Source organism: Pinus tabuliformis, chromosome X (assembly GCF_031772625.1).
Source record: "Pinus tabuliformis cultivar Carrire ecotype Pingquan chromosome X, CPIR1, whole genome shotgun sequence".
Taxonomy (NCBI): domain Eukaryota; kingdom Viridiplantae; phylum Streptophyta; class Pinopsida; order Pinales; family Pinaceae; genus Pinus; species Pinus tabuliformis.
The window spans coordinates 677,532,498-677,604,586 of record NC_142308.1 but is presented as its reverse complement, the minus strand read 5'-3'; the positions used below and the strand labels follow the sequence as shown (position 1 = coordinate 677,604,586).

The window sequence follows — 72,089 nt, the reverse complement described above, 5'->3', positions numbered from 1 at the left end:
AGGAGCCACGATTGGTGCAGCAGCTTCAAGAGGTTGTGGAGCAGCGACAACAAGGGAAGCTGAGAGAAGATCGAGTAGAGACATCTACTCATGTAGAGACCTCCAGTAGGGGGAAACTTCGAGCTAGGTGGGCAAGGGGATTGCATGCAGCCATACCTCCAGGTAGGAGGTGGGGTGATGTGGATTGATCGTCCCAAGGAGGAGGGGCTGGATCCTTGAGGTACCCAACCTCTTGGATGAGACCTTGCTATGGGAGCCCCGATGTGGAGTAGCAGGAACTGACTGATTGGGTAGAGACAGATGCGGATGGAGCGACAGAGAGAGCGACAGTGTAGGGAATCCCAGGACAGCGCATAGCTAGCAGGCTGCAGCAATGCGAGAGGCACAAATGTTTTGCACAGTGCTAGGTGGCACAGAGAAGTGTGCAATGGTGTGAGATGCATGGAGATGTTGCAGTAGCGCAAATGTCAGAGAGGGAGCACTTGTCAGTAGCAGGTAGAGCTTTAGCATCAGAGTATGTTCCTAGCCCAACATAGTGGTCAGTTGGGAGTGTTTTGTTCCAAGAGTTGTTGGAGCAAATGGACCGGGCAAATGTGTTGCATGCAGAACATTACAGAGTTGCAGGATAGGGGTTGCAGATAATCCATATCTTGTTGAGAGAGAGTGTTGAAAATGCAACAAGATGATGGAGCTTAGTGAAAAGAAGTCGCCTTCACTAAGTGGGCCCGCAGGCTATTTTTGGCGCAAAGTCTATTTTTAGACTATGTCTATTTTTAGACATATGGATCATGGTCTATGAGTTGTAGGATGCTATTTGTGGATGATTGGTCATGTTGGTAAAAATAGATGGACTTCTATTTTTAGACATATGGGCGGAGTCTATTTTTAGACTGCCAGGCTAAAAATAGAACAGTCGAATATTATTAGCTCATAATAATATTTGGACTATAAACATTATCTTATCCTCTTGGAGCACTTCAGTTTGAGCTACAGATGTGGCACATGCAGCTGTCATAAGGAAATACGCTTTTCTTATGAGTCAGTTGAGCTATTGCATGGTGGACTTCAGTTAGAACTCAAGTGATTGAGTTTGGTGGAGTTGATTGAGGAGTTGATGGAGTTGTGTTCAGTTTGACTTGGTTAAACTAGTTGTATTTAGTCTAACTGCAGAATACACTAGTGATGAGTGATGTAATTAATTATTAATTAATTCACTAATTATTAACTCATAAAGCAACTAAAGAATACATCAGTTAGCTCAGTACATGAACAGTTCAGTGGAGACAGGTGTTAGAGGTGAGTGAAAGGGCAAGACAACTATCAGTTGTGACTATAGTTGTGCATGAGATTTTCACAATCAATGGATTGAGTATTGCCAATGAGGATTGCGTGGTTCAGCCAAGGTAAATATGAGTTTGGATCAGCCATACTCATCCATTCTCATGCAGAATTGCGCAGTGGAGGTAGGCAAGCAGCGGAGGAGATTTGAACCTGTGATTGATTCAGATCTGAGCTAGTTTGTGTGTAGCAGGTGGAGATAGTACTGAGTACTTGTGAGGAGTGTTGTACTATGTATTGTTACATGTTCTCAATCATTATAATATACAAATAGTGTGTGGTTTTCATCTGTATGCTTTCCCCGGATTACATACTGTGTTAACGTGTGCATGCGATTGATGTTTCATTGTTTTTAATGCTGCAAGATTGATGATCAACGTAGAGGAGGTTATGTATTATGCATGAATTCCGCAATAGTGTATAATCGGGGTAATCTCTGTGAATAAGTGTTTAATTATTCAAAATTTCTACACTTGGAGCTTGTTTCAGTTCATATAGAGCCTTTTTGAGCTTGCATACAAGTTTTGCATCATTTCCTAGAATGAATACTTATGGTTGTTCAATATTAACTTCTTCTTCTAAGTCTCCATTAAGAAATGTTGATTTTACCTCCATTTGATACACTTTGAGTTTTTGAAAACTTGAAAGAGCAAGAAACATTCTTATGGCTTCAAGTCTGACAACATGTGCAAAAGTTTATTCAAAGTCTATAAATTCTTATTGAGCATACCTTTTACAAACAAGTCTTGCTTTGTTTCTAATAACCTCTCCATTTTCATTCAACTTATTCTTAAATATCCATTTTGTTCCTATAACATTTTTATCATGAGGTCTAGGAACTAAATCCCAAGTATCATTATTTTCAATTTGGTCAAGTTCTTCATCCACGGCCTTAACCCAACATTCATCTTTGCTAGCTTCATTAACATTTTGTGGTTCTATGGAGGATAGTAATGCTAGATAGTTGGAAGTTCCTGCAAGAGTTCTTCTTGTCTGTACTCCAGAGCCTTTTTCTCCTAGAATTTGAGATTTTGGATGATTCTTTTGAACATACCTGGATAGAGTCTTTTCCCTATCAGTTGTATATTCTTTTGATGTTTCATTGGTTTCTTCTTCTATATCATTTTGATTTGATACGATAAAGCATCACCGCCTTCCTCATTGTCATCTTCCTTTGTTGATTTCATCCGTTCCAGATTTTTGCATGCTTCATCAATTACTACATCAATGCATTCAACAATTTTTCAAAGTCTCTTATTATAACATTTGTATCCTTTACTTCTAGATGTATAACCAAATATAATTCCTTCGTCTGCTCTTGGTTCAAACTTACCAAGTTTTTCATCAATCTTTTTGATGAAACATTTACTTGCAAAATCTCTAAAGTGTTGTACAGTAGGAGGCTTACCATACCAAAGTTCATATGGAGTTTGATCACTATTTACCCGAACATTAGATTTGTTGAGAATATTTACGACAGTATATGCAGCTTCACCCCAGAAGGTGGTAGGAGTTCCAGAATCATCAAGCATAGCTCGAGCCATATGTTGAACTGTTATGTTCATTCTTTCCACCACGCCATTTTTTTGAGGAGTTCTGGCAACATAGAACTGTACTTTTATTCTATATTGTTCACAAAAATAAATTAAAAAATTCATCTGATATGAATTCTCCCCCTCGATTAGATCTGAGACATTTGATTTGTTGATCTGATTCATTTTCAACTAAAGCTTTGAAGGCTTGAAACTTTTCAAATGCTTCATCTTTATGCTTTTGTAAACATATCCAGCACATTCTAGAAAAATCATCAATGAATAAAATGAAGTATTCTTCTCCACGAGGTGACTTTTTCCTTGTTCACCCACACAAATCAGTATGAATGAGTTCAAGAGGCTTACTTGTTGATCCTTCTTTGTCATTGAAATGAACTCTGGTTTGCTTACCGACTTGACATGGTTTGCAGAAGATATTTTTTGGGACGCTGATATCTGGAAGATCACTAATCGCCTTGAGTCTGCATGCTTTTCTTATTTGAGAAAATATTAGATGCGCCAACCTTTTGTGCCATAACCAGTTCTCTTCTATTTTACTTAGATAGCATTGTTTTTGTCCTCCTTTTAGTATATATAGATTGCTTGGAGTTATTATACCTTTGACTACGATCTTTCTTGTATCAAGCTCATGAACCACACATCTGTTTGATCGAAACAAAACTTCATTTACTTGATCACACATTTGATTGACACTCAACAAGTTCTACTTTAAACCATCAACATACATAACATTTCCAGCTTTAACCTTTTCTTTCAAATAAATAGAACCTCTACCCTTAATGACAGCTAGTGTGTCATTTCCAAAAGAGACATTATTTTCCTTTTCTAAAGCATTATATGAAAGGAGTTTATCTTTATCACCTATCATGTGTTTAGAGCATCCGCTATCAATGTACCACTGATTTTCTTGTCCTTCTGCAAACAGAGCTATGCCACATCTTTTTATTGAAATTCCTTCTTTCTCCATGCCTTGTAATTTGATTATGTTTGCTCCTTTTGAATTGTTAGCTGAAATTTGCTCCTGCATTAAGATTCTTCATGACCAAATTTATTTTAAAATGAACATTCAATTTCATCTTCAAGAGGAGAAAATTTATTATAAGAACTTTTCTTGATTCCTGTTACGCTCCTTTGTTTTTGTGCTTCTTTATTCATGATAGTTTTGTAAGCAACACATTGAGCAGCCTTATGTCCAATGTTATGGTATGAAAAACATTGTCCATTAAAGAATTTTTTGTGATCATAAACTATTTTAGTATTTTGGTATTGTTTACCTTTTGGTTGATGCTTCTATTGATGTTCACCCTTGGACTAAAATGAGCACGATTTACCTGATGAGTGATTTTAGGATTTTGGTGAAGATTGACGCACTATTCACTGGTCTTTGCTGCATCAAGATAGCTTCTGGTGATGGCTGACGACTTTTGTGATTGGGATGATTCTTCAGTATATCCAAGACCGGTCTTTATAAGAGGAGAACATTAAACCTTGATGATTTCATCTAAAGTTTTTGATCCTTTAGCAAAACTAAGATTAAGAGATTTTGTCTTCTCAAGTTCTTTTCTTAGACCCACTACTTCACATTCTAATTTTTCATTGTGCTTTTCTCCTTCAGTGAGTTGATGTGTCAAAGTGTCTATGATCATATTCTTTTATTCTAAATAGATTTTGAGTTTAGTGATTTCTTCAAGAAAATATTCCTCTTCTAAGGCACCCATAAAATCATCATTGTCATAAGAAATGAGTAGTTTAAAATCTTGTTCACTTTCATCTTCATCACTATTAGACAATCCATCTCTATCTTCACGAGTATAGTAACTTCTTATATTAACAAATTGTTTTCTATTACCTTTTGTAGACTCCTTTCCTTTTTCATGATTATCTTTATGAGGACATTTTAGATCATAATGGCCAACTCTACCACAAGCAAAGCATTTGAATGGAAGCTTACCTCTGAATATTTTGGAACCCTGTTGAAGCTTCTTGACAAAGCTTACCTCATCTTCTTCTAAAATATATCCTGATTCATTGAGATCTTCCTTTTATTTTCCCTTTGTTGAAGCTTTAAAAGCGGCTTCTTTAATATCTGATGGACCTCCTTTCCTCATTTCAAAGGCAAATAAAATTCCATGAAGTTGAACAAAAGTAATAGATTGAAGATCCTGCTTTTCTTTTATGGCAGATACTTTTAACTCAAATTTAGAAGACAAAGATCTCAAAATTTTCTCTATTAAAGTAGCCTCATTTATTTCTTCACCCATATTCTTCATACAATTTACAATCTCATCTACTCATAAAAAGTAACTAGCAATACTTTTATCACTATGCATTTTGAGAGTTTCATACTGAATTCTGAGAGTTTGGAGCTTAGCACATTTTACCTAGGAGTCTCCTTCGTAGCTCTAAATGATTTTATCCCATATTTCTTTGGTTGTCTTGAGCTGCATGACTTTGACGAATTCTGATTCTGACAGACTTCCCAATAAAGTATTGACGCCACGATACTCTGCTTCTGCTGAAGAGAGAGAAATGGCACTTTGTTTCTTGCAAGCCCATGTAATAAGTCCAGAACCAAGAGTGAACATGTAACCTGCAGTAGACTTCCGATCATCAAGGTCACCAGCCTAATCAGAATCAATGAAACCAACAATAGAGGAGATGCTCTTGAACTGTAATGAATCCCAAATTTAACTGTACCTCGAACATAACGAAGTATTCTTTTAGCTGCTTTCCAATGACTTTCATGTGGGTTTTTCATAAACCGAAAAATAAGGCCAACAACAAAGGAAAGGTCAGGACGTGTATGGGTTAGATACAAAATCTTTCCTACAAGTTGACGGTATAAGGTAGCATCAACTTCAGGGGAAGTACAAGTGACTGAAAGTTTGGCTCCAGACTGAAAGGGAGAAGGGGCTGGTTTACAGTCTTCCATGTGAAAGTGGCGTAGAAGATCACAAACATACTTGGATTGGGAAAGGGAAATATCTTCCTTGGATTACAAGACTTGAAGACCAAGAAAATAATGCAAGTGTCCTAAGTTTGTCATTTCAAACTGCTTTTTAAGGCTAGACTTCACATGGTTTATAAGGTTGGGATCACTACCAATAAGGATAAGATCATCAACATAAAGAATAAGAATGATAAGAGACTTACCCACTTTTTTGGTGTAGACAGTATTGTCAGAATGACACCTACAAAAGCCAGTATCTAAAAGAAAGCTATCCATGTTGGCATACCAAGCCTGAGGGGCTTTCTTGAGACCATAAAGGGATTTCTTAAGCCGACATACAAGGCTGGAGTCTGTTTGTATAAAGCTAGGAGGTTGTTCCATATAGATTTCTTCATGCAAGTCCCCATGCAAGAAGACAGATTTAACATCCATCTGATGGACTTCCCATTTGAAAGAGGCATCAAGGGAAAGAACAAGGAGGATAGAGTTCATTTTGGCAACAAGGGAGAAGGTTTCAGTATAGTCAATGCCTTCAACTTGTGAAAAACTCTTAGCAACAAGACGAGCTTTATGTTTATCAATTTTTCCATCTGGTCCAAACTTGGTTCTGTAAACCCATTTGCATCTAAGAAGTTTTCATCCCTTGGGAAGAGGAACAAGATCCCATGTATCATTTGCCAATAATGAACGATATTCTTCATCATAGTTGTGTCCCAATCTGGAGGGCCTAAAGCTTCTGCAAAGGTGTCAGGATCATAATTCGTTGAAGCTTGAGCTAGTAAAGAATAGTCTCTATCGAAGAACGTGTACATCGTTGATATGTAGGATCACCTGCAAGAGCACCTGCTACATCCCGAGTAGCACAGACCCATTTTGGAAGCTGAGGAGTTGAGGAGGATCCTAAGAAGGTGGGGGAGGATTGTCATCCTCGCTGTCATCATCTGAAGAAGAAATATTTTTAGAAGTAGAAGGGATAGAGAGAGGTGACACACCCGTTGAACTAGGCTCATAGGCCGATATATTTTCAACAAAATTTACATCTCTTCTAATGATAATATTTTTGAACTTAGGTGAAAGAAGTATATATCCTTTGACATCTTCAGAATATCCAACAAAAATACATTTTTCACTCTTAGGTTCTAAATCTTTATGTTTCTCATCTGGAATATGGGCCCATGCTTCACTTCTAAAAACATGAAAGTGACTTACATTTGGTTTAATTGAGCTCCATGCTTCTTCTGAAGTGATATTCTTTAAAACCTTAGTAGGAGTGTGATTTACTATGTAATTTGCACAATTAATTGCTTTTGCCAAAAAATTAAGACTAAGTCCTTTAGATTGAAGCATACAATTAGCCATTTCCTTTAAGGTGCGATTCTTCCTTTCAGCTACACCATTTTATTGTGGAGCATATGAATAATATGTTGTATTTGAATTCCATGCTCAGTGCAAAAGTTGATGAATTTGTTGTTAAAATATTCTCCACCATTATCATATCTTAGCTTAATAATTTGATGTCCAGATTGTTTCTCAACAAATGCCTTAAAGGCCAAGAACATGTTAAATACTTCACTCTTGAGTTTTAAGAAGTATACCCAAGTGTGTATGGATAAATCATCAATGAAAGTTAAGAAATACTTGTAGCCAGAGAATGAAACAACTGGAAGTGGACTGCATAAATCACCTGTGCACAAGCTGTAAAGGGGATGAGGCGTGCCAAGAGGCACGTTTTTCAAAACTATCCCGATGATGTTTTCTGAGTACACATCCGGAACAAACACCATCTCCGCAAGATACCATAGGAAGACTTGTCACCATATTTTCTTTACATAGATTTTGAAGGGAGCGATATTTTAAGTGACCAAATCGCTCATGCCAAAGTTTGTTCACTTCATCATTATGAACAACAAATACTGAGGGAAGAGTTGATAACCAAAAAATGTTAAACTTATACAAGCTTGTAGAATCATTAGCAATGTCAGTAGCTAAAATCTGTCTAGGATCTCTTAGGTCCTTAATTACAACATCATGAAGTGAGAATTCAACGATTTTACCTTCACCTGAATGAGTTATCTGATATACAGATAAAAGGTTGCAGGATAAGATTGGAACACATAATACATCATTAAATTGACCATTGTCTAGATGAATAGTTCTAGTCCTTACAACACTAAGAGATCTATCATCACCAACATATATATTTTTGGTGTTACAATCATTTAAAGAAGAAAACATGGCCTTGTTTTTGTTCATGTGATAAGAAGCTCCAGAATCAATGAGCCACTCATGAGAATGAGAAGAAGAAGATACATTTAGTGCATAACTAGACCGAGATGCTTGACAACGACATTCAGAAAGTGCAATCCCTGAAGATGAAGTTGAAATTGAAGAGTGTTCCAGATGGATATTATGCTTCTTCATTGTTGCTTCCAAGGCTTCCATGTTCTTAAAGCATTTGGATTCTAAGTGGCCATCTCGATTACAAAAGTTGCAATGTCTATCAATTTTCTTCCCTTTGTTTTTTTTGTCTTATCATTTTGTTGAATTGATTTTTCATTTTGAGACTGAAATTGCTCAGGACCCTTGTTTGGTTTAGGACCATTCTTTTTAGGATACTGCTTCTTAGGATTCTTTGAATTTGGTTGTTGCTGGGTGGCTAAGGCTTTCTTAGAAGAGTTTCCAAGATTAAGAAGACCAAGATGTAAGAATTTTTCTTGTTCTCTTATTAAAGAATCACAAAAGACATCAAAAGAGGGGGACTTGTAGTCTTGTCCTTGAGAAATAAAGACTTGTCTATTAGAATGGAAGGTAGAAATAAACACATAGTAGGCTGGTCTCAACTTAGTAAAAATGGAATAGATAAGGCTACCATCTTCTTTGTTAACCTCAACACCTTCCAAGAGAAGTCTAAGGGTTTTGAGCTTGGACAAAAAATCTTCAATGGAAGAAAAATTATTGGGGTCCAATGTAAGCAACTCATTTTTGAGTTAATGGGCTCTAATTTCATTTTTAATTCCAAAAACTTTAGTGCACTGTTCCATTGCTTCTTTAAGGGTATCAAGTTTTACGATATAGAATCTTAGGTGTAGAGAAATAGACATCCCTATCAACCCACATGCTTGATCTTGCCTATTTTCCCATTTGACTGTCTTATCTTCATCTTTAGGTTTAGTTTCTTGGCTTGAGACTATTTTGTAAAGAACTTTACTTCTAAGTAAATCCATAATGTAGGACCACCATTGGAAGTAGTTGGTGCTGTCAATAATAACTTGGCATGTACTTTTCATTTTAACAGAAACTAAAGCTGTAGATGCTGAAACTAAGTGTTCCAATGGAAAGATCTCGAAAAATTAGGCCGATTAAAAAAAACGGCTTCCGGATGAAGAAGTTATGGCTTTTTGAAGAAAAATTGTTCAAGATGTCGAAGAAGTGCATGAATGTGCGAAAGTGAATAATAATGTTAGATTTTTTAAAAAAATCCCTCCCTTTCCAAACTTAATCTAATTAGCTCATTTAAAAAAATAAATTATGTGACCCACTTTTATAAATAAGTGAAATTCACTTTTACAATGGTACTTTATGAACTACCCACTAAATTGTAACTTAAATAAAAGATAAAAAGACTTTAGAATTATAAGTGACTCACTTTTTTATAATGAGTGAGAACACTTTTACATAAAATAACTTTAATAAATAAGTTACATGTCCTTTTTGAAAAAGTAACTCAACAAAAAGAAAGACTTGAACTCAAGACCTCTATTCTCATAAAGTAACTTTGGACCAAGTGAGCTAGTTTAAAAGATTAGTATTTTTTGGAAAAGATGAAGTTTTTTTTTTTTTTTTTTTTTTTGAAACTTTGGGGTGTGTGCTTACTTGAAAAAACTGTTTTTGCCTACAAAACAAAAAACTACACAATCTAACACAGACATACAAAAAAAACAAACCTTCTGGCTTGAAGTTAGCTTTCGTTGGAAACTAAATAATTTCCTCAATGTTTATGATTATCTGAGATTACACTAAGGCGTGACGGAAAAGAACATACACATGAGAAAAATCCTTCCTTTCTGTTTTTGATTTTCCCAGATCGCATAGAGTCGCGGGGCAAAGAGCATATGCAGAAATGAAAGGTATAGATCCAGTAATAAAAAACAGAGAGGTAAATAAATCGAAATAAACAAAGAGATAAATAACTAAAACTTCAAATAAAGACTGTATACCTCCAGATCTTAAAAATGACGTAGCTAGGGTTACCGAAAACTTTTTCGCGTGAAACGAAAGGGGTTCCTTACTAGAACAGATGCTCTTAACACAATAGAGCAGTCCTCTCGGCCTGAAAGCGGTTAGAAACAATAGATCTAGGAAACGACAATCGAATGTCGTTGTATCGGCTTCCGATTTGGATCACCAACGAATGCGGCCCTCAAATAGTTCTGATACCATGTAGGAATTTACAGGGTAAGTTCCTCAGATAGAACACCAAAGGACACCACTCACAAACATATCATAGTTCAATACACCAATATTCTTGACGTGGTTAAAACCCTTAAAAAAGGAAACAATCCACGGCCTGAGCCAACACAGCCACTTCAAGCAATTTATTAATAAAAGAAATAAAATTTACATAAGCTTCTCTCATGACCAGTCACCTCACAAATGACCCTCCGTGCTCTTTAAATAGAGATCATGGACCAATCGGGTGTTAAGCCACAGATCAAGTGTCGGTAATACCGAAGAGAGAACGAACTATCGTATCACTCCATGTCTAAAACATATCGTGACCATCATATTGTAAGTTATAAAAGTACATAGTAAAGAAACACACTTTCCCAAACTCTACACTAGACCAAGTTATAGTTAACTATTTCCTACGTGTCGGAATATCCTAACATATAGTTAGTTTTTTAAAATATAATTATTTAATGGTAATTTGGAAATTACAAAATATCATTAGAAATAACTATCCGTAACAAAAAAATTATACTTATCTTTTAGCACAAAAAAAAATTAATGTTAATAAGATAAATATGTTATTCTAATTAATTAATTGTGAATTATGTTATTAAAAGTAAATTTTCAAAACGCTTTGAAACATTTATTTAACATTTCTAATAATAATAGAAATGGTTCCTTCCTATTACAGAATAGGGCATTAGTTTCATTTTGATTCAACAACTTACATTTCGAATTAAGAGTGGCCAGTCTTCTCATTTGAGAAGAGAGTAAAATCTCAAAAATATGGTCCAATCATATATTCTTCACAAACAATCCAACTTAAAATAAAAACTTGCAAATATAAAAGGGCTCACGGTAGATTCAAATATCTAACGACTCAAAAATCCATTAGATTGTTCTAAAGTGAAGTTTTTTTTGCCATAAGGAATGTGGGGGAGATAAATAACATTATTTTTTAATCTTCATCCCAACTCTTTTTACATCAGGGATACTCTCCTTTTTCACTTTAAGAACATCGATAAAAGAGGATAATCTCTATTTTTGGTTAACTACTATGATTGAAGTTTAATTATTTATTAACATCTTAATTACATATTTTAAATAGTCATTTTTATATTTTATAACAATATTATGAACACAAATATATTTAGGTAGAAATTAATATATTGATAACTTTTTATGGTTGTGCTATTAAGGAAAATGTTTCTATATATGCAATTTGTATGGATAACATTTTATAGTGTATTTTGAACAATTTATGTTATTTAAAACCTCAAGAATAAATTGAATGATTTGATATATTAATTTTACATTATAAATATTATGCTCTATTTTTTTCCAAGGAAAACATCATGAATCTCCCTTTTTTCCTCTAGATATTGGATGACTGATGAGTTAATTACTAATCACAATAATAGCTAATAACTTAGCATAAATCAACCAAGCTTAAACCTCAAGTAAATTAAAATTAAAAACTCTATAACATAATTTTTTTTTTGTAAGATCATATATCTTATATTACTACAAAAAACACTTTTACAAAACTGATAGTCTCTACTGGTCTGCCGCTAAGGAAATCCGACTAGTAGCATAAGCTCAAAATTTTGAGATTGTTTATGTTGTTCCTAATTTGCTGAACTAATAAGAAAAAATAAACAAAGAGGTCTACATAGAAAACACTATATAAACTGAAAGATATTGCCATATTGGAAAATAAAATGTTAGTCTGAGCATGAGCCATGAATTCCCTCATTTAGCTAGATTATATGCTGGATATGGCAACTGAGGATCAGTATTGGTGTCTAATGCTGAGTGGTCAATGCCTATGATTCACTTAGTGAGAAGAGTGGCCTTCTTGTTAATGTTGTCCATTTTTTCTAGGAGGTTTGCCATGCAAATAGTAATTTCCTACTGAGTGTCAACCCCCTCAGTGAGAACTCTCCCCACGAGAGTTTTTGTGTGCCATTATAGGTTGATGGTTTGCATATAAATAGATGTTATGGCTCTAGTGAAATTTCCATCATTAGGGATCCAATCTTTGGTCTCCCGCTCCATGTGTGTATTGAGGATGAACCTGCAAGCCACTTTGACTTGCTCCTCATCATTAGATATTGCTCTCTTGATAGTTTTACAGATAATATCATTGTTCTTTCCATGGTTACCCTTACAAAGGATTGGGTATGAGTGCCTCTTAGGGTTGGGGGATTGAAGTCGGGAGAGGGAGAGCCTAAAGTCCATCTCTTTTGCCTCGATGGGAGGGTCCAATGAGATGATGTCTCACTATAGTGGTGAAGGGGGCAGCGCTAGTCGAGACTGAGGTGGAAGAGTCGAGTTGAGGAAGAAGGATATGAGTAGGAGAAAAATGAAGAACCGAGCAAGGGGCAAGGGCACTGGGGTAGGGATTGGAAATAGAGGGGGCTAGGCCAGAACAAGAGGGGGGAGCTAGTGAATGAACCAACAAGCAATACGAGAGAAAACATAGAAAGGGAGAACAATTAGAGAGAAACAAGAGAGAAATAATTGCCCAAATACACAAGGCCAAGAATGGGGATAGACGTCCAAAAACAAAAATAATTTATAGAGGATAACAAAGTGAGCATGAATGCTACAAATTCAAAATTGAGTTGTAAGGAAGGATTACGAAAAAGCTAAACCTGAAAATGAAGGTCTCGAGGAGGGGATTAATGCGTAGGGGCGAGGAGAATCTAGAGTTGTTGAGATGGATGGCGATAATTAAAGCCTCTATCTACCTATGTTCCATGAAGCGGTGTTGACAACCTAGAGTCGCAGATCTTAAATAATTTCTGCTATTGCTGGTGGAGTATAAATAGATTAGAGCTCCTCCTGCCCATAATGTTGTGGTCTTCTCCCCATTCCTTTGTATAATGACCTTTCCCTTACCTATATTCTACCATGATTGCTGCTTTGGGTCCTCTAATGTGCAAATCACCCCTCTAGTGTACCTTTCCAACTCCTCACATGCTTCCTCTCCGCACTGATGTAGTGAACACAAACTTACCACTTTTGTATTGTTCCTTGCGGCGATAGGGTGGCCATGTAGGCCGCGAGGTGGAGGCCACCTACCCCCCTTCATCACTCTATGATAACCTCATCATTGTCATTGCATCGTGCGACAGATGGGCACCCCCCGTGGGGAATATAACAAATTGTCTTGAAACAACCTCTCTAAATTAATTAAATTAGTGCTTTCTCTAATAATTTTTAAATTTATTTATTAAATATAAACACCATAATATCATAGTCATCAACTATGATAAAGAATGTGGAGGGGAAGGACCATTTAAATGTATTATCTTTTCCATTATGTTTATATTTAATATTAACCTAATTGATAAAACAAACATTTATATGTACAAATTAGAGAAATGATAGTTATTATTATTATTTCATTAAGAAAATTTTGTGGAAATACCAAATACTTTTTTATAATCCATGAATGATAAGTGATGTAAATCAACAATTCTTTCAACAATGATCTAATCCCAAAAACAAAAAAGTCAAAATGGTCTAATCCCAAAGAACAAAAAAGTTGAACTTGTAACTTTCTTCACTCTTAAAGAGAGTATACAATTTGATGAGGTAAATCAACTACCCTTTCAATAATGGCCTAATCCCAAAAAAAAAAAATCGAAAATATAACCTTCTTCACTTTTAAAAAAAATATATAATTTCATTAAAAAAACCACTTAATACTTCCCATAATCCATATATAATAAACCGTGTAAACCATCAACCTTTCAACACAATTCTAACTCCCACTGAAAATGAAAAGCAAAAAAAACAAAAACAAGAGAATCAAACCTTCAGAACATCCCCTTCAAGAGAGAGTATGCATGTTTGACTTCAAAACCCATTGAAGTAACCTTGAAATCTACGTAATAAACCTTCTTTAGGATATCTTTAATAAAGGTTTTGTTTCTTCATCATTAATGTTAGGTATAACATAATAATGAAATTAGGTGTTCTCCTCTCTAACATATTCACAGAGATTGCTTATTTGATCATAAAATGGATGATGCTAATGATAATGATTTGGCAAGAGAGGGGCATATCACAAATTCCGTGTAAGATCTATTCTCTGCCCCAAATGTGTTGTTGGGTCGACATATGTCTCGATTTGAATTCCCACATCAAATTGTACTTTTTTCTGTGTTAGGGGCAAATTATGGCGGCATCATCATTATCACCATCCATGATTGTTACTGTTCCCTGTAATTTTAGGAGAGGCATGATATTAGCATCATCGTCATCGACTCCCACTGCAGAATTGGGTCGTCATATAAGCCATGGCCATACCGCTTTGAGGTTTTCTATATCTATGGCAAGAATTATTTATCAGAGAAGAAACCCTAGAAAAGCAATAATAAATAGTAGAGTTGGGCGGATAAGGGCTGTGGTGGTGGATTCCTCTGACAGCGCGCACGAAAATTCATGGCAGTTTGTGAAGCGAATGGAGCAAGCCTGGCTGATTTCAAAGGTACCGCATACTTACGTACCTACTACTCTTACATAAAATTCCCTCTTCTTTTTCTTTTCAGAGTGGGCAACCTGATTGCGTTTTGGACAGTTATAACGAAATTATGAAAAACTATAGTGCCTGCCTGTTGTCACTTTATGTATACAGGAAATGTCGTAATCTAGAATACTCGAAGGCTTTTAATGGGCTGGCTGATACATGCAATGAAATTTAGTTAATTACATTGAAAGCAAAAAAATGCAGAAATTAGGAGTTTCTTCACCCCCCTTTCCCACAAGTCTCAGTCTCGGGGTCACGTATACTCGGCAATCACTAGTTATTACATACCTATTTTGATTAAAGCCTATAAATTACTTTTCTTCCACTTAGGTTAAATGCAGAACTTCGCAAAACTTTCCAGCCAGGAATGAACAGAAATCTAAATCACTTTCTAACAGATTTAGATAGATAGATAGATAGATAGATAAAAGAAGGGATGAAGGTCACTAGATTAATTAGGGCTGTACTCTTGATTAGTTATCTAGGGATGTATGTTAATTATGGTATTTTAATTAGGTCTCAACAATAACCAAGTGATACCAACAATTAAATGAAGAAAAGTAACTTACATAAGGTTATTCTCCGCAATTCCTTTGATGAGCTAACTAACCTAAATGCTGAAGATGAAATCAAAGAGCGAAAAAGGAAAGAATTCACTTGATGAGTGCCACTGTAGGTGTTAAAGCTTCTAATGTTGAAGGTGAGAGCTGTGATGGGCCTCTAAGAGAGTGTTCCACCTCCTAAATGAACCTCCACACATAGCTCGATCTCCTTATGAAAGATACTTGTGTCCAATCTCCAATACAATGAAAAATATAACACTAGATATACCATACAAAATAATGTAACAACGAAGTGTTGAATGGTAATTGAAAGTGTCACCCTACTTCTACTTGTGTTGGAACCTCCCTTGAGGTGGAGGAGTTGAATCATCTAGGGTATGAGAGAACAAAGCCTATGGAGATATCTTAGGATGAAGCAATAAGCCTTTCTGGTTGGAGTCAAACTATTAGCGAGAGATCCTTATAGAGGTTGTGGAGATAAAAGATGTAAGCAACCCAAGAGTGTCAAAGAGTAACTAGAAAGCGAGATCAAGATTTGAGACCAATCCAAGTGTGTATCTACAAGATATTCAGAGATAAAGATGAGAAGTCGAAGACAGTTACAAAGAGAAATTGATTGGTATAAATAGGCAACCTATCAACCCTAAGGCATAGGTGAATGTTATGCTAACCATTAGAGAGAACGATTTGTATGGAAAAGTTAAACCATACAGTTCGACCTCATACCGCAAGTCTCTATGTTTATACTATGGGGAATTCCCCAACCACAGGGCCCTTGTTTTGTGTGACGCAATATAGTTGAAGGTGATTGCAAAAGTCATGATTCACTTAGCACCTTGAGACCAAGAAAGGTTTAGGAAGATCTGACTCATTTGACCCCATAAACAGTAAATCCAAATGGATTTGGACTATTAGGGACCCATAATAATGCATCCTAATTAATTATGAACATAATCAAGGGCTTGTGCTCAAATTTAGACCCACGGAGGAAGGAAATACCCCAAATGAGTGCCCTAAACGGTCAAATTGAACCAAATTATTGACCAAAGGTCAAAGGATGAGAACAAAAGGTTGTAAAGTGTTGAAGAATGTAGCTATGGTCGGTCTTCATAATCCTTGATGTATTTATAATACTATGTAAAAGACAAAAGAAAATTAAATCTTAAATTAGAAGAAAGAAAATTAAAAGAAAGGAAATCAACAAAACCACCTAAAATTAAGATCCTTGAAAAAATCTCATACTCATGTAAGTAACATATTTACCATAAGTTACTACCTACCATAATTTAAGCAAGTATTTGCATAACAGATGGGATAAGGAACAAGATGTAAAATAAATATTCTTACTGGGAGTTATTGCCCACCATTATTTACGTGTTGTTCAACACTTTAACAAATATGAGTAAAAATGTAAATGTGCAGACTTACTAGAATTTAATTTACAAAGAGACGTGATCTAATTTACAAAGAGACATGTCTCTTGGGTATCTTGAGTATAAAATACACTTGAAACTTTTCATTTTACACATTCACTTATCACTCACATATCTCTCTCTCTTACTGTTAAATTTTAGGTATGTTCTATGCTTAGAGCAATTTATTTCAATTTTCACAGTTAGCTCAATATCTTTTCCAGATTAGCAATCACATCAGCATTAAAGTAAACTGCAGATAGAACATAAACATAAATCGCAGAAGACAGGCCAAGACAAGAGGACACAAGATGTGGCGCTAATGTTGGACCTCATGACCATGCTGTACACATCATACTGCTGCACCTTATGCTGCACTACTGTCCCATGTGCCATTGTTGCACTATGCTAGCCACTGCTGTCCTATGTGGCATACTGCTGTCCCACTATTAGTGACATAGCCATTCCATGTTAGCTTGCTGTCCCATCATAGTATGTTGTTGTCCCATCAATGTCATTGCTGTCCCATCATAGTATGCTGTTGTCCCATTAATGTCATTGCTGTTCCAATTGCTATTGCAGCACCATGTCTTGCTGCTGTCCCTATTATTAGCATTGCTGTCCTATCATAGTATGTTGCTGTCCCATCATAGTATGCTGTTGTCCCATCAATGTCATTGCTGTCCCATCATAGTATGCTGTTGTCCCATCAATGTCATTGCTGTCCCATCATAGTATGCTGTTGTCCCATCACTGTCATTGCTGTCCCAATTGCTATTGCAACACCATGTCTTGCTGCTGTCCCAATTGCTATTGCAACACCATGTCTTGCTGCTGTCCCAATTATTAGCATTGCTGTCCTGGGCATGTTTGAGTCCTCAAACTCTCATGCTGTCCCTGTTTTGAGGGTCACCTATAGCCCACCTTTTCAACTGTATTAGGCCTGCATCTAGGGCACCGTAGGTTAGCGTTAGGGCTCCCTTTAGACTGCGTTAGGGCTACCTTTAGACAATGTTTAGGGCTGCCCTTTAGATTGCATTTAGGGCTGCTCTTAGACTGCTTCTAGGGCTGCCTTTTGGACGACATTTAGGGTTGCCTTTTGGACAACGTTAGGGCCTCTCTTAGACTGCGTCTAGGGCTGCCTTTTGGACAACGTTAGGGCCTCTCTTAGACTGCGTTTAGGGCTGCCTTTTGGACAACGTTAGGGCCTCTCTTAGCTGTGATAAGATTCCTCCAGGACTGCGTCTAGGGCATGCTTCCTTGACAGCGTTTTTGACTAATTCTTTGACAACGTCTTTGACTTCTTCTTTGACAACGTCTAGGGCTAGGGCATCTCCTTTAGGGTAGTTCGCTTAGTCTTCTTTCCTCCAACGTCTAGGGCGTCCACTCCTAGATTTCCCTTCCACTAAAACCCAAGACAAGTGGAGAGAAATCAAGATAGAAGTGTGTGTAAGAAATGACTCTCAAGTCATCTCCTTTAATACTAAAACGTTGAGCACTTGTGGGGTTTATTTGGTTGCTGGCCGACCTTGACGAATTGTCGTATAACACAAATAAATTCATATCTCCATGAATACTTATCAGAATCGGATGATCTTTAGATCGATCTTACACCTCTCGATGAGAGGGATCCAAGAAAAATATTAGCTGTCATAAATAAGATGACCCACATGGAGTTTGGCCCTAGTTGCCAATTTTAACACTTACACACGTGATCTCACATATCCTAGGTTTTGGACATTGTGATCTCTACTTTTTTCCTTCCATGGTTATTGGTTGAATTTTGAAAGTGTGATTGCTTGATGAAGATAAAAGATCTATAATATATATTCACAAATAATTACCATAGTTAAGAAATAATGATTTTATGCATTGAATTCTGTTTTTCAACATGGTATCAAAGCTTTGGTGAAGCAAGGAAGTTGAAGATCACATATAAATCCTATGCGAGGAAATGAGTTGACCTCTGTTTGCCAGCAAAGCTAATGATCAAGGCACCTTAGATTAGGGTTTAGATCTAGCATAAACATGATATTTTTGTTCCAAAAGTTATGGCCTCAAAATCTAGAATGGCGATAATAAGGGGCCAACTTACAATACTTGTGGTTTGTGATATGTCTAGGACATAAGTTCACAACAAGGTAGGACATTGATTAATGCACTAAAGAAGTTCTTATGCTCGAGATATATTGTTGAGAAATCTAGGGGCAACAATTTAGGTGATTTCTCTTACTTATGATAATTGCTTGTGAAGACTTTTATTTTTCTTGATTATATTGTTCTTTAGCTTTATTATTGTTGTGTTCTTTTCATCAAAAACTACCAAAACATAATGAACAATGAGACAACGGACACAAGATATACGCTATTATCCAGGGCCAAAACCTCTTGAATCTTGAGAGGAAAACCCACCAAATTCTTCTTCTTATAGAATCTTCAATTGATGAATTCCAAATTGTTGGACACCTAATCCTCTAAGGGTTGGTGTGGAAGCTGAACAACGAAAAGGAGTCCAAGGGACCACTTGGAATATGAAACCAAGGGTCACTCCTATGTATTATAAATATGTATCATTGTGAATAAGAAATACAATCTCATGTTTATCTTTCCTATTTTGTCTCTGCCATGTGTGTGTTTAACATGGTATAAGAGCTGCAGGCGAATTTCTGCCCTGCTCAAATTTGAGCCACTAATTGTGGTCTCTCTGTGCATGTCAATTCTGCATGCGTGCTGATAGAACTTCCATTATTATGTGCATGCCTATTTCATGCTGCACACTGTTCGGCTGACCTCTCTTAGCTAGATTTGTGCTGGGTTCTCTATCCACTGACTCAAATAGAAAAAAACGCGCCTGACACATCTGCCTTCTGCTAGCACAAATTCCTGACTCTGAACGATGGTGATTCTCTGCGCATGAATGAATGGCTCTGTTGAATATTTCTGTAGCTTGACATGCAACTGATTCAAATGGAATACAGTCTTCCAGCTATGTGGAAATCAGCTCGGTCGCCGCTTTTTGCAGTGATATTTCTTCTATGGATCGGATCATTTTCTTTTCTGTTTGGATCCGTAAGTTGTTTGTATATTTGTAAATCTGTTCTCTTTGTTGATTGAATATGACACCTCCATTTTGGAAATACCGGCTTTGTGCAACATGATTATTATTTTAGGAGGTCGAAATTTTTTGAAGGTTTCTGGGTTTTTTTCACTGATAGAAATAAAGCACTATTCTGAGAGATAATCTTTCTGTGGCCTAAGTAGAGTACTAAATGTCTTACTGGGAGGTCGAATCTATTTTGGCTTGACTCTTTTGGGTTATTGTTTTATGCATTCGTCAAAGGTATACGCTGGGATGTTTGAAGACCAGAACGTGGTTATGACTGAGGGATTCAAGATATATTGCAGAAATTTTCTCACTGAAGTTTGAAGGCACATCTTTGAAACGGAATTTGTTGCCCTAACCAGAATTCAGGAGGACATTTAATGAAGTACCCTTGCTCAACAAATCAACGATCCTTTGCGGCCAATATAATTCTAGAAAAACATTTTGACTTGTGCACTGCTAATCTGAACCATGATTGGAATGTACAAGGAATAATTGCTGAGCGTATTGAAGTTTCATTGCCATTGGCATTTCAGAATCTTATAGATCGAATGCCAAGCGAAGGAATTCGCTAGACGCTGGAAGTGCAGATCTCTCAAGGACAACGTACATGCATAGAAACACCTGCAAATATATTACAATGTAGTTAAACAAGAAGTTAATGCTCTGTGGGTGAGTTTGAAGGAGCGGTATGACAATATACTTCATCAAATTCTCAAGTTAGTGGTCGCTCTTACCACTGTCTGTTGTCGTAGAAATAGCTGGAAACCGCAAGTGTGCAAAGGCACCAATAGTTGCAAGCAAAGCAACATCAAACAGAGCACCATCGACATCGAGATAGTATATATCCAAGTATGCCATCCAAGCTGCTTGTCCCTTTGGTATTGATAGTTCCTTTAAGTTGATAACCCCAGAACTCGCAAGGACGCTAAACAACTGCTCAGAAATCACAGTTGTTGTATCTATAGGTCTGCTAGGCCGAACATCCGGAGAACAAATGGGTGGCATTTGAAAGTCGACAGCAGTGTGCCCTTCATCCGGAGTGTTTGTAGCAGGTGTCATCACTTCCAATTTCACTCCAGCCAACATGGTAGCACTTGGTTCCTCTGGCTTCTTTGATCGACTAGGAGCTTAGACACGAGAAGTTTGAGAAACCTTGCATTAGATATGGTCATGTTGCACAACCTAAGAAAGGGGAGGATTATTTCCTTGTCAAGACAGATTGTCAGAGGATCCCTGGGAATTCAACTACCTCATAAAATTTCAGATTCTTGGTACAATTTGCCCACATTCAGCGCTGGGTATATTTTGTTAAAACAAACTGCATTAGTCCCTGAAGATTTCAGTTTTCGGTATTGTTTCTGTATATGGTTTTTACAAGAATTCTTCATTAAAGAGAGTATTTGGAGCTAGTTATTTATCCCTTTGCTAAAATTCCAAGTTAGTTTTGTATTCTGAGTTGGGTCATCCATAATTTGAGTAGTAGGGCTTGTCCTTTGGGAATTCTTTAGTTGGAAGTCTTTCAAAAAAAAAAAAATTGCAGTCACCATCAAAGTCTCACTCATGTTTTGGGCACATCGAGCTTGATTTTTTTGGAGTTTCCCTTGGTCATTATTGTGAGGCAGTATAACAAGCTCAAGCATCCAAGTTTTTTGAATCTCTTTTTTGTTGAGTTTGAGTTGTTTATAAAATGGCTAAAATTACCACTTTATTAGAGTTATTGAGAACTCTAATTATGTCTACTATTGAAAGCACACTTAAAGTCAGCAAAGACACTCTCACAGATATTCAAACCTCTCTGCAAAATGCACAAGAACAGATTGATTTTTTGCAGCTTGAATCTCAACTGCAGCAGGAAGAATTACAGAAGTATAGTCATCATTCTGAACTTGTTTCTGTTCAAAACATTGACACAAACTCCCATCAACATGCAAAAACTAATCAAGACAGTAAAGTTGAGGTTGATTCAAGAGCAGATGTGAATGCAGATTTAGAAGTCCAGCCTACACTTCCCAAGCCAATCATCAGACCTTGGGAAGAGCTTGTCCATAACAAGCACAGAACAGGTCTTGGATATGAGAAGGATGTGTCCTTTCATATTCCAGATTACTCAAAGTCCATCCAGTTTCAGAGTGCTGGATTCCTTCATGACAGTTCACCTTTAACTTTTGCCCCTCTTCCACAGCAACAACAACAGATTGTGAAATGCCAACACTGTGACCGAGTTGGCCATATGAAAGATCACTGTTTTGATCTTCATCCATGTAAGCACTGTCATAAAACCAATCATTCTTCAAACAGATGCTTCAAAAACAAACATCCTGCAAGAACAATGATTCATCTTGGATGGATTGCTTCTTGGCAATGGGCTTCAACAACCAAGAAGATATTTCGCTCATACAACAGGATTTGTTCTCGAATATTGAAAAGTCTTGCAGTTGAGATCTCTTCATCTTCTCACCTTTATCTGACAGGGGGGGAAATGATAGTCATTTATAAGCTTCAAAGCCACATCAAATGAGCCTGAGCCACAACCTGCCATACCAGATTCAGAGTTGTAGCCAGAGACAAAGATGCCCCTGAGCATGCCTTCAATCGGTGCTACCTCTTCAAAGAATTGGGGACACTTCCTCTAGCAAAAGACTTCAGCTTCTTGCTAGTTTTGGAAGAGTTCCAGGAATTGGATTAAGCATTCCAGACTCCAGAGTTGTTGGTCATCCTTAAACCATCACATGTTGAGACCTCCCTTCTCAGGTTGAGGTTCTCCCTTTTATGCGAGGTGTGACCTCCCTTTCATGGTTGAAGGTTTCCCTCTTCAAAACATCAGGAGCACTTCCTCTAGCAGAAGACTTGAGCTTCATACCAGACTTGGAAGAGTTCTGGGAACTGCACTAAGTGTTCCAGTGTTGGTGGTCATTCTTAAACCACCTCCCTTATACCAACATTTCAGAGAGCACATTTAGTCTAGTGCTGCCATGCATTTTTGCACGTTTTGTATTACAGCTCTCTTCTTGGACTCATGCACAACCCTTCGGATTAAGGGGGGAATGTTGGACACCTAATCCTCTAAGGGTTGGTGTGGAAGCTGAACAACCAAAAGGAGTCCAAGGGACCACTTGGAGTATGAAACCAAGGGTCACTCCTATGTATTATAAATATGTATCATTGTGAATAAGAAATACAATCTCATGTTTATCTTTCCTATTTTGTCTTTGCCATGTGTGTGTTTAACACAATACCTAGACCCTTGACTTACAACTCCTCCAAGATCAAGTCAATCCTTGCTTCAAGTCAAAGTCAATTTCTTCTTTGATTCTGCTTCGTCCTTAACCTTCGACCCCGCAATCCTTGTTTGAACCTTTTGACCTTCCTTCATTCTCGGCCCCTTGAAGTTTACTGCCCTTTTCGCACATGTGACTAGATTAGGGCTCTTTTAGCCCTCTTTCTCCTTCGCTAGACTTGGGCTAGTTTCTTAGTGAATTTGGCTTGCCAGATGGATCATTTCCTTGCCTTAATTTGGTCTTCTTGAGGTGACTAGATTTATGATTTGCAACAATAGAGTGTGCTCTAGTTTCCTCGCATGTGTGGAGCTATGTTGGAGGAAACGCTGATTTTAGTGGCGTACCAGTACCTGGGACGCCTTGAAATGCCGAAACGGTTTTGAAACGTCGCTGGTAGTACTGCACGACATTTCACGGTTTCGAAACGCTGGACGGTATGACCGATGACGTTTCGATGCAACATGTCGAGTTTCAACGGTGGAAAAGAAATGAATTTTTTTTAAGCCTTTTTTGGCCATCTCAACTTGTGGAAAGAGGGCGTGGGCCCCATCTAACACCAAAACACACTAATAAATTAATTTTTATGTGGCTGTTAGCTAAATTTAATAAATAAATTACAAATGGAATTCTCTAGAAGATGAGAAGAATAGAACTCTCTAGAAACCCTATGAGCCTCTTCTTTTCTTTAAAAAGGCACTCCATTCACTCATTTCTCACACATTGTTTTGCAAGAAGAGCTTCCTATAGCAGCAACAAGGAGTTTGTTTGTGTTTTGGAGCGTGGGCAGCAAGAGGAAGAGTGTGGACAACAACTAGTTGGGTGAGTTTTCATTTCCTAATTTTGCATCATTCATGGCTTCTCAAAGTAGTGTTTCAAGTGCCTTTAGATTGGGTGAGTTTTTCATTTTGTATTATTGTAATTTTGCAGCAATCATGGCTTCTCAAAGTTGTGTTTCAAGTGCCCCTAAAGCCACTCAAGCAAGCAGGCAACAAGAATATTATCCTCTATGGAAGTATGTTACCAAAGTGAAGCAGATGGGTTCTGGTGGTACATGGGAATGGAAGTGCAATTTGTGCAAAAATGAAAAGACCTTCAAGGGTTCTTACACAAGAGTGAAGGCTCACATTTTGCATGAAGAGATAAAGGGTATTGATGTGTGTGCACATACCAAAAATGCAGAGGTGAGGGCTAGATTCAAGAAAGAGAGCGATGATGCTCAAAGGTTGAAGGATCAAAGAAGCAAAATCGGCATGGGCACTACCAATCCTCGCATGTTTGATAGCGTTGACCCAAGGATTGTTCAAGTAGTAAGAAAGAGGAGGGCACTAGAAGTAGTTGAGTTATCAAAGCCATCAACTCCAATTCAAGACAGCAGATTGGTGAAAATGCTTGATAGTCAAGGGAGAGAAGAAGCTGACTCAAGAGTGGCAAGGGCCATCTTTGCTTGTGGCATCCCCTTTAATGTGGTTCGATCCCCATATTGGCAGGATTTGGTGAGAGCGATTAACAAAGCTCCTCAAGGTTACAAAGGCCCAAACTATGAAAAAGTCAGAACAATTTTGCTGAAGAAAGAGAGGCAACTTCTTGATGATGTTCTCAAACCAATTCGTACCTCATGGGGTAGTACAGGGGTTTCTATTATCTCAAATGGCTGGACTAATACAAGACGCAGGCCTTTGATTAATGTCATTGCATCATCACCAAAAGGAGCCATGTTCATCAAAGCAGAAGATTGTTCGGGTGAGATAAAGGATAGTAAGTTCATTGCTGATATTTTAATTTCTGCTATTGAACAAGTAGGCTCAGAAAATGTGGTGCAAGTTATCACAGATAATGCACCTGTTTGCAAAGCTGCAAGCTTGATTGTTGAGAGTAGATACAATCACATATTTTGGACTCCTTGCATTGTCCACAATTTGAATCTAATTTTAGAAGAGATTGAGGCAAAAACAAAATGGATTAAGGGCAGGCTAGGGAGATTATAAAATTCATCACCAACCACCACCAATCTCAAGCATTATATTGAGAATACTCCAAATTGGAGTTGTTGAGACATTGTATGCCTCAAACTTCATCATGTTGCGTCGCCTTGTTGATGTTAAAAATGCATTAATGAGTATGTTGGTGGGTCCAACTTGGGCTGAGTGGAGACAAGCAGATTTAGAGCAAGGAAGTATGGTGAGGAGGGTGTTGGTTGATGAATATTGGTGGAGCAAGATTGATTTCTTGCTCAAGTTCACATCGCCTGCATTTAATCTTCTTCGAGTTGCAGACACAGAGAAACCTTTCTTAGGAGAGGTTTATGATGCAATGGATACCATGGTTGAAAAAACTGTGGAAATTATTTCACAGGAGGCTCCCACTCTTTTTTTTGTGGATTTTGATTTTTGCTGAACAAGTGAGGTCCATTATTGTTACTAGGTGGAATGGCTTCAACACTCCATTGCACACTTTGGCACATGCTCTAAATCCAAAATTTTATGATGAAGAATTCATTGCTGAAAGCAATGGGAAGAGGAAGGTTCCACATAAGGACAAGGAGGTGGCCAATGGAGTGAAGAAAACCTTTCAAAGGATATTTCCAACTTCTTTACAAACTGATGTAAGGCAAGAATTTGCTTGTTTTGCTGTTGGATTAGAGGATTTTGTAGACATATCAGCTTTGGATGAGAGGAGGACCATGGACCCAGTTAAGTGGTGGACTTGTAATGGGACAAGTGGTGTTCATTTGCGAAGTCTTGCCACTCATATCCTATCACGAGTGGCAAGCTCTTCATTAGCAGAACGAAATTGGAGCACCTACAGTTTCATTCATAGTGTGAAGCGCAACAGGTGAGGTCCATTATTGTTACCAGGTGGAATGGCTTCAACACTCCATTGCACACTTTGGCACATGCTCTGAATCCAAAATTTTATGATGAAGAATTCATTGCTGAAAGCAATGGGAAGAGGAAGGCTCCACATAAGGACAAGGAGGTGGCCAATGGAGTGAAGAAAGCCTTTCAGAGGATATTTCCAGCTTCTTTACAAATTGATGTAAGGCAAGAATTTGCATGTTTTGCCGCTGAATTAGAGGATTTTGTAGACATATCAGCTTTGGATGAGAGGAGGACCATGGATCCAGTTAAGTGGTGGACTTGTAATGGGGCAAGTGGTGCTCATTTGCAAAGTCTTTCCACTCATATCCTATCACAAGTGGCAAGCTCTTCATCAACAGAACGGAATTGGAGCACCTACAGTATCATTCATAGTGTGAAGCGCAACAGGTTGGGATCGTAGAAGGCAGAGGATCTTGTATATGTGCATTCAAACCTACGCCTTGTGTCTCGTAGGGGTGAAGAATATACAAGTGGACCTCATAAAGAATGGGATGTGGATGCATAATGTTCAGATTTAGAGCTCTCTCCTTTTTCTCTTGATATTTCTGCCAGTGGTGATGCAAGTGCATCTAGAAGCACTAGTAGAGTTGCCTCTTCTGTTGAACAAGCATCTTGTTCTATCTTTGCTGATGAGGATGAGGAGTTGTATTAGTAATGATATGTTGATGTAGCCATGATTGTCTTTAGTTCATGTTTTATTTCAGTTTTAGCACATAATGTAAAGCCTCATCTATAAAGGCTAATTTTGGATATTTGCATCATGTAATCATCTGTTGGAGACTTGGAGTTAATATAAATTTGGATTTCATTCTAAAATGTCATTTATATGTCTCATTCTTTCTTTTCTTGCAAAATAATGTGTTATAAATTATAAATTATATATATATATATATATATATATATATATATATATAGATATATGATGTTTCGGCCACGTTTCCATTTTTCGGGGGTCGTGTTTCGAGCTGTCCTCGTTTCGGAAACTTCTAGAGGTTTCGACGTTTCGTGCAACTTAGGTGTGGAGAGAAAATAACCCAAATTTTAATTTAGAAATTCGTCCTTCCCTTCATCGCTCCTTTTCTCCTTCTCGTGATCGAATGACAAGTGTGAGAAGTGTGTCTTTGAGAGAGGTCGAGTGCTTCCTTATATAGGCTTCTTGTCCCTTGAAATAAGGCCGATTTGTCACTGTTTAAGGCCAACTTGTTGCTAGAGTAGCCGACTTGATTGATAGCCCTTGACTTCATCTTGGAGGGTTACTTTGACTCAAATAATTTTCTTAGAATACATAACATGCCCAAGAAGGGTCCTTCATACATGACAATGACTCCCTAGACTTGTAGATTCAATGACAAGCCCTAAAAGCTCTAAATGGGAGCTTAACCTAAAAATAAATTCTCTTGAGCATGAAACCCATGCGTCAAAATCAATAATAATAAATTTATTTTTCTCATTACATCAAATACATAAAATCATGATTACATCTGTCATTATGAAGATCAAACGTAGTTACATTTTTCCACATATATGAGTAAGCAACTCTGTAGGAAGCACTAATTTGAATTGCTCGCTTCAGGATCAAAGAAGATAGATCAAGGTCAATCCCCTAAATCATTCTTTGCTAGAGTCCAAGAAACCTTAGGAATGAGACCGACCATTTGTACATTTGTGATGATGGATCCTCTGAAGCTGCAAGGATTCCCAGACATAGTTTCAAAAACCGACTGGCATAAATCGGAAACCGGTCAAACTGGCCGGTTCACTGGCAAATCTAGCTAAACCGGCCACAAAATTGGGTTTATGCTACCATTTCTCCGTTTTTTTTCACAAAAACCAGACCTAACCGACCAGTTTATGACAGAACCAACCAGTTTATGGGTAAACCGGCCAATTCCGTCATAAACTAGCTAGTTCATTGCCACGGCCGCCGCTAACCCACTGAACCAGTTTTTGGAAGCTTCTTAGGTGGTTTGGAGGGAAACTAAGGGTTGTTTCCCTCCAAAAACACCCTCTCAAAGCCAATAAAAGGTCACCCCCCTCAGTTCCCTCACACATTTCATTTGGAGTTTTTGTGAGTTTGGGAGCTTGGAGAGTGTTGAGTTTTTGCTGAAGTAGTCATTGTGGGGGCTTGGAGTTGGACTTGGAGCTATTTTGGAGATAGTTTGGAGCTGTTAGTAGAGTTGGCATCTTCAAGAGGAGGCTAAGGAAGCTAGTTTGCATTTCCAGGTAAGGATTTTCACTTGAAAAATTCCATATTTCATTGTTGTCCATGTATTTAATTTTTTATGTGTTCTATGCTATCAAATCTCTAGTTCTATGCTATCAAATTTTGTAGGCTAAATATGCATTTTTTCCTAAATTTATCTTAGGTTTTCCATTTTTCTTAGCTGCATTTTTTTTTAATTGGCAGATTTATTTGCAAATTTCAATTATTTCTAGTCACCATGGCTCCAAAAGCCAAGGACACTGCATGGGCTCATTGTGATGTGATTGATGGAAAAATGATATGCAAATTTTGTAATAAATCTATTGGAGGTGGGGGTATTCTCAGGTTGAAAAAACACTTGGTTGGGATAAGAGGCCAAGTAAAGCCATGTGAAGCACCAAAGGAAGTGTTAGGTCTTGTTAGGGCAGAATATCTTGCCAAGTTTGAGAAGTTTGAGGAGAATAAGGCTAGGGAGAAGGCTATCCAAGAAGAAATTGCAAGGAAGAGGGAAATATTACAAGCCATGAAAGAGAGTGGGTATGATGATTTTGAGATTCAAGACTGCTCTTCTATCCCTTCCACCAATGCCCCTTTTACTATGTTCCTCCTGCTCTTGGGTCTTATCATCAAATCTAACAATCTAAAGGAACAAAGAGGACAGACATCCAGAGTTATTTCTCATCCTCTGCCACCATTTCCTTTGCTAATTCCACTTCCTTCCAACTAAGTTGTCAACCCACTTTGGATGAACATTGGAAAAAAATGCAAAGAATCTTCTTTTCAATACATTGCGAGATGGTGGTATGATGCAGATACCCCATTTAATGCTGCTCGCTCAGCTTATTACCAAGCTATGTGGTACTTTGTTATCGCTGTAGGAAAGGGCTTCAAAGGCCCTACTATGCATGACTTGAGGGGAGCTCTTTTGCAAAAAATATTTCTTCCATTGATGAGTATTTCACTGAGTATAAAGAGTCATGGCTCAAAACAGGTTGTTCCATCATGTCAGATGGATGGATCGATGGAAAGAAAAGCACTATCATTAATTTCCTTATTTCTTGTCCTCAAGGAACTGTGTTTTTGAAATTAGTTGATACAACCCTTCTATTTGAGCTTTTGGATGAGATTGTTGAGGAAGGGGGGAGCAGAATGTTGTGTAGGTCATCACAGATAATGCCTCAAACTATGTTCTTGCTAGAAAGATGCTTGAGTCCAAATATAAGACCATATTTTGGACTCCATCTGTTGCACATTGCATAGACCTCATGCTTGAGGACATAGGCAAAGTGGAGTGGGTAAAAAACACTGTAGAGCATGCCAAGTGCATTACAAAATACATGTACAACCACTCATGGGTATTGACTCTAATGAGGAAAAACACTGGGGGCAAAGAGCTTGTTAGGCTTGCAATTACGAGATTTGCAACTCACTTCCTCACATTATAATGTCTCAATTCTCAACAAAAAACTTGTAGAAAATGTTTTCTTCTGATGATTGGACTGAATCTCGGTGGCCTCGCAGACAAGATGGCAAACACACCAAAAAGAAAGTTTTTGACAATTATTTTTGGAAAAGGTCTGCAGAGCTTGTGAAACTTACCGAGCCCCTTATTACGCTGCTACGGATGGTGGATGGGGAAAAATTGGCCATGGGCTACATTTATGAGGCTATGGATCAGGCAAAGGAGTAGATATGAGCAAATTACAAGGATAAGTTAGCTAAATATGGGCGTATATGGGAGATCATTGATAACAGATGGAACAATCAACTCCATCGTCCTATACATGCAGTTAGGTATTTTTTGAACCCAAAGTATCATTATAAAGCTTGGCTAGGAGATCTGTAGGTTGGGGAGGTCAGAGATGGATTGTATGATTGCTTGGAGCGCATGGTCCCTAACCATGCAGACTAGTTGGAAATACATAGACAACTTACTCGTTTCAGTATGGCAGTTGGTACCTTTGGCAAAGATGGCAAGGGATGTGGATTAACCAGGGAAGCAATTCCAATTTGTTTTTCTTTTAAAGTTCAATTGTTTGCAAATTTACAATTCAAATTATCTGTAAATACTTGCAAATAAGTAATGAAATGAACTAAGATACTAATTACTGCCTTTTTCTTCGTAGCACATTGGTGGGAGTCATTTGGCGGCCAATGTCCTCAATTGCAAAAGTTTGCAGTTAGATTGCTTAGCCAAACTTGTAGTGCTTCAGGTTGTGTGCGCAATTGGTCTGTTTTTGAGTGCATACACACGAAGAAGAGAATTTGTTTGGAACAAAAACGGTTAAATGATCTTGTCTTCGTGCAGTACAACCTTCGACTAAGGTGCAACTAAATGATGAACAAAAGACTTGATCTAGACCCCATTGTGTTGGACGATATTGATCCAACATCAGAATGGGTGGTGGAGACTAAAGATCCTGAGTTTGATGCTGATTTTGATATTGACATGGTGTTGGGGGGCCGGGATGAAGTAGATTTGTAGTGCCATCAGAACCAGAATTAGTAGCCGCATCAAGCAAAGGTAAACGACCAATAGAAGGCACTAGTCGTGCAGCTCAACCAACTCATGCTTCCATTAGGTCCACTTCTATTGTTATTGGTGGCAGTTCTACAACTGAGGTTGTAGATGAGGCTGAGGCATCCTCAGACTCTGATCCAGATGATGTTTATGTAGCTCTTGTTGATGATCCTGTGTCTAATAGTGGTGATGAATTTGATCATGATGAGGAATGATCATGTTGATCACTTATATGTACCAGTAGACTTGTAGTCTTGTAGCAGGCCAATGGCCCCATAGTTTGTGGAATTGTTTTTGGACTTTATAGGCCATTTAGAGCCTCATTGCTTATGTATTTTGTCGATGATATGTATTGCACTTAGTGCCATTTCGAGATATTCACCTATACATGGTATATAAATGAGCAAACTTTGCATATTTTGTCTCTATTGGTTTGGAATCATGGTTTTAAATCATAAAAATAGTTTTTTTTTTGTTCGTTAAAAATTAGTTAGTTCATGTATTTTTTTAAAAACCAATTCATTGAGATATGACCAGTCCCGGTTTGAAACCCGGTTTATTAGGTGGACCGATTTGATCGCCGGTTCAGGTTTTTAAAACTATGTTCCCATTTTTAGTTTGAGTTTGGGCTTGGTTATAATGAATGAGCAAGTCACCCGTATCGTAGAGGCCGAGTATATTGCATCTGGATTTGCAAATTGAGAAGTAGTATGGCTTTAGAGACTACTTGCAGGATTGTATGATGATAGTTGAAAGGTACAATGAAGCTCGAGTATATCTCCACTGATGAATAGTAGCTGATATTTTGTCGAAGCCTCTTTCTAGAGGGAAGTTTGTGCACCTTCGAGACAAGCTTGGGTTTGTGGAAATTGCCTCCTTGGTTGAGAGGAAGCAAGGCTGATGATTGCATCATTTATATGGTTTCTCCCTATATCGTGTACTTTGACTGGAATTAGGGATGTTATCCCTGTGCCAAGTACATTGATTAGAACTAGGGAGAAGGGTTTGATGGATTAGATAGCATCATGGATAGACATTCTTCCTGTGTCATGTATTCTGATTGGAATTATGGATGTTATCCCTGTATCAAGTACATTGATCAAAATTAGGAAGAATGATCTGGTGGAAAGAGATTTTTCTTGTGTCAAGTACTATGATTGGAATTAGGGAAGGTATCCCTGTGTCAAGCACTATGACCGGAATTAGGGAGAATGGTCTAGTAGAGGCTAGTTGGTGCCTCCCAACATGCTTGGATCTCTGAGAGAGTTGCTCGGATCTCTATTTAGAGAGAGCTGCTCGGATCTCTATTTAGAGAGAGCTGCTCAGATCTCTGAGAGGACTGCTCAAATCTTTGTTTAGAGAGAGTGTGTTTTGGTATACCTTTGAATAAAGCCTGCTTATAGTGAAATTTTTTTGCTGAATTGTCTCTTAGGAATCATGATGATATATTTTTGAAATAGACGGGGAAGTTATCATAAGATTACTTAAGCCCAAAATATCAAGTTGTTGAATTGAAGAAGCTTGGCAATTAGCCTGGCAGAATCTAAAGATGATTCGTTTAAGGACACTTAGTTGGCTTAAATATATTGAGTTCAAAAGGAAAGGTTGGGCTTCTCTTCAAGCTTAGAAGTTCTAAGGATTTCTTGATAGAGTCATTTGCAAACCCTGCACTGTGACAGTTCAAGGACACAAATGACCAAAGACATTGAAGGTTTTATTGTAGAGAAAGTGTTGATGGAAGTAAAGATATATTCCATCTACCGTTTAAGAATGATGAAGTTATTCTTTGTACATTGAAATGAAGGCCAAGCTCTTATGAACAAAATATTACTGCTTCAATGATTTAGAGAAAAACAGATCATCATTGGACTCTCTTGATTGATTATTGACAATGTTGGATATGTGAAAGGGCATGTCGACTCTAGGATTCTAACATTTGATTATGAAATTGAAAATCTAGGGTTTGTAAACCCTAGCAAGCAACAAATCTTGAATTGGTCGTTTCCATTGAAGATAGAAATCTTAGTTCATGTAAGGAAGATATGACATCATGATGACATTGTGGATGAAGCTGATGCAAGAAGGCCAAGATCAAGAGGGAGCTAACATTCTTCTCAAAAGTTGTTCTTCCATGGCCTCCTAGTGAGGATTGTAGGTACGTATTGAAGGTTGCCAATGGCTCTGGCAATAGAGGGAGAAGAAGTGGAAGAACGAAGCAAAGCTTGTGACAAAAGGATCTGTCCCAGAATCGAGATTTGAAGATTTGAGCTTAAGAGGGAGCAGGAAAATAAGAAAATTTGAAATATTCCTGTCTGTGATTAGAGATGAGAGAATAGAAGATTCTCCGAGTAAGAGGGAGATCATGTTTTTGCTCTAGTTGTCAAGACTTTGAAGAAGTCTCATAATTTAAGAAGGCCCTTAAGGACTCATGTGGAGCAACTATGATATGTTGTACTAAAGAAGGGGTAGATAGAAAAACTTATGTTAGCTTCAGAGGGAGCTCGAAATGATCACAATAGAATATGTCTTAGATTAAGAGGGAGTTGGCCACTGAATGTGATCTTGAATTGATGAAGCCTGATGAAATCTTCTTTGCAAAAAGATTGATGATGATAGACAGTTGATTGATTCTCTAATGAACTCGGTTTGAATATTTGCTTTGCAGTGAATACATTAAATTAGATGAAGCCAAAGTATGATCACTGGATACTCTTGTGGTACTGCTAATTATTGTTTGAAGTATGTGGCAGGCAATGAGCTTAGGTTGTTGGGATACTTTGACTCTGATTGGGATGAAACTGTTGTTGATGGAAAGGGTACATCTGGCAGATGCTTTTGGGCTCAACAATGATTTTTTGGATGAGCAAGAAACAAACTTCTGTGGCAATTAGTACCGTTGAAGCTGAATATATGGTAGCCTGTGCGGTTTGTTGTGAAGCAGTTTGGCTTCTGAAATTGCTTGTTAGAATGTTTGAGTAGGTGTTGGAATCGACCATGATATTTTATGATAGTCAAAGCTGCATGGCAGGTCGAAGCAAATTGGTATCAGTATCGCTACGTTCATGACATGGTGTAGAAGGGAGCAGGAAAGCTTCAATACATCTCCACAAATGAGCAAATGACTGACATTCTCACAAAGCCTCTGTCTCGGGCAAAGTTTGTATACTTCAGAGACAAGCTTGGACTAGTGGAGAACTCCTTTATCAGTGAGAGGGAGCATTGATGTGACATCAACAGGGGCATGGATCAGACTGTTGGTAATGACAGGAGCTTGGCTTGGACTGTTGATGGGTGCATAACAGGGGTATGGCTCGGACTGTTGGTAACAATAAGAGCTTGTCCTGAGTTGTTGATGGGTGGACAACAGGGGTATGGCTCAGACTGTTGGTGACAATAGGAGCATGAATCGGACTGTTGGTGAGATAGCATGAGGGACAAATATTCTTGAAAGGAATGGTCTCTGAGGCTTGGACACTTGTGGAGTGGGTGCCTCTTCAGCATCATGGCCTAGAGAGAGGCCTTTGGATTTGGGAGATGGGTTTTCGTTGGGATTGACTATGGGGATGGCAACCCTGAATTAGGCAGAGTACCATGAGGTGAGGCGCCCACCAGATCATGGTGACTAGTTGTAACTTATAAGTACCATTGGTTAGGAGAGCTACCCTGGGTTGTGGTACATATTGATGATGATGTTGATGCAGGTCAAGGGTATTAACCTAGATAAAGATGCCATTGATGAGATTTGCCTTTCTTTTTAGAAAATTCATGTATACAGGAAACATCTAGATAGTCATTATGAATACCTCCCTAACTAAGAGGGAGTGTTGAAGTATGCAATTGTGGTTGGTCTTCATAATCCTTGATGTATTTATAATACCATGTAAAAACATGAAAGAAAATTAAATTTTAAATTAGAAGAAAGAAAATTAAAAGAAAGGAAATCAATAAAACCACCTAAAATTAAGATCCTTGAAAATAGCTTATACTCACGTAAATAATATATTTACTATAGGTTACTACCCACCATAATTTAAGCAAGTATTTGCGTAAAAGATGGGATAAGGAACGAGAAGTAAATAAATATACTTACTAGGAGTTACTACCGGATAAGGAACGAAATGTAAACAAATATACTTACCAGGAGTTACTGCCCACCATTATTTATGTGTTCTTCAACATTAACAAATATGAGTAAAAATGTAAATGTGTAGACTTACTAGAATTTAATTTACAAAGAGACGTGATCTAATTTACAAAGAGACACATCTCTTGGGTATCTTGAGTATAAAATACACTTGAAACTTTTCATTTTACATATTCACTTATCATTAACATATCTCTCTCTCTCTCTTACACGTGATCTCACATATCCTAAGTTTTGGACATTGTGATCTCTACTTTCCTATCATGGTTATTGGTTGAATTTTTGATGTGTGATTGCTTGATGGAGATAAAAGAACTATAATATATATTCGCAAGTAATTACCATAGTTCAAAAGTAGTGCTTGTATCCATTGCACTGTATTTTTCAACATAAGGAACCTTACCAATGTTATCATTGAGTGGGTCATATATAAGTTTATAACAATTGAGGGTTAGTTATGCATGTGTCCTATCCACTTGTCCACTTTCATATTCATGTAACCACTTTTCTATTCATTTGTTGATTCCATCTTCTTGGTACTCTCTTCTAGGTGGTGTGCTCCACTAGAAGGTTCACCTACACCTTTCAATAAATCCTATTCAGACTATGTTTTCACCTTGATGATGCATATTTGACCTAGAAGAAGTGTGCCCTTAACCATGTTATACATGCACCCTATCCACTTGTCCACTTTCATATTCATGTAACCACTTTTCTATTCATTTGTTGAGTCCATCATCTTGGCACTCTCTCCTAGGCGGTGTGCTCCACTAGAAGGTCCACCTATACCTTTGAATAAGACCTATCCACAGCATGTTTTCGCCTTGATGATAGATATTTGACCTAGAAGAAGTGTGCCCTTGCTATTTTTGGGAGATTCTTCACATGGTTTGAGCTTTGCATGGAGTGATCTCTTGGATATTATTTCTTTGATTCCTTAGACTTGGTCTCTTTCTTGGCACACCTTCTCTTGGTGGACCACTTGCTATTTGCAGACTATTTTTATTCACATTTGATAGGGTCTCAGGCTATTCTTGGAGGACACACTTGTTGGAGGTTACATTTTACTATTTTTGTGAGATGGTTATAAGTTATAATTACTTTGCACCATTCCCCATGGTGGATCTCTTTTGAACATTATTCTATTATTACTTGTTAAAGGCCTTCCTAGACATGTGCCCTAGCTCACTGATCCTCTCATGAAATGATTAATTTATTGTTTGATAATCAGTTCAAGAGCATCATAACATATTTAGAATTTGTTTGACTCATCAAACATATCACATGGAGATTATTATTTTAATTGTGAGGTCGTTCAACTTAGAACTTTATAAATAAGAGGCTTCCTTCAGTTGTAATGGTTGTAGAACTTTATAAATAAGAGGCTTCCTTCATTTGTAATGGTTGTTATTGAGTACGATATAGTGGAGCATTTCTTTTTCTTGGAGCAAATATTGTGTAGGATTTACTTCTTCTTCTTTTTTGTGAGGCCTTTGTGTGAGAATATTTTTTCGTGATTGGAACTTTTGTATGCAAGCTAAAGGATTGGATCAAGGTCTAGTAATAACTACGCAAATGGTGGATAGCTAGGTATGGATTTCTTTCACACTTGTTATTTAATATCATTTTCTCTAGGTATTTCTTTTCTCGTTTCTTCAAAAAAACAGTAACTTGGGCTAGCAATACCTAGGCAAATAATTTACTTGTTCAATTTAGAAAGTAACACCTCTTAGGGTTGTTACCTTGCATGGATTAGGTTTCAATTTTCAGTCATTTAAGGTCTTTGTAGCATGCTTCAGGGCAGCCCCTAGATCCTTGATTAAGTTAGGCCCTCATGATAAAAAGTGATCCCATTACTTCAAGGATTAGCTAGGAACTAGTTTACGTCCCTCACCCATCCCCCCACCGTATAAGGTTAGATTAATATGTTTCATTTTAAGCATTTTCTTTATTTTTTCTATTTCTGGAAATTACATAGGATTTCTGTTTTAGTACATCGTAAATTCTGCAATTTACTTTTCCAGTCTGCATGCTGATCTAAGACCCTGAATCTTGATCATAGACCAGGTTAAAATTACTTTATTTGCTTGCTGGAAATTTCTAATTGTTATTTTATGCAATTTCATTGTTAAGTTCATAAATTCAATTTTTTGAGCATAGCATTTGGCATAAATTTTTTATTTTTAACATTTGGAATAGGCAAATTATAATCAACATTCTGGAATTGCTTTTAATTTTTTGTTTTAGACTAACTGCAATTGTCAGCAATTATTTTGTAGCAGAAAATGCATTTACAGAATTGTTTTGAGTCTAAAAAATTAAAAATATCATTTTCAAATCTACATAGGCTCAAATTCTTATTTTTTCTGTATTCTGAAAATAGATTCAAATTTCTGTTCTATATTTTATGCATTCCCGGAATTAAATATAACTTAGAAATTTGCATTTCCAGGTTACGTTTGAGTCTTAACTTTACATTTCTAGATCATGACTTAGACTCATTCATAAATATTGCATTTTGCACTTATTCTCTTAATTTCCTTTATGAAGTTCAACATTTTTCACTCGTAATCAACAGATATTTACTTTTCCCACTGTGCATTTGAGCATTTCAAACCTACATTTTATATCTTGTATTTGCTCGAACTTCATTGCCCTCCTTAAATTTGAAAGTAACATACACTAGAAATCATTTAAATTCAAATTTGACACAAGTCCAAACACATGCACCTGTCTTAACATAGACTTGAAATTTATTTGTAACCTGAAACATGCTTCATTGGACACACTGGAGACATATTACAAATTAAACTTTAATTTTAGGTCTTGAAGACTTCAATCAACCTCTTTCAACCTTGGACTTAGACCACCTTACAGAATTCTCCTTTGTGCTAGAAAGGAACTAGCCTAAAGTGAGGGGGAGAGTTAATGTGGTGACAGTGGGTAGCCCTCCTAAGTTCAACTTCACCTTGGTGGTTGGGGCTTTGCCACCTTAGGTGGTAGTTTTTGTTGTAACTTGTAACGACTACCATTGCCAACATTTTGAATCCAAATATAAGACACACCCTTTTTCACTTTCATTAGGGCATTAGTGATTTGGAGAGATAAATAATGTTCCGTTTGGGGAAATTGACCAGATGGATCAGAACATTCAAACTTGTCCATGTGCTTTTGGAAAATGGTGCCACAAATGTGAGCATGAAAGGGTGTGTGATGACTATGGTTTTGAAAGAGTGTGTTAGGATGCGGCTCTTTGTTTGCTGAATATTCCCCCATCGGTGTATCCATGTGGTGTTTTAGCCCCTTGCCCTCTCTAGATGCAAATAGTGAGCCTAGCCATTCTTTAAGATCAACATTCTATTGGGTAATCTTACAGGTAAGTTCGACACCCTGTTTATCAACCTTTTTCTCCAGTTGAGAAATTGATTCTGCAAGTACAAGCGGTTATCACTTGGATTCTCGCTAGAGGAGAAACCCCAACTTCACCAGGGGAAGAACCTAAGGATATTAATGGGCAAGCCACCTACTATCACCCCGATGGCCTTGCCTCTCACTCTTAGGTTTGGATATGTGGTTTTCCTAGCCTAAGGGGGGTTTCCTTATGTTTGATTTTAGTTCTAAGTTTGTCATTGGGTATGAGTGATAGTATGACTTAAATTAGATATTGATGCTTCCTCAAAGTTGTGGTATGATGATAACTTATTTATTGATTCTTCCAACAAATATCAACCATATATTTCAATCAAATGAAATTGCAATATAAATAAAGACACATTGATTCAATCCATGATTTAAAAGTAAATATTTGTTCAAGTTACACAAGCTTATATTTGTCTTTTTGAGCAAGAAATGGATCGTAGAACAGGTTTGCTTTGGTGCTATACTGATGTGAGGCCAGTACGAGAGAGGGTACAGTGAGACTTCCAAGGCATATAGGGTGTACATTCTATCATAGGGGAAGACTGTGGTGAGTTGGGATGTGATATTTGAGGAGCCAAAGTCTTGAGGAAGTCACATGATACCATACTAGTGGTAGATGATCAGGAGTGAGAGGCTCTGAAGGTTGAGGAGAGACCAACAACACCAACAATATGTACTTAATATTTAGATCAGGAGGAGGAGTAGGGGGCACCTTCTAGTTCTGTTAGAAGGAGGCCATGATGGTTGGAGCAGACTCTTAGGGATGCTAAGGAGCATGTGGAGGCTCATAGGAGAATGGTCAAAGAGCACACCATTTCCAACTGCATGGCACTTATGAGTGAGATTATTGAGTCTGAGCCTAGTAGGTTTGAGGAGGCAATGATTAGCAGGTTTGGAGAGATGCCATGATGGTAGAATATTCTTCCATTATGAAGAACAATGTATGGGATATTGTGCCTAGGCCATTAGGAAAATCAATGGTCACTCTGAGATGGATCTTCAAGATCAAACATGCTGTAGATGGCAGCATCGAGAGGTATAAGTCTAGGTTCGTGGTGAGAGAGTTTTCCCAGAAGGAGAGAGTGGATTACGAGGAAACATTCGCTATAGTTGCTAGATACACTTCTATTTGGGTGTTAAGTCTATTTCCTTAGAGATGGGGGGAGGATACATCAGATGGATGTGAAGACAACATTTAGAGAGTGATTGAGGAGGAGGGCTATATCGAGTAGTCACAAGGTTTTGAGGTGTGTTGTCGCACAAAATGTCTAGGCACCGCAACAACGGCTCAGATCGGGGGCTGTCATCGTGATCCCCAATCTCTCCGTTTAAGCTGTCTCCCTACAATAGGCTAAGGGGGGTAGACCCTCTAGAAAAATGGAATGAAGAAGAAGTAGTTGGGAACCAACCAGTTCGGGAGACACAGTGAAGCGTTCAAGTACTTGATTAAGATTTAGCTAGACTTATAGGATTTGATTAGATTTTAGACGATTGATACCAGTGCCTTATGGAGTCAACGATCTTGCTAGGAAATTTAGGACCAAGTAATTGATTTGCAACTGCTGCTTGGATGAATGACTATCTTATATGAAGTGCAGATCCTAAAGCTAATATGAGATGCAAGAATCTTGGTTAATTTTAGTTAAATGCCTATTTAAGTTTTAACCCTTCGATCCTTTCTATATTGAGCCTGATTTCGTAGTAATTGGTAGAAAAAAGATAAGGTGAAGCACACTAAGGTGTGATTAACGATACCTCTCCTGAAAATCTAACATACTTGGTGCCTCCGGCGTTGTAGAGAGTTGTGGCTCTGACGACTGCAAGGTCACTGTTTTAAGTACTATTAAAAGCAGGCTTCTCAAGCAAAGATGGATGGATACCTATTTTTCTATCGACTAAACTTATGCTTGAAAGTAAATTTTATTTATGCAAAACTAACTTATATGCAAATGCACCGGATGATGAGAAGAAGTTAGACCCAAGGATTAGAAACACTTGTGTCGCAAAAGCCCTTAATCACCAAAATAAAATGCTCGCTTTATTGGATGAAGACTTAAAAATAAACCCCTGAAAATATTACAATTAAACCACAAGCTTATTTCAAATATTTTTGATACAATTATAGCTCAAAGAGAACAAAAACTTCTTTGCAGTCAATGTCAACAGATGCTCAAAAGTACTCGGTTTATGAAACAAAAGATATGCATGTTATCACAATTCCATGACAGAGTACTTAATTTTCAGAAATTAGTTTTTAGTACAACAGTAAGAAAAACTTTATGACAGCGACAATATGACAATGAAAACAGTAAGCTATCAATGATATCTTTATGCCAAAAATTTTCCGAAAAGTTTCCAAACTTGCCCACATGAATTATAAAAATTTTTCTGCCTGTTATGATGTGATTTCTAGAATTTTATCAGATTTGATATACTTATTACAGCGAGCAATTAAAATATGAAATGAGCCTAATGATGAATGCCCAACTCAAGAAATTAATTCCTTAATGTATTAGACAACTTAGGAACTGATTTTAGGCTAATCCACATGAAATTTTGCCACTGTTATATTTCAGACTTCAAAAACAGAATTATTCAGAGATAACAGTCACCCAAAATGTAGATCTAAGCCAAATTTTTGATACACATCAAACATAAATGACTTATTAATGTATTTAACAATTTTTTAGTTAATTTCAAACCACTTAGATGCGTTTTTCACCATTATTTAAAAGGTATATGACTGCTATAGCAATCAATGAGGAAAAAGATGGTTTAGAGATCAAACCCTTAGGTCCTAGGCCTTGAAGATCATTTGCCCAAGTTGCCAAAAAAATTTCAATACCTAAAACACAATTTTTTACCAAATTTTCCGCAAAAACGCACCAATGATTAGCTTCAACAAATTAAAATTCAAAATCAGAAATGGAGCAAGGGGAATCTAGGGCCAATGAGAGTTAGCATAGGGCCAATAGAATTAACGTTGGGCTAGGAGAAGACAGATCTGGGCTTAGGAGCCCCAAAACATGAAACCCTTGTTTTGAAAAAATTATTTTGCTTCAGATCTTCAGATTTATTGCAAAATCTTTAATGGATGGCCCTGTAAACAAATTTCTGAGTCTAGATTTTGCCCTCCAGGGTCTAGATCTAGCTCAGATCTGAAGATTTTCTTGGCTAATTTCTCATATCTATTCTTGCACACAATCTTTGAATCTAGATCTTGCCCTTCGGGGTCTAGATCTAGCTCAGATCTGAAGATTTTCTTGACTGATTTCTCAGATATATTTCTGCACAAGTGAAAAGAGAAAAACCCAATACCCAATATGTACAAAATTAGAGAAAATCCCAAAAACCCAAGTGTTAAAATTCAAAATTATGTTACAAAATTTCAGATCTACACAAGTAAATAACAAAGCTATACAAATAATTTACAGATCTATCAGATCTGAGGAGTATGAGTCCAACTCCGCTCTTAGATCTGATAATCTAAGCCTCTTAATAGCCAGATCTATCAAAATTTCCACAAAATATTTAAAAGATTTTGAAATTTTAGAGAGGTACTAGCCCAAAAACACCCTGCAGAAAAAGATTATCATTATATGAAGTAGGCTCTTCAGAAAATATGTGTTGAGAGTTCGCTGGTCCAACCGAAGACTATCTCCAAACGCTCAATGAGAACTTGAAAGATCTTCTACAAACACTAGATCAACCATCAAATCAAGTAGAGAAATAGAACAATAAAATTATGAGGAAATAGAGATACCTGCTACTTCAATCAAAATTAAAAATGTTACCCTAGATCCAACAAACTGAATAAGATACCTGTATTCAGATTATTGTAAGATAGATATTGATTGACAATTTTTACATAATATTAAGCAGAAATTAAAACAATGTTACCATAAATTCATGAAGAGGAACACTACAACACGTTGAAACCATAAAGACTTTTGCATTAGTTAAAAAAAGTATACAAGGGAGCTTGAGAGCTTAGTACACGATTCGAAAATTGGTTGAATTGACTGACAAATGACTTCCTATTTAAAGTTAAATCTTCCAATGGACAGTTGGAGTGATCCTCGTCAAAGCAATCTCAATTGTTGATGAGGATCAATTTTTTTTTAATCTCATTCGTCGAAATTTTAAACTTGAGGAAATTCGAAATTTTCCATTAAATGCATTTTAATTAATTCAAAAATTAAAAATTTGAATTAATTTCTTCAAAATTTTGACTTTGACTTAACTCTAGGGACCAAAGGCTTAAAATTTAGCAAAATAATTAATTTACCTTAGTCTCCGGACAAATTTTGCCTTTGGAGAATTTAAATTTATCTAGGACCTAGAAATAACTAAATTTCTGGCTTAGGATTTTAATTAAATTTTGGTTAGAAAATTTAATTAATTAACCTATGAGGGGATAAATTATTTTTCCAACCTTCAAGACACTTTACATCATGATTTTCATATTTTTTACATCTCAAGGGGGAAAACCGATTTGTAAAAGACCCTCACAGATTACCCATTTCTGCGACACAAATATAATCTAGCAGACCAAGCAATTTGTAATAAAATAACTTAACCAAATATTCAGGATTATTCCCAAATCACTTTTATATAGACTCAATCTAGAACACTAGGACTCGCCTAAGATCCCAGTGACAAAATCTATTCTGGCTTTGGGGTAAGGCTGAAGGAAAACTCTGCGGACCATTCAAGAATGGATCTGTGAGACAAAAAACTTCCTAGAATGTAGATCATCACCAGAAAAGTAGGTTTACCTAGGCAATTACATACACGACATAGATCTGTTGAGATTATTTACATTATACACATGCAGAATGGGTTTACATTATAACATGATAATTAGGCTGATGATGATAGCTGAACGACACAAACACGTCGATTAGACGCTATCCCTTTTGCGAAAAAAGGGGGTGTACTGCTTTGGGTCGTTGACACGTAGTGGTCAACAAGGTGCATGGGAGAGATTCTCATGTATGCGAGTTAAAGAAGGCCTTGCATGGTCTCAAGTAGGCACCTAGGGCATGGTACCCGAGGATTGATGGGAATCTGCTAGGCATGGGCTTCAACAAGAGTGAGGTAGATCCCAACTTATAATGTATACTAGTTAGTGATGATCCACTCATTCTAGTACTTCATGTGGATGAACTCTTTTTCACAAGGTTAGAAAAGCTCATAAAGATGTGTAAGAGAGACCTAGTTGCAGGATTTGAGATGGACATTGGTACGATGCACTACTTTTTGTTGAAAATGTAGCGAGTAAGGGTATTTTGGCTGTGAAAATTCCTTGAAATTGCAACAACTGGAAATTCATTCTTCTAACTTATTAATTAGCAGTTTATTTGCTACGACAAACAACGAATAAATCACACTGCAATTATTCACAATAAAATTATGTTGCGGAAAATAAATTGGAACTGAAAAATAACTTCACACAATAAAAATGACACCAATATTTTTGGACAATAGTCCCTAGGAAAACCCCGAAGGGAAAACCGGTGCAACAGATGAGGGTTTATTTTTATTATGCAACAATAAGAATTCTGAGTACAATATCTGGATGCCGATCTGGCTACCCTCCAACAAAATAATATGGCCAAATAGTTTTGGAGAATTTTTCTCCCTTCTGCAAATTATCTTGGCCTCCCTTTGACCTGCTCGAACCCCACTATGAATTCACACTGCCTGGCCTGGGAAAATCGTACGGCTTGCTAGCTGGCTCCAAGTGAGCCGCCCTGCCTCCCTCTGCTACTGGAAGAAATTCACTTTGCCTTCTAGAGCTCAAAATGACCTTCGACAACACTGTAAACCCTCTTCTAGCAACTCGTCTTGGGTTTCTGGCTACTTGCACTGGCTACTTGGCCTTCCTGCAAAAATATTTCGGCCTCCTTGCTCTGCTGCTGGGAACCTTTCCTGGAATACTCTGCTGCTGTTCCCTCAATCTCACTCCTGCTTTCTTTCTGGCACAAACTCTTCTTCCTTGCTCGATTTTTGCAACTGGATAGCTCGATCTTTCAAGGAATTCTCTCTCCCTATGTTTCATTGCTATGCTAAAGTGTATCATCTCCATCCCCATCGACCTGCTCTTATAATCTCTTGTTGGATCACCAATGGCCATGATTAAATCGTTATCAACGACTAAGATCATCTCAAACTCAATCTGTGTGAGTTTCTAGAGTTTTCTCACCTTTCCTTAATTAATTGCTATTAATTAACCAATTTTCCTAAGTTAGACTTAGGAAAAATTTAAATGATGGCTAATTAATTTAATTAAGGTATTTCGCAAGCTTATCTTGCGAAACCTTACCTGGGTTTTGAAGATCTTGTGTTCCTTAGTCTCTTAAACACAAATCGAGACTAGAACATTTATCCGATGCTACAAAAACTAACACTGGCTTGTGCCTTAGCTAGTGAAGATCTCAATTTGTCTTTCTCTAGCATGAGTTGGAGATCATGAGTTAGACTTTAGTTAGGATGAGTTTATTTCCAGTTTATTGGAATGATAATCAAGATGGCATGCGTAGGTTTGGAGCTTTAGTTAAGTGGAGTCTTCATCAGTTTGACTATAGAACGGGTGCCAGTTACAATTTTAGTTAGAGCGAGTTAGTCAGCAGTCTTGATTGATGGAAGAACGAGTTAAGACTCCAAGTGTTGATTGGAGAGAGAAAGAGTATCACTCTTAGTTAACTCGCTATCAGAATTCGACTTCTAAAATTGAACTGGGCCTTCCTTGCATGCTTGGATTAGGTCTATAAAGAGGAGGATGAAGATACATAATTCATACAAGGTTGTGAGATCTTTTTTGATTATGGAGTGCACAGAATTGGGAGCTTGTGTCCTAAGAAATAGGAGATCACAAGTACACAAGGATCTAGGAGTTTGTGTACTAAAAGAATAGGAGTTGATCTGCGCTAGAGAATCAGAGTTGATTTGTGCAACAAAATAGGGATCTAGTGCACTATGAAATAGGGACCTAGTGTGCAAGGAAATAAGCCCAAGTCCTCCAAGTAATAGGAGCTTCCAGTGCACAAAGATCAAGGAGCAGGGATCAGGGATTGCAACGACATGTCAAGGATATTCAGCTGGGGAATAGTTGTATGCTACAGGGTCGAGATCAAGCAGTGATCCTTATTCTTCTTCTCGCTCTTCTGACTGGCCTCGGCCTTGCCTTTGCCCTTCTTGCTCTTGGCTTTGCTGCCTTTGCCTGCCAGGGCAAAGTTGTCCTTGTCCTCTGTCTTCATTGATCTACCTCTCGCGTCCCTCTCTGGATTTCTTCTTGAATGCAGTCACTCTAAAACCTTTCCCAACTGGGAAAAATCTCTGCCACTTGCATCTTGGAAACCATACCAAGATTTATGGAGTCCCAAAAGCGCGAGTGTCACAAGGTATTTTTCTATTACTCTCGCACCCACATCACCTATCTCATCTCGGACCTAAGTGAACTTTGAGAGATATGTGACAATGGCCTCTCCTTTGCTCATTTGAATACTCTTTAGCTTCTCCTTGAGCGCTAGCTTCTTGACATCACTGGAACCTTGATACAAATCTAAGATGGCTTTAAATATCTTGTTACCGCTCAAACTAGCAGGGGATCCCTAAAGGGGCAAATGCTAGACCAAGGGCAACAAATGGAGACTTAGCCCACTGTCACGTCAGCTAAGGCTCCCTACTATTTACGGACTTTCACCGATGGGAGGAGACCTGGTATATATGAAGTCACAAATGAAGGATAAATCAACAAGTGGATATAGAGTGACCTAAATAATCCCTCTCCAGAAGAGGTTGAAGAATAGAACTTGCTTGCTTTCTAAGCAAGGTACAATTTCTTCTAAGAGAAGGATGGGAGGATTTGAGGGTTAGGCTTAGGGAAGAGTTTCTGAATCCCTAAAATCCTTATTGAAATTGGTATCTTGAATGGTTCTTGAAGAATAGTATTTTCAAAGGAATGGGATTGTTACCACTCACACTAGCAGGGGACCTAAGGGGGATCCCTAAAGGGAAAATGCTAGGCCAAGGGCAACAAATGGAGACTTCGCCCACTGTCACTTCATTAAGGCTCCCTTCTATTTACGGACTTTCACCGATGGGAGGAGACCCGATATGTATGGAGTCACTAATGAATGATAAATCAATGGATACGAGTGACCCAGATGAAGCCTTTCCTAGAAAAGTTTGAAGGATGGAGCTTGCTTGCTTTCTAAGCAAGGTACTATGTATTCTAGGGAAAGAAGAGAAGATTTGAGGGTTTGGTTTATGGGATAAGACTTGTGGAGGAGTTCCCCAATCCCTAAAATCCTTGCTAGACTTGGTATCCCAGATGGTTCTTGAAGAATGATCTTTCAAAGGAGTGGGACCACACGGGGCCAAGTGGACCCGGTCTAGGGTAGGAGGAAAGTATATGGCAACCAATGGTATTCTTACCTTAGACAAGATGGAGGAAAGGATCAAAGGAATAATTTCACTTGAAGATGTTGTTTTGACCCTATGAGGTACTAGCCTTGGGGATGGCAGGGAAAGTTTTGACCTCGGAGCTATGGTTTGGCTTTTCTCCCAACTCCACTGTCGGAATGTCTTCAAAATTGGAGGAGAGCTAGAGGAAAGGCCAACGTAGGAGACCCTAGGAGATTGAATTTTTTGGATGGTTAGCTTGTCGGGAAATTGATGCCCTAGGTACCCCAACTTGGCTAGACCTGGAAGGAGGTGAAATAATATGATTTTCGGTGACCACCCTTGGTATATCAGTGCCTTAATCTTTGGGAGAATGGAGTCTATGATGAATATGAGTAGGATTTCTTGGTTTCTAGTCAAGGAGGCCTCAAGATCACTTCGCTTGCCTTCTAGGTCAAGAAGAAGCAACCTTGCAGCTTTTATACTTCGATGTGCAAAAGGAATGGCTTATCAAGGTCAAATTCTTTGATAGAATTACCCCTAGGAGATTTCGCTCATATTACATGGCCCATACATTGAGAGATGCTATAATAGAGACAAATTCCACAATTTTAAGCAGTAAATGCATGCAACAATTAGCCCTAGAACAACGAAAATCCTAGTCCAACGTATATGACAAAAGTAAACAAGAATAACATTAAAAAGAATGTACTTACATGTAACAGAGTATATCCAACCATTCACAATTGACAATAGAGAAGCTCCAAGAGAAGATAGACCAATATCCACACATCAAAACTCATCCATAAAGCTCCAATTCATCCTCTAGAAAAAGTGCGAAAATCTCAAGAGAGATAAGAGATCCAAACCAAAGTGATGATGAGCAAATGAATTCATCTCACTTGCATTTATACACTAATGAGGAGTTCGAATTAGTTTTCTTGGCCTACATAAGCCCCAAAAATAAAATAATGTGCTAATAATCTAACTTTTGGTAATAAGCCCACCCCACCAAACTATATCACAAATGAAAGAATAAGCCTCTTAAGAGGTCAGATGATGAATAATACATGTCGTAGGGCCCAAGTGGCTTGATGAGGTCCATAGGTGCCATAATGAAGAATAGGACCCTCAAAAGTGATGGACAAAGGGTTGGCCCCTTGTTCTCTAAACAATAAACTTGTGGTGCTCCCAGTGGGTGTGGGGGCACAATAATAACCTCATGAGTCTCCAAATGAGCGAAGATACTTGTAGATCATCTGCAAGGGCTTTGATGATGGTGTAGGTGATGCCACATCATCCTACAAGTCCTGGGCTTGGGCAAAGGTGAACTAGGTGCATATTCCTCATCCAATAGGTGAATCTCGAGCATCTCTGAACATCCTCGGGGATCCGTGGAGTACACTGTCTACTGCTGTGGAGGCCCATGGCTCTCAACACACACCCTACATGTGCCAATGTAGCCCTCTAGAGGATTAGTATCCCGTATAGGGAGACCAAACCCAAGATGGAGACCATCTGCAATCCTGCATAAGATCCAATACATCCCCTAGCCTTCCAGTACAAGTCATTAGAGAAATCGAATAAATGGGCTTACAAACCATGGGCCACAGGTGGGGATTTCATAATGGCTTGCCCTTCCAAATGGGCTTCGGGATTTGCCAATGTCTTCTAAACTCCAAATGGAGTTAACCAAGTATCATATTAGGTGGTTTCTACTTCTAAAGGGGATAATATGTTCAAGGTACATTCTTCAAAAAGTGGTGGCATGCGACAGATTGGTGAATGAAGTAGGGGATGAAAGGGGGCAACCCTGGGCCACACGCTGGGGTACAAGGGTAGCTAATAAAAGGGAAGCCCACACTTGAGTTTATAATGTATAGGAGGGAGAAATCGTGGCACGAGGTGCCACAACCTTGATTTTTCCACCCTTCTTTATATGCCATTTGCCTTTTTATGATTTTCTATGATTAATTGCTCAGGGCTCAAGGGGTAAGAGCATGATGCATAAGATATAGCAGTGAATACCCCTTTTATGGTAGGGCGCTTCATTGCCCACCAGGCTCTGGGACAATAAAGGGTTCCTATATGATGGAGGCTCATGGGACCCGGAGGAACTGGGGTGATGGCCATGATGATGGGGTAGAGCTCATGTATTGGCTTTTTCCCATGTGCTAAATGTGTTTGTCCTGACCATATTTTGCATTTTGTGGTACATTTTCCTGTTGAATGTGGCCAAATATGCTTTTATCTTTCTTTTTAGCTGCATCAACCTCCGGGGCATCATTCCAGCCCTGACCCAAGGTGGGGGCAAGGGGAAGGGGTGAGCTAACCCTATGTGGACCCAGTGGAGGAATGTGGACTCAGGTGGGAGAAATGATGAATGGGGTAATAATGAGAGGAAGGGGGGTAATATATGTGGATAAGGGAGCGGGACCACGCAACCAAAATCAAGGTTTCCTGTGAAATACCATTCCTAAAGACAAATGGTCAGTGAAAGAGATCTCTCGGCACTAGGATCCAAGGTTAATATCCAAAAGGGGTCTAGGGGACAAGAGCACAAACCTAGCCCATTCTTTCCGCCGAATCCCCCCATTAATTCATGCCCAGAAGTGTCCATGATAAGCAAACTACAATACTCAATTACCAAATGACAAGGCACACCTTTAGGTTCGGGAGGCCCACCCTCAAACATACGATCATGGCAGGTGGGCGAGGGACAACATGGCTAGCATAGGTGGCAGAGAAATGGGACAATGAGCTCGCTGGTGGCTGCAAGGGGCTGCTGGCTGCCGACTGAGGACCATCTTGGAGAATTTTTTTTCTCCTAGGGATATCACCCACAAAATGGTGGTTGACACATCTCATATGTTGTCTTCTTCCCATGGAGATGAGGGATACTATGGTCTTTGACCCCTTCTAGAATGATCCTCATCACCTCGGTATTGTTCTTGTTATACTGGGCCAACTATTGGGGATCTTGAGGTGGCACTATAGCCTGCTTTATAAACTCGAGTACCCCATCATCTTCCAACACTATTGATATCCGCTCATTCCATGAGCAGAAGTTAGAGGCTCTGTCTAAACAGTGATTTGCCCTCAATCCTTGGAACACCATACTTCTTATCCAAAGAAATGCTCTTCAAACTATAGCGCTATCCTTCCTGACTGATCTGTGCCCTTCACTAAATGATCAACTTGGTGTTGGTCTTTATGCTAAACTCTGCTCTTATACCATGTTAAATTTCCATAAAACTCTACAACTACTTAGTGAATAATTGAAAATAAGCAACCAATACTGAAATCGAATTTACTTTCACCAAGATACAAAGTTTCTTAACTGATAAGTAACAAAGTGTAAACATAGAGATAAAAACACAATCACACAAATTGACACGCTTGTTTACCCAAGAAACCCAAAAGGGAAAACCTAGCTTCTTTGTTGTGGTATTTATTGATTGAGCAAGTAGATCGATTACAAGGCACTTGTTCACCTACTATACAAGCGTGACTCTGCTCCGCAAACCCCTGACCCTTCTCCTTTGTTGCGCTCTGCTTGGCCCTATTTCCTTGTGCACTAGGCCTCCTATTTTCTAGCGCAATTTTGCCCTATTATTTAGTACAAGGAAACTCCTAAAAACGTGTGCACTAGCTCCTCAAAGATACACACAACACAAGCAAAGAGATCACACACAAACTTGTGCGCTCAACAATCAATAAGCTTTGTGCCATCGTCCTTTTCTTATAGATTCAATCCATGCTAAATTAGGCAAGTGCAAATTTAGAACTATAGTTGTTGATTGACTAGTTAATTGAGTCGAATTGGTTCTCTCTCCAATCATCACTAGAGTTATAACTTGGCCTTCCTTCAATCAAAGATTGAATTCCCAACTCGTCCTTAACTGGACTTGTAATTGCCACTCGATCCTGTAGTCAAACTAAATAAAGGTCCACGTAATTGATCCTCGAACACTACGCAAGTTATTCCCACAAACTGGAAATAAGCTCACCATCTCCATGAACTCGCTCCATGGTCAAAGAGGGACAACTCGTGGTCTTTTTGGTTAAGGCATGAGCCAAAGAAGGCCTTCCACGCTACAATTTTCAACAATACGAAAGGAACTGAAAGAGGTTGGTGGTAGCACGAAGGGTGGCGGAGTATATTGTAGCTCGATGAGTGGTGAGGAAGCTGGGGGTGGGGGGGTGACAATGTTGAGGAAAGGTGGTTTTAGGAAATATAACAGAACTAAAAGAGGTGAGGGATGCTAGGTATGATTGAAATGAGACTTGGGGAAGGAACCAGGAAAACCAAAAGCCACAGAGGAGGACTAGCCGAAAGGGAAGGGGAGAACCAACAACTGCAAAGGGAAATGAGGGTGGAATCCTAGAAAGACTTCTAGACAAACAAGAACAATGAGCAACCTAAATAAGTAAAAGCAAGTGGCCAGAGCTTGAGACAAATATATACCTAAAGTTCGAGCTACCAAATGAGGTCCAAAACTATTGTGATTACCCAAATCCATCGGACTGAGTTTGCAAGCCAACAAGGATCACTGTAATTTGTGTGTTTGAAGGTGGTTTTGTTTACTGCTATAATGTTTTGCCTTCCTAAAGGACCAACATGCATCATAGGATTTGAATCACACGTGACAGGTGATCAGTGAGGACGAGAGGAGTTAAAAATCCCTGGACTCTGAGTACAGGGAGAGAGTTCAACATTGAATGGTTTCTCGAATCTCATGTGCAATCTCGGTGGGATGATCATGGAGTAAAGGAGCAACCTCTTCAAGGATGACTTGATGTGCTATTGAGTGATCGAGCGAGGAAGTGTTGCCACATTCGCCCATTATATCAACAAGTGGGACGGCTACATCTCACCCCGTGTAGCTCACTGTGTCACCCCATTTGGGGTGCAATTCTACTTGTCGAACGATAGATATCCTTGTTATTTAAAGATGTCAGAACACATCTCTATCTTAATTTCTTCATTAAAATCCAGATGTATGTTGGCTTAGGGAAGAACTTTGATACCACTTGAAGTGTTGCTTTACCCTTAGACTTGAAACATAAACTACTAGGTATACAAAGATTATAAATGCAGAAAGCCATATACAAGAGACAAATAAGATGAAATATGTGAAATATGCCATTGTATTAATGATTATCAGAGGAAGGAAATCAATGTTCATTTGCCTCTTAAGGTGGGGTGAGCTTTTATTGAGAAGAGCTCCAAAGGAAACAATACATGAGAAAGCATTCCATAGCCTTCTAGCTCTTTCAATAGGAAAAACTCTAATTACTTGTGATCCTCTCATGAATGAACATCAATTACCTAGTGGGCCTTATTGATAAAGAGGACCCTTTTACATTAATTAACTATTCTGTAACTATCTAATGAGCCTTATTCAAAGAAGATGGCAACATACATTAATTGAGTAGCTCCTAAGTACCCTAAAGTAGGGAGGTTAGGGTAGGATCCTAACAAAGAGTCATCAAAAGTAGCATTGTATCAACATCGTTGTTACCATGAAAGTTTGAAGGAAATACAAGGTGTACATCAACATCAGTGTTTTTAAAACCTGCCGGTTTGAATCGATAACCGGTCAAACCGGCCGGTTCACTAGCCAACCGAGTCAAACTAGCAAAAAAACCCGGTTTGACCCCTCCCTTCACCAAAAAATTAGAAAAACGGGTCCTAGCGAGCCGGTTCCATCATAAATCGGCCGATTTATTGTCGGGGCAGCTATAAACCCAACAAAATGCATTTTTATGAGTTTTGAAGTTGTTTTGGGGGAAATTTGGGGTTGTTTTCCTCCAAAAGTAGTCCCTCCAAGAAAAGCATGCCTACCCTCTCATTTTCCTGACACATCTCAACCCTAGCAATGTTGGAAATTAATGGTAATGTTAAATTCTTAAAGTAAAAGTGAAAAATTAAATGTCGCTTTTACTTAAATTTTTAACATTACCATGAAATGACTCAGGATGTTTGAGAGTGGTTTCGACCTCATTGGATTTCATATGGAGAAACTAGAATTTTAGATTTCACTCAAAATTCAACAGACTTAATGGTTTTCAGGATTTCATGGTTTGGGGGTTTGTAATGTTTCCATATGATTCTATCATGCGTGAGGGTATGAGATTGGCATTTGATCAAGAGCATGAAGCCCTTTAAGAACCTTGATGTTGGTGACATTGATTCTTGAACTTTGTTGATGTTGGTGGTATTGATTGTTGAACTCCTTTACCATGGCCTTAACAAGAATGCACCCTTCACTCAAAGGAAAACAACTAGTTATGCATGCTAATCTTTTTCTACCACATTATAAGGTTGAGGAGATGAACCCTTCACTCAAACCAAAATCATTGGTTAGGCATGTTAAACCTTTTCAATTTCTATCATGTTATAAGGTTGAGCAATCCAAGTCTGAAGACTTTGAGCTAGATGATGTTTATGTATCTCTTGTTGATGATGTTTATGTATTTCTAGTAGTGTTGAAACTTGAATCAATGATGAGTTTCATGAGTGACCATGTTGATCAGTGATTTGTAGTTTTGATGTCTATTTTTGCTACTACTACTAAAGTTGTAGAGGAGTTTTAGGAGCCCTTAAACTCTGAGCCATATTATTTATGTAGCTCATGTTGATGTCTCTTGTCTAGTAGTGGTGATGAGTTTGATCATAATGAGTGATCATGTTGTTGATCACTGATATGTAGACTTGAAGTAGGTCAGTGACCCCATAGCTTAGAGCATTGTTTTCGAATTCTAGAGGCCATTTAGAGCCTCATTGATTATGTATTTTGTCGCTGATATGTATTGCACTCGATGCCATTTTAATATATTCGCCTTTACATGGTATATATATGAGAAAAACTTGCATATTTTATCTCTATTGGTTTGGAATCATGGTTTTAAATCTTAAAAATAGTTTTTTTTATTAAAAATTATTTTTTTCATGTATTTTTTTAAAGACCTGTTCATATAGACCTGACCAGTCCCGGTTTGACCGGTTCTGGTTTTTAAAACTATGATCAACATCCGTACTTTCCGCGGAATAGATGGAAACAAAATTCATTAAATCAAAAGTTGAGGAATATGTATATGCGACAAGACCAACAACTATAACAACTTGGTAAAATTATGACAAGGTATGGAATCAAAGAAAAATATCAAATTATCAAATTATCAATTTATCAAAGATCAACACCAATAAGTATCAAAATATCAGAGATCAACACCAGTAAGGATCGAACATAGATGACGTTGAAGATATGAGGAAATCTTGTTACCTAGTTCAACATTCAAGTTGAAGTTGCCTTTCTCTTTGTGCATTCACAAGGTTCCCCATGTCTTTGGCCCAAATTAGGTCATTGGACATAACAAACCAGTTTAGAATGAACTTCCAAAATTGGATGATGAGAGCAAGCTGATTGTAGAACCTGAAGCAGTTCTTGACCACTGCACTTGTCATCTTAGGAATAGACAAGTTCCTCATATAGTGGAAGAAGATGCCTCTAGAAGAAACCACATGGGAAGATGAGCATTTCATGCAGCAACACTTTCAACTGGAAAGCTCTTCAAAGTGGGGCACTATGTTATGCCTCTAAAGAAAAGGGTATGTTATGGCACTCTAGCCAACACAAGGGGTCACTTATATAAATAAATAGTAGGTTGGTCTAACTAGGCCTCCATGAGTGATGGGTGAGAGTAGTCAATATAGGAAGATATTAAAGCTATTTACACATTAGCAAATGATCATTGTATATGGATATATTTGGGGTTATTGGGATTTCTCTAAATATGTTACAAGTTATTGTGAAACTTATTATCATTATTACAATATTATTCTGTGTGTTTATGTGGCCTCCTCTATATTTGGTGTATTCAATGTTCATTCTGCTTTTTTGGGTAATTGGTTTATAACAGGAAACTTGAATGTGACCATTGAAATATTAATCAAAGGTTGTTTGTCTTTTGGATTAAATTCACATTTCAAGAGGTAGATTTGGATAGGTTTTCTTTCAGTTTGGTCTTTTTGATATTTTAGTTAAAAAGGTTCAGGAAGTAGTGTGGTTTTGGAGATGTTATATATATATTTATATATTCATGGAGATTGAGACTGCTTTGATTGCAGCAACCAAGACCAGTGTGCTGTTCTTCATGTGATGCAAATGGATATGTAGAGTGTAAATGGTGTAGAGGGACTGGGTTTTTTATACTTGGAGATAATATTCTTTGTGAAGTCCCGTCACGGAATACAACGTGTGTAATTTGCATGGGTCAGGTATGCTTCAAATGCTAACAGCTGTATGATCTTTCTTTCATATGTCTTGTGCACAATTTCTATGCTCCATTCCTTCTTGTGCTTATGCTTTGCTTACTAGAAACTTGAAAGAATCATGATTCTATTAAATTGCAAATTTAAATCTCATTGATTTATCATCAGAAGTTTGTGTGTTAATTTCACTGTATGACCTTATCTTTGTTGTTATAATTCATAGTTTTGTTTTTAACAGGGTTCAGTACACTGTTCTGATTGCAAAGGAACAGGGTTCCGGGCAAAGTGGCTAGGTCAAGGTCCTTTGAAGACGGCTGAAAATGAATCTGAGTGAAGTGTCTTTTGTAAATTTAAATGCATCCTAAAAGTTTTCTGTGGTTGGGAGCTGGGATATTCCTTATTAACTTAACCAGTGGAGTCGAAGCTTGCATTGAAACTAATAAGCATTTTCAGTGAGTTCTGTAACCCGTGACACATCTAAAGGAAGGGCTAGTGTCATATTTGGGAAAAGGTTGACTATTTTTATAAGTTTATAGTATATACTGGTCGAAAATGCCTGCTAAAAGTGATGACATCATCTCTGAACATTGCACTGCAGAAATCTGATCCTTAAGATTATGTAGGCAGACAACCAGTGCCATTAGTTTTTTAAGATGCTGTGAGATAACAAAATTTGTATGGGTTAATGCCACAGACTGTTGTGGTGTGGAAAAGTTAATTGTTGTAATTGCAAACACACAGCAATATTTAGAATTGGTTTTAACGGAGCAAATGAAGATACAGCAACAATTTAAAATGATCATTAGTGGCAGCACAGGTAAACTACAGATTTTCTAAGGCTATAATGGCTGCATTTTTAATTGCTCTGCTGTTTATAGTGCAACAAACTGCAGGTAATGCTAAACGAAAGATCATCGGCTTCTCTGAAAATGTAACTATTTAACTTGCAATAAGTCAAATTTCATTCTAAAGGTAACACAGGCTTGTTCTTAACCAGTTTTCATGATTTGTAAATGAAATAAGGTTAAGTTTTTATTTTTATATTTTTTCCATTTCTTTTTTATTGTTAATAGTCGATACCAGTGTTCAATGCTCATGGTGGAACTTCCTTTTTCCAAGGCAGGGTCAGGGTTTATTGCCATAATTTTGAGTAGCGTGTAATGTTCGTAAAAACTTTGTTGACTGCATATGCTTTTTTCTTTATCGCTTCATATACATTGCTAAGTAGCCATCCTAAATGTAAAATATTAATTTATTTGTCATGCGCAAACATCTGCTCATTTACACACCTCCTTATGAGCAGGGAAAGAGTAGAGTCAGTGTCGAACTTCAGGATGTAACTGATTCCGCTGAAGATTGTTGTACTTTAGGAGAGGCTACGTGCTAGTCATGCGGAACTTCTTCTGCTCAGGGGCGCTCTTCTCCCATTGTATACGACATAGGCAACCGAAGTTGAGAATACAATACAATTCTCCTAGCAGGTTTTTAACACCCCCTTTGCATCCTAGCAGCTCTGTTGTCAGTTCTTCTCACATTGCTCTACTTTTCACTGATTATATCGGTATTAGAGCAGTGGGTACTCGCATAGAAGTTTTTGTTGTTGTTGTTGGCTTGACTCGCGGGTATTTGAACCTTGAATCTCATGGTTTACATAATACTTCATAACAGGGCTATCATCAATTGAGCTGCCCCCTGTGTCCATCTAATCACATAAAGGTTAGATTGAGTAAGAGGCTTTATTTTGTTTATAGACAATACTATTCTGTTTAGTAAGTTGCTTTTGTGTACTTGTCAGTGGAAATAAACTGTGTTCTCAATCATATCTTAGTGCATCTTTTTATGGGAGTTTGTGTGTTTTCAGAGGGCCGTCAATACATATTAATAGCTCCCAACCGGTGCTTTAGATTGCAGATTGAATGCCATGTCTGCCACTGAGTGTCGCGTTACACTGCAGGTAGTTACATATCATGTAGAGATCATTGCAGGTTGCCCTGGCAAGTATTGAGATACATTTAGACTAGTTTATTTATTTATTTTTCCTTGGATGTCTTGGTCTGCAGATTTTCTGTTTGTGCAGCCACAGAGTTATAGTAGAATACAGGCGAGCCTGTGAGCTCTGGTATAGTCTTAAAGGCATTTCACTAACTCAAGTGTACAGTAATTGTGCTTTCAGCATAATATTTATTTGAAGATGTCAAAGTTCATGCCAAGTAGTGTCTCAGAAAATCACTTTTACCATCGATCCAGAGATCCTACAGATCTGTTGAACATTTGAAGCCTGATAAATTTGGTGGGTCTAGGGCTGGCCTGTGACATTTAGTTTACTTGAGTATAAACAGGACTACTAAAAGTTTCTGATTTTTGTTTGTTTGTTTGAATGGGCTTGTTCAGGAGGTGAATGTTCCAGCTTAGATGAAACTGGGAAACCATCTATAGAAATCCCGGAAGATAACACTATTCACAGAACATAAGGTCAGAAACTTGGGATTATATATTAAGAACAACTATTTATTTCTTCGACCTTTCCATTTGTACCTCAATTCAACCACCTTTTATAGAAACTCATTGTAAATTGCTTCACAGCTCTCTTCTATCACAGTTTACGTTTGTCCCACACAGCCCTATTGATTTGACCTCTATGTTTCCATGTATTTGCTCCTGAGTTGCAGATCCAGTTTCACATTGTGCAGTAGCATCATAATTCTTAAGCGTCAAGATACTGCATTCTAGGGTCGATTGGAGGCATCACAACTGTCAGCATCAAGTACATCCCTGTTGCATACCATATTGCAGGGCTAGTTATTGCCAATTTTCGTTCCAAACTTCTTTTTGACTCCCTAGTGAAATGTTGTAGAAGCATGACTGTTGCATCACAGGCTAGTCACCACAAACTCTCGTTTGAACTTTTCTCTTACCCGCCCTAGGAAATGTTTCTTGTTCAGGAGGCCCCATAAACCACTTTGAAATGTTTCTGGACATTCCCGTATACAGAAGCATCTAGGAAATGTTCTGGGTGTTATTCGGACTATATATGTTAAAAATGCCATATTCTCCACCAATAATTATAAATGAAAGAAAACCTCAAAATTCTAAAACAACCCAATTTTGTTGTTGTTGATAAACACACATTTTCCCCCGAGCATAAGTGGGCTCATATCCTATGTTTTTGTATTGTGTTGATTAGTTCTTGTTTTAATTGTGTAATTGTTCAAGACTGAATTAATATAAAATATAATGGCATATAGATAATGAAAATTACTAAGACAAGGGTTATATGGTAAGACCTTGACAGTTTGTCAAGGAAACATCTATGGGGCAATGTGAGGTATTTTATTATCAACAGAAAATCAATGTTACAACCACTTCCAATCTCTTAATCTGCCTTGATATATCCATCTTGTCACTGTTGTATTTGTAATACAAACTATTATCAGTTTTGGAAATCAACACCTTTAAACATTCCACTAAATATTTTACCTAAGAAAATTTTGCGTTTTCACTCTTTTATTAATTATTGTTACATTTTAACATTCTTGCAAGTTACGTTTCCCAGCCCCTTTTATCAACTTTTTTGTAAGCCAAGAGAAGCCAAACACCATCTTAGCTTCTTTTATAATACTGATTTTGTAAACATTTTAGTATGGTTTTTATTGATTGTGGACATTTTTAAGATCTAATCCACCTCCATTAATGACCTGTCTTACAAAATGTTTTTTAATATCCATACAGTCAGTTTTATTATGATAAGTTGGATTTGTAGCGAAATGAATAAAACTATGCCATAATATAATTGCATTGTTCAACATTCTTCCTAGCTTACTTAGAAGGCCCATCAACAAAATTCTCATTACAGGCATATGAGATAGTAACATATTTTGTCCGAAGTAGTGGAGAAGCAGTTGTTTCTTAAAGCTTTGGCATCCAACTAATAGATCTTCTTGCAAGAGTAAAGACGTAACTTGAAGTAACCAACCTTTTGTCCAAATCTTTTACTAAATCTAAATCAACATAATTTCATATAAAATCACTACCACCATTAAAGTGATGCAATAATTACCCGTGTTTCTAAAATATTGAAGCACCCATTTCATTGCATTTCAATGTTTTTTTCTTGGATTTTCGATGTACCTATTGACAATACCCACGACATGTGAAATATTTGGTTTGGTACATACCATCTCATACAACAAACTCCCTACATTAGCTTACAATGCATGAGACATATCAATACTTTCATCCTCACTATTAAGACATAAACTTGAAGAAAGCTTAAAGTGGAAACAAAAGAGATATTTCTAAGTTTCACCTTATCCATTTTGAATTTCACAAGTATTTTCTCAACATACTTTTGTTGTGAAAACATGAGCTTGCCATTTTTCTTGTTTGTGTATTTCAATGTCCGAGTTTTGTTTTGTTGTTCCTAGATCCTTCATATTAATAGTCTTAGCCATTTGAACCTTCAACTTGTTTATCTCGTCCATGTTTTTATTTGCAACAAGCATATTGTCAACATATAACACCAAGATAATGAATATACCATTCAAACTTTTGAAGTAAACACAATGGTCACTCTTAGTATAATTTTGGTTCATCATGAAGGAATCAAACTTCTTGTACCATTGCTTGGGACACTGTTTCAAGTTGTGCAATGAGTTTTGAGCTTACAAACTAACCTTTTGTGATGTTGAACAAGAATACATATTTATATTGTGGGGCGAGGGGGACGGGGGTAGGTGGGGTGGCTGTGAATGTACATAAGACAATTTTTACTTATTTAAGCATTCATGAACTACAATAAAATAATCTCACATTCAGGACATGGAACACCGAATATAAGTGGAAACTCTTTCGGAAGAAAATCACAATTTTTTTTAAATTAGTTCTTTGAAGTCACCAACCTACTGTTACAAATTGTAGGCACCAAACTATTGGAGACTTCGATCCCCATAGCTTCAAGTATTTGTAAGAACCAACTTATTGGAGACATCAATGCCCACTACCACAAATATTTGTAGGTATCAACCTATTAGAGACACCAATCTCCATTACTACAAATATGCATAAGCACTTACCTACTTCATTGACTTGGCTTGTTGCTTTTGCCCTTATCAAATCTACTAATGCTTTTGTCTTCATTAAGTTTGTTGGCTGCTTTTGTCTTCATGAGGTCTACTTCTAAAAAAACTTGTTATTGTTAGCCTCTTCCCAAGAACAACTTTTACAACATGACACATATCCAATTTTGCAAATTCAATTATGAAAATTTTACTTGAGACAATTGTGTATGTCTCAGACCTTTGAAAATTTCACAATTTGAAAAGTCTCATAAAAGAAATTACAACGAAAATTCCAAGTTGACCTATTTGAAATTGCTTTTCGGATCATTCAAAAATCCGAACTTCCACATGACATATTTATGAAAGTATAACAAACCAAGTATTGAATTTTTATATGAGGTATTGCTATATGTCTCCACAAGTCTTTGAAAGTTTCACAGTCTAAAGCATCTCAGAAAATATGTTATAGTGAAAATGCCAAATTGACATTTTTGAAGTTGATTGCAGGTCTATTCAGAAACCTTAACTACTCTAGGCCATACCTCCATAATATAGTGAACCAAAGTACAATTTTTTCCCACAGGTACCTAGATGTTTTGTCTCTTTCTCCAGATTTTACATTTTGAAACATCTCATAAGAAAAGTTATAGTGAAAATGCCAAGCTTGACCTAATTGAAGCATATTTCAGGAGCATTCAAGAACCCTGAATTCGTCAAAGCATATTTTTAAAAGTATAGCGAACCAATCCTTGAAATTTTTACCACATGTACACAAGGATCTCGCCTCTATCTTCTCAAAGTTTCATATTTTGAAACATCCCAAAAGAAAAGTTATAGCGAAAATGCCAAGATGACTCGTTTGCTCCACAAATCACATTTTTGCCTTATCTTTAAAACCCTGAGAGTATTCCCCAATTTCTTTTACACACCTTAGATCTCTTCTTGCTTGGATTGTCTCCAAATGCACTCAACTATCTTTTATTTATAATTTTTCTATATTCATTTAGGACATTGACTTTTAAAACCGGTTGGGTCGACCTATACTTTCTAGCAGGGCTGACTTGATAGAATCTTCATATCTCCTCATTCTTATGGAGTTCGAGGGAGAGCCATATATTGTTAGAAATGATTTGGAATAAGATTTTCAAACATATATCTTATGCTCCCATTTGAGTTAGGTATTTAGAGTAAAAATTCCCTTAAAGATAGGGTATCCAAACAATATTTCCAACAATCTTCATCTGCAATCTCTATGTTGGACATCTGTAGTCTCCCTTAGCTTTGACATAAATAACAACAATATTTCCAACAATCGCACCCTAACTTTGACATTCTTGCCCCCCTCCCCTAACTTCGACATCGATGACAACGTGATATTCAACAAGCAAAACTTTTTATTTGTTCCGTGTATATCTCCACATCTAAATCTCTATGTCAAAACACTGTTTTAACATCTAATTGCTGTAACTTTAAATCAAACGAAGCAACTAGTGCCAACACAATATGAATAGAAACAGTTTAACAACTAGCAAAATATTTCTTGGAAATCTATATCTTTCATATGAGAGTATCCCTTTGTGACTAGTTTGACTTTATACCTTTAAATATTACCATCAATGCCTTTCTTCAATTTGTAGACCCATACACCCAACAATCTTTCCATTTTTAGAAAGTTCTACTAGGTTCCAAGATTTTTTTTTCCTCCAAGGCATCCATCTCTTCTTCCATTTCCACCTTATATTTAGCATTATTGATATAATCTATTGCTTCTTGATAACAAGAAGGTTCCTTGACATAAGTAACAAAAGCAATAGATGAAATAAAATCGGTATACCTTTTAGGAGGATTAGTTTGTTGTGTAGATCTTCTTAGTGTTAGGTTGTGGAATTTCCATATTTTTTTGAATATTTTTAGCATCTATGACATCTTTATCATCAAAAGCTTCTTCTTGCTTCCTTATGTCTGTAGATGTTTGAGTCTACAACTTAATTTGATGATTTAATGATACTTGTTCGTGTTTCAAATCAATTTTCTACACTATTTGATTTAATTAGAAGAGATTCATCAAATATTACTATGCTAATAATGATTTTGCGGGAAGTAGGATCTCGCATTCTATATCCCTTGGCTACATCATCATAACCAACAAAGACATATTTCTTCAATCCGATGTCTAATTTAGAATGTTGTTTGTTAGAAGTGCATAAGTTTCACAACCATAAATTTTCTAAATTTGAATAATTGCATGGATGTCCTATCCATAATTCAAGAAGTTTACAATCTATAACAATTGACAATGATCAATTTACAAAATAACAAGTACTAGACACTGCTTTTCCCCACAACCCTCGTTGCAAATTGGTATTGTTGAGCATGCTCCTTACTCTTTTTATAAGAGTCTTGTTCATGCATTCTGCTACACCATTTTGCTGGGGAGTATATACAATGGCTTTGTGACTTTCAATCTCAACTTCCTTGCAACATTTTTCAAATTATAAAAATGTGAATTCACCTGTCACCCGTTCCTAAACATTTGATTGTTTCGTCCGTTATATTTTCTACCATAACTCTAAATTTTTTAAATATATTAAACACATTATATTTTCTTTTCAAGACATAAACCCACACATTTTTAGAGAAATCATCTATAAATGTTACAGAATATGATGATCCTCTAAAAGAAAATATAGGGAATGACCCTAAAATATATGAATGACTATAATCAAGAATACCTTTACTAATATGATTTTCTACTTTAAACTTCTATCTACACTGTTTTTTAAATATTCATTGTTTGTAGAAATTCAAATTCAGAATTCTAAATGCGGAAGTAATTTGTGTTTCATTAGTACCTAAAGTCTTTTATTTCTCATATCACCTAATCGCTAATGCTGTAAAGAAGTATATTTTTCACTTCCTCAGGTACCAATATTGCTTTATTTATTTGTGTTCTTCCTTTCATCTTGTAAAGGTTTCCAACATTTTTATCCTTCATAACTACCAAACCGCCCTTGGGCACCTTCAATGCTCCACCTTGACCTGTAAACTTGTAAACTCTAGAATCTAAAACTTCCAAAGAAATTAAATTTCTTTTCAGTTGAAACACATGTTTAACATCTGTTATGTCCTTATAATATCATCAAACATTTTAATTTTGACGCTTCCAACCCCAATACTATTACAAGAAATATTATACCCCAATTTTTTTTTTCCACCATCAACAATTTGATATGAAGAAAACCAACTTCCATGTGCACACATGTGATGAGAAGTACTAGAACCTAACAACCATTCTTCATAGTACTAAGGGATATTGCAAATAGACAAAATTTCATCAATCATATTTGAATTTGATTCAATTGGATTTCCCTTCTTTTTGGAGTCTTCCTTGGATTCTCGTTTCTTCCAACAATGCTTCTTGAGATGCCTCGACTTATTACACTACAAACATGTAAGTCTACTCTTCTTTCCTTTTGAATTTTATATGGATATAACTCTTGAATTCTATCATGTTTCTCTGGATTGACCTCTAACCACAATTTCTTAGTGCGGAGGTTTCAATATTGATTTTCCTCCGCACTTAATCAAACAACAATGCTCCAACAACAAAATCATATTCAAAAGTATTTGTTGTACTAAAACTAATGGAAGTGACTAAATGATTCCATGATTCAAGCAATAAACACAACATTGCGACCACGTTGTCTTCTCCATCAATTTTGACATCCATACTAGTCAACTGGCATATAAGAGAATGAAAAACATTCAAACGATATGCAATTTTCATACCTTCTTTCGTTTGGACTATACAACTGCGTCTTCAAGTGGATCTAATTTAATAAGGGCTCCTCCTTGTGGGTTTCTTTCCACGAGCCTCTTTTTGGTGGCTGTGGTTTTGGCTTTGTTGTTGTCCTCCATTGAGTGATTTTCTTTTACATTATGGCCCCACCTCGACATGGATCCACACACAACGTGATCACTACTCACTGCTCCTTTATTGCCATAGGTATGTGGGCTCCTACATGGGTCTACAAGCTCCTCTTGTTGAAAATGGCAACAAGAAATGCTAAAAATAGAAATGCTAAAAATTGCATTGCTATAAATAGCAGTTTGGGTACCAGTGTTGGACATAGAAACAAGGAATGAAAAATGGAAGTGTTAAAAATAGCATTGCTATAAATAGCATTTCGAGATGGATTCCGGTTTTAGTTAGTCCCTGAACTAAAATTGAGAAGTAAAATTCGAATTTGTTCTTAGCAGCGGTTTGTAAAATAATTAATTAATTCATCTTGAGTTAATTAGTTGTAGAAAATCAAACATGAAGTCTATGTGAAGACGTGCAACAATTTCTCCATTGATTGAGGAATTTATCCCTTAGTTAAGGAGATGAAGAGGAGTTGTACTTTGAGTTGTAATTAGTTAGCTCAGTTAAATGAGTTAAGTCTAGTTAGATTAGTTTTAACAGTTTGTAGAATTAATTGTGAGTTCAGTTAGTTAATGCATGCATGCATGTAACTGCTGCACTTCAGATAACTGAATATTCCCTCATAAATAACTCATGCATGTCAGTTCAGTCAGAGACCCAGTTGAGATCAGAGGAAGGGACAATGTACTATAAGTTGGAGGATTTTTCCTATATAGGAAACTCATCCATGCAGAAGGAATTATCTCCTTCAGGATTACGCAGTTAGATCAGAGGTTAGTGAGTGTGTGAAGAGACCAATTCACATGCGTGGAATCATTGGACCCCAAGAAAAACTGTGCAAGGAAATAGGAGGCTTGGAGGGCTGAGGGAAGGCATATCTTGTGTCTATTTAGTCTGTGAGCTGTATTGTTTTGATTGCAGAGAGAGTAGGATACCTTGTGAGCTGATTCTTTTTGTAATCTGAACATATTTCCACTTGTATGATAATACAGAGATCGGGGTTTTTTAGCTGAGCCTTCCCTAGAGTATTCTTCTGTGTTCATGTGCGATTGCTTTCTCATTCTTAGTGATATGTGTTCTATTTGATCTTGCTCAAATTCAATTAAGCTTCCACAAGTTTGTTGTAGAAGTAGATCTAATATTTTGGTTTAGTATATTGCATAATCTGTTGATCTACAGTGGGAATTTCTACATGGTATTAGAGCAAAGGTGATCAAAGGAGAGAATAATATACAAGAAGGGAGAAGTTTAAAGTTTGAGGTCCCTGAATATAGAAATTGAGTTCTTATCACATCTCAATTTCACCAATGGAATTCAACGGTTAAAGACTCGAGTATGCCTTTGATGGCAGCGCGAATTATATAGCCTGGAAGGATCGCATGGAAACAATATTAGAGGATAATGGTCTAAAGGATTTAATTGATCAAGAAGTCCCTAAGCCATTAGCAGCTGATGCTACAGAATTGGCAGAATGGAAGAAATGTGTGGCTAGAGCAAGGAGAATCCTTCTGAAGGGAGTTCGAGACCACATAGTCCCGAGTCTCCATGGGAAGGAGACACCGCTTTCAATGTGGAAAACATTGAAGGATCTATATCAGAACCATAGCGATCAGAGGAAGCTAGCATTGAAAGACAAGCTTCGGAAAATCAAGTGTGAAAAGGGCGACATGATCTCTACATATCTGAACAAGCTCACCACCTGCAGGGATGAGCTTGGAAGTGCAGGGATGACGACAGCCGATGATTACATGGTGAGTCTTACTCTCCTCGGTCTTCCTTAGAGCTGGCATAGCTACCACGACTCGGTAAATGGAAGAGAGAAACTGCCAGATTGGGAACGACTTTAGTCGGATATGGTGCAGGAGGAGATAAGGAGAAGCACCAAAGATGGTTCTTCATCCAAGGAGGATGAAGAAAATTGCGCCTTGGCGAGTAAGGCAAAGAAAGGGAAGGAGAAGGATTCTCATCCCAAATCGAGTTCTTCCTATGGTGGGAAGAAGTTTGACAAATCGAAAGTGCGATGCTTTCATTATCATGAGGTGGGCCACTTTGCTGCAAATTGTCCACTGAAGAAATCCAAGAAGGGATCCAAGGAAGGATCAGAAGGTGAGGCACTGGCCTCACAGTTCGAGTTGGATTTCACTCTCTTCGCATGCATGGTTTCATCCATGGTGGGATGTGGTTGGTTTCTTGACAGTGGAGCTTTTTTCAACATGATCGACGACAAGAGTTTGTTCAGTACCTTGGAGGAGAAAGATCTCCAGATACTCATAGCGATGGGTAATGATGAAAAGTATAGTGTCTCAGGTGTAGGCACGGTTGTTTTTCAGAGGGAGCATGGAGCTCGCATTACCTTGACCGATGTCAAGTATGTGCCAGGACTGAGGAAAAATTTGGTGTCGATCACAATGCTAGAAGACAAAGGCTATGATGTAGTCTTTAGTAAGGGAAAGGTTTTCCTTCGACACATCACCACTAGACAGGTGAAGCAGATCGGTTCATGAGTCAAGAACCTGTATGCTCTTGAGGTTCAAGATGCATGCAAAGCCTTGAGGAGCAAGGCAACTGTTGGAGACTTGGTGGTTGAGAGGGAGAGTAAATTACCTCTCAACATGGAGCGCCAGAAGAAGTCTCAGACAATTGTGGAAGAGCCACAATTGGTGAAGCAACTTCAGGAGGTCGTGGAGCAACCCCAACTAGAGAAGCTGAGAGGAGATTGAGTAGAGACATCTACTCATGCAGAGACCTCAAGTAGGGGGAAATTTCGAGCCAAGTGGGTAGAGGGATCACATGAATCCGTACCTCTAGGTAGGAGGTGGGGCGATGTGGAGTGACAGTCCCAAGAAGGCTGGAATAGGGGCAGGATCATTGAGGTACCCAACCTCTTTGATTAGACCTTGCTACGGGAGCCTCGACGAGGAGTAGCAGCACTGGCTGAGTGGGTAGAGGCAGATGCAGATGGAGCGACAGAGAGAGCTATAGTGCAAGAGTCCAAAGAATGTGTAGAGCTAACAAGCTGCAACAATGCGAAAGGCACATGAGTGTTGCACCAGTGCAGGATGGCACAGAGAGGTGTGCAATGGTGCGAGATGCATGGAGTGTTGCAGTAGCTCAGAGGTCAGGGAGGAAGCACTTGTCAGCGGCAGATGGAGCTTCAGCATCAGAGGATGTTTCTAGCCCAACAAGGAGGTCAGTTGGGAGTTTTTTTGTTTGTAGAGTTGCTGGAGTAACAACACTTGAGAAAAGTGTTGCATGCTGAACATTCCAAAGGTTCAGGATCGGGTTCGAGTTGAATTCCTTTCTTGTTGAGAGGGAGTGTTGAAAATGACAACAAGAAATGCTAAAAATAGCATTGATATAAATATTAGTTCGGGTACCAGTGTTGGACATAACAACAAGGAATGAAAAATGGAAGTGCTAAAAATAACATTGCTATAAATAGAATTTCGGGATGGATTCCAGTTTTAGTTAGTCCTTGAACTAAAATTCGAATTTGTTCTTAGCAGCTATTTGTAAAATAATTAATCAATTCATCTTGAGTTAATTAGTTGTAGAAAATCAAACATGAAGTCTATGTGAAGACATGCAACAGTGTCTCCATTGATTGAGGAATTTATCCCTTAGTTAAGGAGATGAGGATGAGTTGTACTTTGAGTTGTAATTAATTAGCTTAGTTAACTGAGTTAAGTCCAGTTAGATTAGTTCTAACAGTTTTTAGAATTAATTGTGAGTTCAGTTAGTTAATGCATGCATGCGTGTAATTGTTGCACTTCAAATAACTGAATATTCTCTCATAAATAACTCATGCATGTCAGTTCAGTGAGAGACTCAGTTGAGATCAGAGGAAGGGATAGCGTACTATCAGTTGGAGGATTTTTCCTATATAGGAAACTCATCCATGCAGAAGGAATTATCTCCTTCAGGATTGTGCAGTTAGATCAGAGGTTAGTGAGTGTGTGAAGAGGCCAATTCACACAGGTGGCATCGCTAGACCCCAAGAAAAACTGCGCAAGGAAATAGGAGGCTTGGAGGGTTGAGGGAAGGCATATCTTGTGTCTATTCAGTCTGTGAGCTGTATTGTTTTGATTGTAAAGAGAGCATGATAGCTTGTGAGCCGATTCTTTTTGTACTCTGAACATATTTCCACTTGTATGATAATACAAAGATCGAGGTTTTTTAGTCGAGGCTTTCCCCAGAGTATTCTTCTGTGTTCATGTGTGATTGCTTTCTCATTCTTAGTTATATGTGTTCTATTTGATCTTGCTCAAATTCGATTAAGCTTCCACAAGTTTGTTGTAGAAGTAGATCTAGTATTTTGCTTTAGTATATTGCATAATCTGTTGATCTATAGTGGGAATTTCTACATGGTATCAAAGCAAAGGTGATCAAAGGAGAGAACAATATACAAGAAGGGAGAAGTTTAAAGTTTGAGGTCCCTGAATATAGAAATCGAGTTCTTATCACATCTCAATTTCACCAATGGAATTCAACGGTTTAAGACTCGAGTATGCCTTTGATGGTAGCTCGAATTATATAGCCTGGAAGGATTGCATGGAAGCAGTATTAGAGGATAAGGGTCTAAAGGATTTAATTGATCAAGAAGTCCCCAAGCCGGCAGCAGCTAATGCTACAGAATTGGCGGAATGGAAGAAATGTGTGGCTAGAGAAAGGAGAATCCTTCTGGAGGGAGTTCGAAACCACATAGTCTCGAGTCTCCATGGGAAGGAGACACCGTTTTCAATGTGAAAAACATTGAAGGATCTATATCAGAACAACAACGATCAGTGGAAGCTGGCGCTGAAAGACAAGCTTCGGAAAATAAAGTGTGAAAAGGGCGACACGATCTCTACATATCTGAACAAGCTCACCACCTGCAGGGATGAGCTTGGAAGTGTAGGGATCACGACAGCCGATGATGACATGGTGAGTCTTGTTCTCCTCAGTCTTCCTAAGAGCTGGCATAGCTACCAAGACTCGGTAAATGGAAGAGAGAAACTGCCAGATTGGGAACGACTTTGGTCGGATCTGATGCAGGAGGAGATAAGGAGAAGCACTAGAGATGGTTCTTCATCCAAGGAGGATGAAGAAAATTGCACCTTAGCGAGTAAGGGGCCATTTTGCTACAAATTGTCCACTGAATAAATCCAAGAAGGGATCCAAGGAAGGATTAGAAGGTGAGGCACTGACCTCACAGTTCGAGTTGGATTTCACTCTCTTCGCATGCATGGTTTCATCCATGGTGGGATGTGGTTGGTTTCTTGATAGTGGAGCTTCTTTCGACATGACCGATGACAAGAGTTTGTTCAGTACCTTGGAGGAGAAAGATCTCCAGATACTCATAGCAATGGGTAATGATGAAAAGTATAGTGTCTTAGGTGTAGGCACGATTGTTTTTCAGAGGGAGCATGGAGCTCGCATTACCTTGACCGATGTCAAGTATGTGCCAGGACTGAGGAAAAATTTGGTTTCGATGGCAATGCTGGAAGACAAAGGCTATGATGTAGTCTTTAGTAAGGGAAAGGTTTTCCTTCAACACATCACCACTAGACAGGTGAAGCAGATCGGTTCACGAGTCAAGAACCTGTATGCTCTTGAGGTTCAAGATGCATGAAAAGCCTTGAGGAGAAACACAACTGTTGGAGACTTGGTGGTTGAGAGGGAGAGTGAATTACCTCTCAACATGCAGCGCTAGAAGAAGTCTCAGACAATTGTGGAAGAGCCACAATTGGTGAAGTAGCTTCAGGAGGTTGTGGAGCAGCCACAACTAGTGAAGTTGAGAGGAGATCGAGTAGAGACATCTACTCATGCAGAGACCTAAAGTAGGGGGAAATTTCGAGCCAAGCAGGTAGAGGGATTACATGCATCCATACCTCCAGGTAGGAGGTGGGGCGATGTGGAGTGACAGTCCCAAGAAGGCTGGAATAGGGGCATGATCATTGAGGTACCCAACCTCTTTGATTAGACCTTGCTACGGGAGCCCCGACAAGGAGTAGCAGGATTGGCTGAGTGGGTAGAGACAGATGCGGATGGAGCGACGGAGAGAGCTACAGTGCAGGAGTCCCAAGACTGTGCAGAGCTAGCAAGCTGTAGCAATGTGAGAGGCACATGAGTGTTGCACCAATGCAGGATGGCACATAGAGGTGTGCAACGGTGTGAGATGCATGGAGTGTTGTAGCAGCTCAGAGGTCAGAGAGAGAGCACTTGTCAGTCGCAGATGGAGCTTCAACATCAGAGGATGTTTCTAGCCCAATAGGGAGGTCAATTGGGAGTTTTTTTGTTTGTAGAGTTGCTGGAGTAACAACACTTGGGAGAAGTGTTGCATGCTGAACATTCCAAAGGTTCAGGATCGAGTTCGAGTTGAATGCCTTTCTTGTTGAGAGGGAGTGTTGAAAATGGCAACAAGAAATGCTAAAAATAGAAATGTTAAAAATAGCATTGCTATAAATTTTAGTTCGGGTACCAGTGTTGGACATAGCAACAAGGAATGAAAAATGGAAGTGCTAAAAATAGCATCGCTATAAATATCATTTCGGGATGGATTCCAGTTTTAGTTAGTTTTTGAACTAAAATTGAGAAGTAAAATTCGAATTTGTTCTTAGCAGCTGTTTGTAAAGTAATTAATTAATTCATCTTGAGTTAATTAGTTGTAGAAAATAAAACATGAAGTCTATGTGAAGACATGCAACAATGTCTCCATTGATTGAGGAATTTATCCCTTAGTTAAGGAGATGGTGATGAGTTTTACTTTGAGTTGTAATTAGTTAGCTCAGTTAACTGAGTTAAGTCCAGTTAGATTAGTTCTAACAGTTTGTAGAATTAATTGTGAGTTCAGTTAGTTAATGCATGCATGCATGTAACTACCGCATTTCAGATAACTGAATATTCTCTCATAAATAACTCATGCATGCCAATTCAGTCAGAGACCCAGTTGAGATCAGAGGAAGGGACAATGTACTATCAGTTGGAGGATTTTTCCTATATAGGAAACTCATCCATGCAGAAGGAATTATCTCCTTCAGGATTGCGCAGTTAGATCAGAAGTTAGTGAGTGTGTGAAGAGGCCAATTCACACAGGTGGCATCACTGGACCCCAAGAAAAACTGTGCAAGGAAATAAGAGGCTTGGAGGGCTGAGGGAAGGCATATCATGTGTCTATTCAATCTGTGAGCTATATTGTTTTGATTGCAGAGAGAGCAGGATAGCTTGTGAGCTGATTCATTTTGTAATCTGAACATATTTCCACTTGTATGATAATACAGAGATCGGGGTTTTTTAGCTGAGGCTTTACCCAGAGTATTCTTCTGTGTTCATGTGTGATTTCTTTCTCATTCTCAGTTATATGTGTTCTATTTGATCTTGCTCAAATTCGATTAAGCTTCTGCAAGTTTGTTGTAGAAGTAGATCTAGTATTTTGTTTTAGTATATTGCATAATCTTTTCATCTATAGTGGGAATTTCTACACCTCTATCGCCATGGGTAAACTTAGATCCCTCTGTGAGGCTTCCATCTACAATGTGGTCACACTTCTTCATTACGTAGACTCAACCTTCTTTATCTGTGTGGCTCTGGCCCAACTCAATACAAGATCTCTTCAACTCAGCTCTGATACCATTTGTTGGTATTTGAGATTTGAATTAATATAAAATACAAGAAATTATTGTCACATAGATAATGAAAATTACAAAGACAACAAAAGGTTTACGTGGTAAAACCATCATAATGTGTCAAAGAAACATCCATGGCGCAAAGTAAGATATTTTATTACCAAAAAGATAATCAAACTTACAACCACCTCCAATCTCTTGGGTTTCATTGATATATTTATCTTGACATTGTTATATTGGTTATATAAATTGCTATCCATTTCAAAAACCAACAACTTTAAACAAACCACTAAATATTTACATAAATAAAGTTTAGGTTTTGACATTTTCTTTTAATTAATTGTTTTCACATTCTAGGACTAGGGACTATGTCAGTGTAATTCACATGTTCAACATTGGTCTACAAAGCATTTGTGGCATTTAAGGAAAGTTATGCGTGACAACAAAGCTCATTATGACC

General features: G+C 37.8%; 1 protein-coding gene across 1 annotated transcript; it reads left to right on the top strand.

Moving 5' to 3' along the window:
• Positions 1-14,285: 14,285 nt before the first annotated feature.
• On the top strand, positions 14,286-55,845 carry LOC149141794 (uncharacterized). Its single transcript, XM_089448094.1, has 3 exons — positions 14,286-14,791; positions 54,900-55,049; positions 55,282-55,845. Exons 1-3 carry the CDS (start codon positions 14,480-14,482, stop codon positions 55,375-55,377), a joined length of 558 nt encoding a protein of 185 aa, XP_089304220.1. The 5' UTR covers positions 14,286-14,479; the 3' UTR covers positions 55,378-55,845.
• The last annotated feature ends 16,244 nt before the right edge of the window (positions 55,846-72,089 follow it).

Excerpts from the sequence above, each read along its gene's own strand:
- LOC149141794 (XM_089448094.1), top strand. The coding sequence starts at position 14,480 with ATGGCGGCATCATCATTATCACCATCCATGATTGTTACTGTTCCCTGT. Across the intron at positions 14,792-54,899 it reads AAGCCTGGCTGATTTCAAAG|CAACCAAGACCAGTGTGCTG; the intron begins GTACCGCATACT and ends CTTTGATTGCAG. Across the intron at positions 55,050-55,281 it reads GTGTAATTTGCATGGGTCAG|GGTTCAGTACACTGTTCTGA; the intron begins GTATGCTTCAAA and ends TGTTTTTAACAG.